The sequence below is a fragment of the Schistocerca serialis genome, chromosome 2, assembly GCF_023864345.2.
Source record: "Schistocerca serialis cubense isolate TAMUIC-IGC-003099 chromosome 2, iqSchSeri2.2, whole genome shotgun sequence".
NCBI classification, from domain to species: domain Eukaryota; kingdom Metazoa; phylum Arthropoda; class Insecta; order Orthoptera; family Acrididae; genus Schistocerca; species Schistocerca serialis.
In genome coordinates, this window is record NC_064639.1 from 248,842,605 (window position 1) to 248,914,693 (window position 72,089).

The 72,089-nt window shown below is 43.2% G+C and overlaps 1 protein-coding gene across 2 annotated transcripts; it reads right to left on the bottom strand.

Moving 5' to 3' along the window:
- Positions 1-10,669: 10,669 nt before the first annotated feature.
- On the bottom strand, positions 10,670-55,233 carry LOC126455502 (uncharacterized). 2 transcript variants are annotated; one of them, XM_050091252.1, is made up of 3 exons: positions 55,155-55,233; positions 41,381-41,564; positions 10,670-11,270 (listed from the first exon to the last, which is right to left on the bottom strand). In XM_050091252.1, exons 2-3 carry the CDS (start codon positions 41,394-41,396, stop codon positions 10,768-10,770), a joined length of 519 nt encoding a protein of 172 aa, XP_049947209.1. In that variant the 5' UTR covers positions 41,397-41,564; positions 55,155-55,233; the 3' UTR covers positions 10,670-10,767. The 2 variants fall into 2 exon arrangements, with proteins under 2 accessions (XP_049947209.1, XP_049947210.1); XM_050091253.1 differs by lacking the exon at positions 55,155-55,233 and adding an exon at positions 45,967-46,079.
- Positions 55,234-72,089: the final 16,856 nt, after the last annotated feature.

Genomic DNA, 72,089 nt, shown 5'->3' on the forward strand with positions numbered 1-72,089 from the left:
GTACATTACTAAATCGAGCTCAATGTGGCAAAAAATAAAGATATTTTTACGAAAATTGCAGTGTTTATAATCATAACAAAATTTGGCTTTGCATTTCCGTGGTTTTCCTTGAGGCGAATGCCACTATAGTTTATTCGAAAAGGCAATGCATACCGTCCTGCCCAGTCTTGTCTAATCCGAGATCTTACTGCCACTGTAAACGGCTTGGCAGTAAATAAGCGGCTGCACACATGCACACACACCAAAGAAATAGATTACCCCAGAGGGGGATACCGCAATGACAGTCAGACAAACTGAACAACTCTCTGTCATGTTTTATTTCGCATAGACAAACTGGTGAGGTTTAAGACAGTGGCAGATAATGTGTCAAGTAACTACAAAATAACATCTAAACGTTAATATTCATCAGTTTCAAGCAGAAATGAATTACCCCGAATTACAACGAAAGAGCACTTTCAACAGTGACTGTTATGTATAGATATAAATACTGTAGTCCCAAACAATCGGTTGTGTGACATTCACAGCGAGAAGAAGCGATCTGGAAAATTTAATTTTGGATTGGTCTTCATGTGGCTTAATGTATCCTTTCACATAGCAATGAGGACACAAAAGTCGTGGGACAGTGATGTGCACCTATGCAGATTGCGGTATGATCACGTACACGAGGTATAAAAGAGTAGCGCATCGGTGGACCTGTCATTTCTACTCTGGTGATTCAGGTGAAAAGGTATTCGACGGGAATTAACAGACTCAAACGCGGAATGGCAGTTGGAGATAGACGCACAGGTCCATTTCGGAAATAGTTAGGAAATTCAGTATTGCGAGATCCACAATGTCAAGAGTGTGCCAAGAATACCGAATTTCACACATTACGTCCCACCTCAGACATCTCCGTAACCGATGGCCTTCACTTAACGACCGAGAGCACGGGGGTTTGGGTGGAGCTGTCAGTGCTAACAGGCAAGCACCACTCCATGACATAAAACCAGAAATCAGTTGGGACTTACGAGGAACGTACCCATCAGGACAGTGCGGTGAAATCTGGCGTTAATGGGCTATAGCACCAGACGACCGACATGAGTGCCTTTGTTGATATAGTCTAACTCAAGAGGGAGCAGCGCTTATGGTGGGGGAAGTGGCCTTTCCCAGAAGGACCTTGCCACTGGTCTACAGGGCCACCCAAAATCAGTTGCCCGTTACCTGTCTAGCGGTGTAGATCGGCGTGCAGTGATATGCCTCGTTTCTGTTTGTAGGCTCTTAGTTGCCAGTGTCAGTCAGTTGACTTTGTGTACTCACTGATATACGTCAGTATCCGGAAGTGATGGATAATCGCCCTGCATTTGCAAGAAAATGTGCAGAATACGAAGAAGAGGAGGTATTTGCAGAGTAACAAGCGTTCGATCGTCTCTAACGTTATTACAGCATGTGTTAAGGAGGCGACACAAAAAGAACTGTTGGCTAATATTACCAGTCCCAATCAAAGGGCTGCAGTTTATGCAGATGTCATCCTTGCCACAATAGGACGCATAGGAAGGAACGCGAAAACAAGCCGCATGGTTTACTGGAATTGCCACGAAGGACAACTAATAATTTATGGAGGAAACCCATCGTTATAGACAGTTTCATAAAATCCCACTTGTATGCTCTTGGTTTACTCATAAGAGACTCACCAAAAGCAATATTTAACATTCCTAAAAATTTGATACACTTCATTCCATTCTTATAAGAAAATTTAGTACAGATTCTCTAATCTATTTTTATACAAAATAAAAAATAGTTCATGCTACCAAAACACAGATAACGTTTTTGACAGATGACAACAGGGTAAATACCCAATATGCAAAACATTGCACAGATACTTTTCAGACGTGTTTATGAAGACAGTGACAAAAAAATCAGTGCGAATCGAACTAATACAACACATGAAATTATAAATTTCTGGTTACTTTTTAAACACTCTTCATGTTGCAAGAATTGTTAAGTTTCAATGCAGCCCTCAAAGAAAACTTCTACCTTTTGGTAGAAACACAAAATAAGAACAAGCCTTAAATTCTACAGATTGATTGCACTATGTATACGAATAGAGGAACATAAATTCACATGAATAGGTACTCGGTTCTATGTTTGTAGTAGAATCCTGACTTCCATTCTTACGTTAATATTATTTACTCTACAATGTTTTGTCTCGAAGAAGCTATCGTCTTTTGTTTTCCTTATACTCTTACGGCATTTGTCTAAAAATAAACGCAGCCGAGACGTATCTGTACACGATGCCGCCACAGATTTGAAGCGCGCGCCGCGGCAGGGCCGGTACTATGTTGTGAAACAGCCTGTAGAAGCGCCCTGTGACGTAGCAGGGTAGGCAGAGTGGGGACTCGCTCACTCACTCTTCAGTTTACCGACAGACTATAGTGCGACACCGCCTGCAGCGCCTCTCCTGCGCTTGTGACCATATCAGTTGGGTCGTAGACGACTCAAAAATCGTAGTCTGGTCGGATCAGCCCCAATTTCAGTTGGTAAGAGCTGGTGGGAGGTTTCGAGTGTGGCGCAGAACCCACGAAACCATGGACCGAAGTTGTCAACAAGGCACTGTGCAAGCTGGTGGTAGCTCTGTAGTGGCGTGGACTTTGTTTACATGGGATCCTGGTTACGTTCGGCTGCTTGGAGACTATTAGCAGACATTCGTGGATTTCACGTTCCCAAATAACAATGGAATTTTTATGGCTGACAATGCGCCATGTCACCGGGCCACTATTGTTTGCAATTGATTTGAAGAACATTCTGGACACTTCGAATGAATGATTTGGCCACCCAGATCGCCCGACATGAATCCCGTCGAACATTTATGGGACATAATCGAGAAGTCAGTTTGTGCACAAAATCTTGCATAGGCAACACTTTCGCAGTTATGAACGGCTATACAGGCAGCATGGGTCAGTATTTCTGCAAGGGACTTCCAACGATTTGTTGAGTCCATGCTACATCGAGTTGCTGCACTATGCCGAAAAAAAGAAAATCCTGCACGATCTTAGGAGGTATCCCATGACTTTTGTCTTCTCAGTGTACATAAGATATATCCAACGCAGAAAAATTCCAAAAGAAGCAGTTTACTTTTATATAAATTGTGCTGTAGTGATCTCAAAGGGCTCACCTCTGGCATGACGTGACATGCGGATAACTAAGGAGATCGACGCTTCCTCCCCACTTGGAGCCAATAATGAAGTAATTGCTGCATTCATACAGTAAAATCAAACAGTGAAAGGATATGAGAGTAAAGGATTGATATGTGAATGTAACAGATTAATTGGAGGATTACACCATTAAATGTTTGCTTTTATTACGGTGCCTTTTATATAAATTACAAAACCTCAGGGCCGACTTGACAGGGCGTTGGCACAACTCAATTATTAAGGGGTAAGACGGGGGAATAAATCGTCTCATCATTCTTTGTAATCGTTTGTCGCATGGTCACCGCGCTAACTGTTCGCCGTGGGTTGCCTATCCAAAGCAGCATGACCGAATGTTAGGCAAGTCGAGCGCTGGGACATAAAGATCCGTCCGTTTGTCAGGGAACATGAAAAGAATAAGTCACACAGTGACGATGGACATTTGGATGGGACTAAGGATCAATATCGAAGTCACCGGACTAAGGAGACGATGGGTGGAAGTGCCTGCATATCTTCTTGCTTTTGTGCTGTCTCATCTAGCGTCTTCACTTTTCATCACACTCCTTAGCTCACAGACTACTTGAACTTTTTCTCCTGTCTCCTTTTGTGGTCATTGGCGGACTAAATTTGTCGTCATTTGCGGACTAAATTTGCAACGCCACTCCCAGTGCAGGGTGGAAATTTTCTATCTTCTATGGGCTGAGGTGTGACTCGAGGACTGGTGTTTTTCTCACGAATTCACCGTGAAGGCCATTCCCAGTGTTGGTCGCAATCAGTCCAGCGCATTATCCAGAGGTTTTTACGCTTTCTTTAGCTTCTGTGACGGCAACCACACAACAGATCCTTTTAACGGCTCTCTCTGGGCAGACTTAAGTTTGCGCTTCGTCAAAACATCTGCTTGCGTTCGAGGTTCGTAAGCAATCGTCTTACCGCCTAGCAGACTTTCTTTAAGCAGCCTGATTCTTCTTCCGTAAATTCATTCTGTCACTTGTTGCATGGCAGACGCTCGATCAGGATGAGGCTGCATGATTTGACGAAACAGTGGTTACAATGATTTCTGCACCAAGTTTCTGACAACGTACTGGAACCTGGCCACACAATCAGTTGTGAATATGAGCGTGTATCGGTGACAAAATGGCTCTGAGCACTATGGGACTTAACATCTGTGGTCATCAGTCCCCTAGAACTTAGAACTACTTAAACCTAACTAACCTAAGGACATCACACACATCCATGCCCGAGGCAGGATTGAACCTGCGACCGCAGCAGTCGCGCGGCTCCGGACTGAGCGCCTAGAACCGCGAGACCACCGCGGCCGGCTGTATCGGTGACAGTCTGTAGCACAGCCGTGCCAATCCTTCTCAACATAAGACGCTCAAATTTTCGTTCTGCCGAAATACTTGGACGACAAAATGATAGAGGCGAAATGGTGCAGCACGAGGCGCTTACATTTTCCTGCTCATGTACAGCATGCACTCGTCAAGGCACTGTAGATGGAACAGTGCCTCGATCTTTTAAGGTCCTTGAACGATACCGAAGGGCAGGACGGCACACGCAAAAGCAACGAAGACAGAAAATAGTGCGCCACAAGAGTTTGCGCAGCGCAGTGACAGGCAGAATCCGCACAATAACGGACGAAGGAGAGAAGAAGGGACTAGGTGAGAGCTGGATAGACACCGTGGTACACACCAGGCTGAGAAAGGCAGCATCGAAGCGCCGGATCACGGACGCCACGTGGATTGCGTGCAAGCGGCGCATAATGAGAGAAGGCGAGAGAATAATGGAGGCTCACCACCCCTAGTCCCAACTCAGGCAGAGGTGCGTGAGATCGCACAAGCGAGTGACCGAGGACAGTGATATATCGCTGGGGACATCTCGGTACAGAAGGGACATCACATACGCAGCACGTGGCTGGATTTGTATTTGAATTTGAAATACATTTATGTTAAGTGAGTCAAATATGGAAACTCTGAATCACATATCAGGAATAATACGACGTGGACCACCCGGCCAGTCGAATACGAAACGAAACTGTTGGCTGATCGTTAAGTTTGTGGAGTTAAGGCACTTCTCCTGTGTCAGTTTATCCCCTATTCACTATAACGTACCAGATTTGTCAAAACGACTATTCACTTACAAAATGATACCAAGTTTGTTTCTACTTCTTACTTTGCATCCAAAGGGCTCCCTTTACAATCTGAAGTTATAGTTTAAAACTAGTAACTGTCTATTTACATAAAATTACGTATCTTTCTATACGTAAACCACAGTTTCTCATTTGAAAGCATCGCAACCCGCACCGCTCTTTCGCCATGATTCTTACCTTGCCGGCCACTGTGGCCGAGCGGTTCTAGGTGCTTCAGTCTGGAACCGCGCTGCTGCTACGGTCGCAGGTTCGAATCCTGCCTCGGGCATGGATGTGTGTGTTGTGTCCTTACGTTAGTTAGGTTTAAGTAGTTCTAAGTCTAGGGGACTGATGACTTCAGATGTTAAGTCCTATAGTGCTTAGAGCCTTTTTTTCTTATCTACGACAATTACATTCGCATTTTCAGAGGTGGACTGTGTCAGCTGAGCTATCTGAGACGGCCTGTTCAAAGTTTGCATCTGCCAGTTCCTGCCTTCTGCAGTAAAAAACTCCGCATGCATTCTGTGTGGTGACGGTGGTGCCCCGCTTCATAGGAAGAGGTCAAGCAGCATTTACAACGGCTTGACTTCAATCAATGTGTGTCTCCAGGGTGAATTACTCCAACTGCAGAACCGCGTAGACCTCGATAAGCCTAGCTCAAAACTGTATCCCAGATCGATGCAAACGCTCGCTTGACTGGACAATCAAAACAGAAGTGTAAGGTCAGTTCATCTCACACTTGCAGCAAACAGGTCTACTGTAGTAACTCCTCGACTACCGACATTACGGTCAATTTTACCGCATTCTAGTCAAAAGTTACCGCGCCTAGTGCCCTCCTGGTCTCTTCCTTTTACAAACTGCAGTCTAGGAACGCCTACGCTCTGTATACGTAATCGACGTAGAGCATGCGCAAAAATATCTCGTTATTCAACGTCTACAAGATAGTCGTGCCAAAAACAAGCGCCTGACTCATTATCTGGCTCGATTTACACCGCAATAAACATTAAAGTATCAAAATTAAAATATATACAGATCTGCTAAAAATTTCGAAACTCTATGTCTGTAACCACGTTTATTTCAGAGTATAGACGAAAGGTGCATCAGTAGTTTTATTTAGGAAAAATCTAAATGTGCTTCCCCACTATGTCCTTTCCACAGGAAATTATTTTATCTGTAATTTTCGTATAATCTGTAGCTTTATATGGAGGTAAACCATTGAACAGATACTTGGAGTGAATCGTGATCTGTCAAATGAAACCGATGAAACAATGGCAGAATTTGGTAGTAAAGGTGTAGGGTGTCCGTCTATGTGTGTGTGTGTGTGTGTGTGTGCGTGTGTGCGTGTGTGTGTGTGTGTGTGGGTGGGTGGGTGGGTGGGTGGGTGGGTGGGTGGATGCGTGTGTGTGTGTGTGTGTGTGTGTGTGTGTGTGTGAGAGAGAGAGAGAGAGAGAGAGAAATACACCACACACACACACACACACATATGTAAGCACATGCACGCACGCACCCAAGCATACCACTGGAGGAAAGACTCTATTCCAGCACAAACTGCCTTTCAGAAGATGCCCATAACTCCACTCTGGCAGTAGCCGAAGACTGGGGATGTCTGGAACAACAAATCGAGCTCCTTTTCTGAAGAAAGCTTTCTTGGCTTTCCAGACTACCTATGATGCCTCATTTGCTTCGACCATACCACGATATGTTGCTTCATAGTTAGTTGAATTCTGACACATTTTTGCCACGTCTTCTGCAAATTTGTCTGTTGCCAAGCAACTATTGTCCTTTACGTCACTCTTCATGTCATTTTTTTCTTCTCTCACATGAAGGCTGTCCAATCTGTCAAACTGTTTCATACGTCCTTCCGTTCTTCGTAAACAGTGCAATGTTCGCTAGACTTAGAAGTGGTATTTGTCCCCTAAATCGTTTCTTTACTGCTTCAGAACAATGTATCCTTTTTACCATGCCTTAAAACAAATTTGTCTTGTTGTATTACATATTTACTAATCCTACTTTCAATGCTGATTATTCGTGTGAATCTTCTCAATATTTGTAGTTTTATTTCTATAAAGCAGATTGACAGTACTTGGAGATTTACAAGTAGTAGTCGCAAACGATGGGCGACATCAAACAGTTATGTTGGTCGCTATAGACAAAGTCCAAACAAGCAACTAGTAAGAATCACAACTAGTTGTTCTTGTAGCACTCTCTGCTAGGCCGTGCTATGCTTTGCCATGTTCGCAGAGGCTACCAAGTGTGTCTGCTGTGATGAAAGAGGTAATGATTGATGTAGCTGACCATCTGAATCCTTTTCCAGTGCCGGCCGCGGTGGTCTCGCGGTTCTAGGCGCGCAGTCAGGAAACGTGCGACTGGTACGGTCGCAGGTTCGAATCCTACCTCGGGCATGGATGTGTGTGTTGTCCTTAGGTTAGTTAGGTTTAAGTAGTTCTAAGTTCTAGGGGACTGATGACCACAGCAGTTGAGTCCCATAGTGCTCAGAGCCATTTGAACCTCTTCCAGTGATCGCTCCTCGTTCGCGGTGTCTTTATCTTCGCTTGTCTCAGGTTCATAATCGTCATCAGTGAAGTGAATTTCCGATTCAACTTTGAAATTCTCTGAGAGGTAACACTTCATGAAAGTCCACGCTGACGATACATGTTCGGAAACGTGTTTCGTGTACAAATACTACACTGAAGAGCTAAAGAAACTGGTACACCTGCCTAATATCATGCAGGGCCCCCCGCGAGCACGCAGAAGTGCAGCAACACGACGTGGCATGGACTCGACTAATGTCTGAAGTAGTGCTGGAGGAAACTGACATCATGAATCCTGCAGGGCTGTCCATAAATCCGTAAGAGTACGATGGGATGGAGATCTCTTCTGAACAGCACGTTGTTCATGTCTGGGGAGTTTGGCGGCCAGCGGAAGTGTTTAAACTCAGAAAAATGTTCGTGGACCCACTCTGTAGCAATTCTAGACGTGTCGAGTGTCGAATTGTCCTGCTGGAATTGGCCAAGTCCTTCGGAATGGACAGTGGACATGAATGGATGCACGTGATCAGACAGGATGCTCACATACGTGTCACCTGTTAGAGTCGCATCAGGGGTCCCATATCACTCGAACTGCACGCACCCCACACCATTACAGAGCCTCCTGCTGACATGCAGCGTCCATGGATTCATGAAGTTGTCTCCATACCCGTACACGTCCATCCACTCGATACAATTTGAAACGAGATTCGTCCGACCAGGCAACGTGTTTCCAGTCATCAATCGTCCAATGTCGGTGTTGATGGGCCCAGGCGAGGCGTAAAGCTTTGTGTCATGCAGTCATCAATAGTACACTAGTGGGCCTTCGGCTCGGAAAGCCCGTGTCGATGATGTATCGTAGAATGGTTCGCACGCTGACATTTGTTGATGGCCCAGCATTGAAATCTATAGCAATTTGCGGAAGGGTTGCACTTCTGTCACGTTGAACGATCATCTTCAGTCGTCGTTGGTCCCGTTCTTGCAGGATCTTTTCCCGGGTGCAGCGTAGTCGGAGGCCTAATGTTTTACCGGATTCCTGATATTCACGGTGCACTCGTGAAACGGTCGTATGGGGATGTCCCCACTTCATCGCTACATCTGAGATGATGTGCCCCATCGCTCATGCGTCGACTATAACACCACGTTCGAACTCACTTAAATCTTGAAAACCTGCCATTGTAGCGGCAGTAACCGATCTAACAACTGCGCCAGATACTTGATGTCTTACATAGGCACTGCCGACTGCAGCGCCGTATGCTGCTTGTTTATATATAGCTGTATTTGAATACGCATGCCCATACCAGTTTCTTTGATACTTCAGCGTGTTGCCTGAATTACACAATATAAACTGCGGTAGATTAGAATTTGCACTTGTCAAGTTGCAACAACAGGCAGCAACTGTTCTGTATGACTGTGTCTGTTGCCGGTTCAGTGTCAGATAATTTGCAAATATTCAGAAGAGAGATTTGTGTGTGGTCAAATTGACCACTTCCATCAGTCTAGGTATATCGAATGAAATGACAGACAAAATATAAATATTTTGTAAATGCTAATACATCATCCTAGAGAGGAGAAAAATATAGGAAAACTCATATTATTTCATTAACGAAGTAAATAAACTAGATATGACAATGAAGGAAAACATTATGGAAGGGGTCATTTTGTCCATCTCCGTCGCTGCAGTGTTAAGTAAGAGCCTGATCAGCATTACACACAGGTGGTAAAAGATATCTCATTAGTTCTTTCAGAGCCCATTAGAAAGAACCTTTGTTCTTCGCATTATGTCCATAAAGCATTAGCTTACTTTGAATTCTTGACTGAGATACACAAGAAGAGGCATGAGTGCAGCTTACGCATCACGTTGCGAGGCTGTTTCTCTGTCGGCGTCTAAACATAAGAGGAAATCAAAGTCATTTGTACAAAAGTGGGTAACACGTTATAAAGTATGTAAAAACGTGTATGACTTTGAAGAACGTGGCTCAGTCGGTAAAGTGTCTCCAAAACTGGAAACAATTATTATGAGTCTTATTTCTGTGAACCCGTTCTTAACACTGCGCAAGCAAAATTCACTTTGAAACAGCTGTCAACGCAAATTCGACGCATTTGGAGGTCTCTTGCATGCGAATACCTGGAAAACTTAGTTTCAAGCATGCCTCGCGGACACCAAGCAGTTATCGACACAGTGGATGACTGGATGTATTATCAAATGGCTCAAATGGCTCTGAGCACTATGGGACTTAAAATCTGAGGTCATCAGTCCCCTAGAACTTAGAACTACTTAAACCTAACTAACCTAAGGATATCACACACATCTATGTCCGAATCAGGATTCGAACCTGCGACCGTAGCGGTCGCGCGGTTCCAGGATGAAGCGCCTAGAACCACTTGGCCACACCGGCCGGCGACGTATTATCAGTTGTAATTGCATTCTTCTTTTGTTCATATATGGTGTATGTATATGTTTTAGTTTGTTGTGAAATTTCCACTTGTTTAACCCGTCTACGATCGTACTTAACAGACTGTACATGACCATGAGGCACGCGTGTATGTTACGCCGATGTAATCCAAACCACCTTCGCTCGAAAATGGTAGTCACTGATAGGGAAAAAAAATGGATCTGAGCACTATGGGACTTAACTTCTGAGGTCATCAGTCCCCTAGAACTTAGAAGTACTTAAACCTAACTAAGGACATCACACACATCCATGCCCGAGGCAGGATTCGAACCTGCGACCGTAGTGGTCGCACGGTTCCAGACTGTAGCTCCTAGAACCGCTCGACCACTCCGGCCGGCTGATGGGAAAAGGTTGTAGATAATAAAAAAGTCTGTCCAAGTTTATGGAGCCGTTTACTGTCGCGAAATCCAACAAATGGCTGTCTAGTGCTATACAGTGGTGGTAGCTGCAGCGTCTGAAATATGAAGTCATTTCAGTGGGAATCGGTGCAATTTTCAGAAGATGCGCATGAGGCCGGCCTGCCGGTAGGCGAAGACGGGTGCGCCCTGAGGCAGCAGGTCCTGGTAGTGGAAGCGAGCCAGGTAGCCCGGGTCTGCGGGCAGCGACAGCCGCTCCGGCAGCAGCGGGGAGGCGGCGGGGGCGGAGGCCGAGGCGGGGGCGGCGGGCCCGTGGGCGTAGGTGATGCGCTGGAGGCGGCCGTCCGGCTGCAGCAGGTAGTACACGCCGGACTCCAGGGCGCGGGAGCCGTCGGCAGCCGCTTCTGAGGGAGCCGTCGTGGTGGGCAGCTCGGTGGTGGTGGTCTCGGCAGCCTCTGTGGTCGTGGGGGCGGGCGGGGGCGGAGGGCCGTACTGCTGTGGCGGCGGCGCGTACAGGCCGGAGCTCCTGGAAGGCAGGAAGAATTGGCGACCTTCCGGACGCCAGCCTGAGGGAGGGTACGGAGCCGCGTCTGGCGCGCCGTACTGCTGCGCAGGCGCTTCTGGCCGCGCAGAGGCGCACCCTGCGAGCAGCAAGAGAGCAGACGCTACGAGGAGGTACATATTGCTGTCAGGGGGATGAGCTGGTACGGTGACTGATGCCGCACTGGGCGACACCGCTGTACTTATAGCAGCCCGCTGACATTGACCTCCATAGCGTTACGACGCTGGCCGTTGTCTCGCTGGCCGAATGAGGCGGAGGACTCGCAGGAACGTGGCCGGCTTGCCAATGTCCGTCCAACGGCCCCCGTGACGAAGGCATGTGGATATCGGACTTCCCCGTACCAACGACGTAACAGATACGTGCAGCACGTAACGCGTGCAATGTAATATTTCACAAAAGATTCCAGATTCAGTTCGTGGCATTCGGCAAGTGATACAACTCAAAGATATTAGCAAAAATCTTCTATGTTGGATGTTCTACAATTTGCATACTCTGTGTAAAGCCCGTTCTGCACGATACGTACAGGGTGACAATTATTGTACTGAATTGAAAAAACGTAAATCAGTTACAAACTACGGCGTGTGCACACTTTATTCAATATGTAAACGTCACTACAGATATTCGAACGAAGGTTATGACATGTTCGATATGCTTGAACCAATGGCGATGATGTGGCGGAGACAAATGGCGAAATTCTGCATGTCCCGTTCAGTTGTCGGAACATACACGTTGTCGATGACCCCCTGAATAGCTGTTTCCGGTTCAGCAATCGTTCTGGGGTTATTGCTGTACACCTAGTCTTTAATATAGTCCCACAAAAAGGATAATAATGCGGCCAATCGAGACCCATGTCAGTGGCTTCTGGGTACCCCAGAGACGGAATGCGGTCCTCAAAGTGCTCCTCCAGGACATCACTCTCCTGCTTCGATGGGGTCGAGTTCCGTCTTGCATGACCACCTCTTGTCGAAATCAGGGTCACTTTGGATAATGGAGATAAAATCACCTCCCAAAGCCTTCACGTACCATTCAGTAGTCACAGTGCCATCAAGAAATTTCGCACCGATTATTTTACTTCTGCCAGTATCTCGTCTCCTACCTTCCAAACTTTACAGAAGCTCTCCTGCGCAGGAGAGCTTCTGTAAAGTTTGGAAGGTAGGAGGCGAGATACTGGCAGAAGTAAAGCTGTGAGTACCGGGCGTGAGTCGTGCTTCGGTAGCTCAGATGGGAGAGCACTTTCCGGCGAAAGCCAAAGGTCTCGAGTTCGAGTCTCGGTCGGGCACACAGTTTTAATCTGCCAGGAAGTTTCATATCAGCGCACACTCCGCTGCAGAGTGAAAATCTCATTATGGTTTCTCTTCTTATTACAGACGCTTATTCGCCCAGATCGCTCAAAAAAACACAGTGATTACTAGTTTCAGTGAAATAAAATCGCAACCTTCAGATAATTTGTATTGATTACTTTTCGGGACCATTTCATTTCATCGACTGTTTACATTAATTGTACACAACTGTAATGTATATAAACGTACAATTGTGGAAAACTCTAACGTCAAACCAACATAAAATGCATAGAAATTCAAATTATACATACCTTGTAGAGACGACATTCCATAGTCATGTTAAATCTAGACCTCGAGCTACGCTGTATTCAGTAGCCTGCTTTATTGTCACCACGTCAAACGAGGTAAAGATAGTACACTTTGTGAAACGGTAACACCACTTGTATCTTTTATTACTCGGCATATTCTACGAAGTTGCTACTTTTATCGATATTAATGCGGTCTGAAATCTAGTATTTAAGCTTTGTAGCGCTTTTTTATGTACTGAATTGGTAGTCTTATTGTATATTTTATCTGTTCCATGATATAGTGATATTACGCTGCAAGATGCTGCAATAGATTAAAACAGAGTTCACCAGTGTGTTTCATAGATAATGACGGGCCACCTCTTGTGTTTTTATAGTTCCATCTTACAGCCCTTCTCTCTCTTTTTAATTTTACAGATGGAAATTACTACGAAAATTTTGTATAATAAGTCAGTATGTAACCTTATCGTAACCTAGGCCATCACTCAGATAAAAGACGTTACCCATAACCGAGACCCCGAGCTACTCAACACACATCAGCTGGTCACTGAAGATACGTTATTATACAAGACTCTACACTCGCACGTAGTAAAGTTTCATATTCTGAATCTCTATGGACCAAGAATTTATTATTGGGGTGTTAATAGCTTACCACTTTATGTAGATGACAACAATAACACTGATATAAGATACAATAATAATATTTTTGTAATAATTTTTGACGTATGTACTTAGAAAACCAGGTATATAATTCTTTTAATTTTATGGATTTTTACATACATAAAAATATAAAAAATGAAAAATATAAAATTCTTTACATTATATTTCGAAGACGTAATGTTGTGATGTAAAAGACTGCTGTCGTCTGGTGGTGTGTCAAAACACGATGTATTCCTTTGATTGCCTCGTAAGTTTACTCACAGTTATGAACAATGACACAATATGAAAACATTTTATATACGTCTTATGTATTTTATTTTTGACAGTTGTACGATGAGGGAAGGTGCTATGGAATGTTGTCTCTATAAGGTATGTTTACTCTGAATTTTTATCCATTTTATGTTAGTTTGACGTTAGAATTTTACGTAATTGTACATTTATATACATTACAATCTTGTCAAATTAATGTGAACAGTCTACAACACGGATTGGTCCTGTATTTTTTTCTATACGAATGACCTGAAGATAGCTATTTAATTTCGCTGAAACTAGTAATCACTGTATGTTTTTGTGCGATCTGGGCGAATAAACATTTGTAATAAGAAGAACAACCATGTTAGGGATTACTTATTCATTTCTGTGTAGTCATGTGATATAAATATATCGGCAATGTATATGCCTCTTGGTGTTGCAAATACGCTCAATAATGGCGGCATCTTTAATTCACCTCCACTTCAGGGTCACACTTTAAATTTATCGCAATTAAGCCTCCACGTAAGATATGTCAGGTGAAAGAGCGAATCATATCCATAAGATTTTGTGTCCTACTCCATACTGTATTATCAAGATTCGATGAACCACGATGGCAATTTGACAAGACAAAAAAGTGATGGTTCGCGGAAGTCTCCAATTTCGAACTGCAAAGTAGGAAAAACTGCAGGTGGATAAAAATTAGTACCATAGACCTTCGTTACAAAACCGAAGCACCTACGTGATCTTGACTAAGATTACGAAATACTGATTATGGCAATATGTCTGTTGTATAAAGGAATTAAGCAGCCTGCTTCGTGATTTTCTAGGTATATATTTCTAGGTATATATTGGAATTGATAATATAAGGGACGGTCGAGGGTAAACGAAGGAAAGAGCAAAGAAGAATATTTTGGTCAGAGAACATAAAGCAGTGGGAAGAACTGCCAAGTGTGTATCAGCTGCTACATACTGCGTTTCATGAAATAAAGATGCTCTGTGTGGTCGCCAAAATCCATTAATGGATAGGTTAAAGAAAAAGACGAAGAAGAAGAAGCTATTCGTGGGAGGCTAAGCTTTCTGGGAACGATTTTCTGAGACACCGTTCTGATCTCTGAGCCACGTCCCCACAACTCATACAGCCTGGGTAAGGCCGGACGCTAGGCACACACATCCTTCTCTCTGACGTCTGCTATGTGCTCAGTAGGCGCGTGGTCAGCATTCCTGAGCACACGCGACTCGTATTCTCTACGCGGCGTGACGTACTGTGCCCTCAGGAGTACACGTGTATCTGATGCTCTGGTGAAAACGGCTGCACACTGACTTTTATTCGTCTAGCACTGGTGAGTAGTTGACTGCACTGTGATCTGTCTAACCCCTTTAGAATCCGTGGTAGTCAGCGGCACCCTCTATCACCAACAACTTGTGACACAGCGGTTGACTACAGTGGTGTTACTTTCTCCAAATCTACGTCCTCACTGCACACACTTGACTTAGTAGCAAGTGAAAACCCCAGTTCCTGCTCGACCTGCAACAGATGTCTAGCGATCTGTCCACGATGAAAGGGACTGACATAGAACCTCTTCCCTATCTACTCTCAACTGATGGCCGCTATTAGGTCTGAGGACAGGCCAGTCACGTGTTTTGATGAGAACTTCCTTCGGTTTCTGTTTATTGCTAGGTTCCATTGCAGTATCCCTACAACTTCTTCACTGGTCTGTTTTTCAGTGTCCAGTCATTGTCACCTCCGAAAAATACTGAAGTAAGGAATCACTAGCACCAGCACAGTAAATGGTGACTGAGGTGACACAATGGAAATGACTTAATGAATAGGCTTACGTCGAACAACAACCGACCAGAAATACAAAGTGTTCTCTTCGCAGGGCAACCTCAGTTGTACATCTCCATTTTCACAAAACGAAGAAACGCTACCGCAATTTTTGTGGTTTTCTTCATTTTGAGAAATGACCCGAAATACTATCACCTGCCTTACGAAGAATCCAACAACAATATGGCCCCATCGGTGACACGAAGTCCGCAGTGTCTAGACAGCGCCTCCTCGCTCCGCACCTGATGTCACAAGCCGGCCTGCTGGTTGCTATCCGTTCCACAAGGCATAGAAGGAAGCAGAGGAGGCATTTCCTGTGGCGCAGGACTAGAGAGCGCTTCCCCCCCCCCCCTCCCCTCCCCCTCACCCCACACCACGCCTGGCGCAGCACCACCAGTCTCTCTGCTGTTTTCCCTGTGTTTACTTGTCTTACTTACTACCTCATCACGCCTTTCTAACGGGTTTCTTTTAGGTTTGTTAGTTTTTAAGTAAATTATAACCTCTTCAGTTTAATATAACTACTGATGGCAGCACGCGAGACTCGACTTTGTTTACGTACAGACCGGACCACAATATTCCACAGTACACGATTGACGCACGTGGCCCGGCAGTAAGGTTATAGCCATAGCGCGTTACCGCTTCTGAGTATTCTTGGCGTCTGTCACAGTGGACAGTCATCGAGCAAATATACGTATCGAAGAGTAACCTGAGATGGAAAAGTGTTGATAAGTAAGGCAGTTCAGTTTTATCGATAAGAAAAACGGAAAGTTTTGCTTCGTTTTAAAAAATATAAAAATATTCCAAGCTGAGAGGGAGGACATTGTAACATGGCGTGCACACATTCCTAGAACAATGACAGATAACGAGAAAGGAGAGAAGAATTCTAAACAGTAACCTAAACACTGACTCCAGTTATTAGATCGTAAAGCAAGTTTTACTTTAATTTCATGCACTTCAGTGTGTGGTAAGTGTCTATGGGATCAAACTTCTGACGTCATTGGTCCCTGGGCTTAGACACTACGTAATCTAACTTAAAGTAAGTTACGCTAAGGTCAACATGCACACCCATGCCCGAGAGAGGACTCGAACCTCCGACGGGGGCAGCCGCACGAACCGTGGCAAGGCGCCCGAGACCACGCTGCTACCACGTATGACTCGTTCACTTCTCTGTAGAAAAATGTATTCATAGCCAATATATTACACATTCGCTTCAGTTATTAATAGTAACACAACAGCTTTTTTTTTCCATTTTCTGTGCTTTCCTGCACAAGAATAAGAGATCAAAAGCGAAAATTACTCTTGTTTCTTACAAACACAGCTGCACCGTTCGAGAGTAAGGGAAGTTTTATTTTCCTATTGTTCATTTCAATTGTTTTCTGTAGAGGAATGTGTTAACATAATGTATGTTTGTTTTACCTGCCGCATGTATATGAAGCACAATTCAGGAACCGCGTTCCATTTTGATGGAGCACAGTTATATCGCTCGGGCGTCATTCGAAACAATTGAATGAAACTATCAATAGCGGAACAAGTCAGCACTCGTTGCTTGTTCAGCTAAATGGTAGTTGTAAAATAAATAGGTGTAAATAAATGCCCGAATAATTTCAATAACATGAATCACGTTGTGAACAAAATAATATACGCTACTGGCCGGTCATTGGACAAATATACACTCCTGGAAATGGAAAAAAGAACACATTGACACTGGTGTGTCAGACCCACCATACTTGCTCCGGACACTGCGAGAGGGCTGTACAAGCAATGATCACACGCACGGCACACCGGACACACCAGGAACCGCGGTGTTGGCCGTCGAATGGCGCTAGCTGCGCAGCATTTGTGCACCGCCGCCGTCAGTGTCAGCCAGTTTGCGGTGGCATACGGAGCTCCATCGCAGTCTTTAACACTGGTAGCATGCCGCGACAGCGTGGACGTGAACCGTATGTGCAGTTGACGGACTTTGAGCGAGGGCGTATAGTGGGCATGCGGGAGGCCGGGTGGACGTACCGCCGAATTGCTCAACACGTGGGGCGTGAGGTCTCCACAGTACATCGATGTTGTCGCCAGTGGTCGGCGGAAGGTGCACGTGCCTGTCGACCTGGGACCGGACCGCAGCGACGCACGGATGCACGCTAAGACCGTAGGATCCTACGCAGTGCCGTAGGGGACCGCACCGCCACTTCCCAGCAAATTAGGGACACTGTTGCTCCTGGGGTATCGGCGAGGACCATTCGCAACCGTCTCCATGAAGCTGGGCTACGGTCCCGCACACCGTTAGGCCGTCTTCCGCTCACGCCCCAACATCGTGCATCCCGCCTCCAGTGGTGTCGCGACAGGCGTGAATGGAGGGACGAATGGAGACGTGTCGTCTTCAGCGATGAGAGTCGCTTCTGCCTTGGTGCCAATGATGGTCGTATGCGTGTTTGGCGCCGTGCAGGTGAGCGCCACAATCAGGACTGCATACGACCGAGGCACACAGGGCCAACACCCGGCATCATGGTGTGGGGAGCGATCTCCTACACTGGCCGTACACCACTGGTGATGGTCGAGGGGACACTGAATAGTGCACGGTACGTCCAAACCGTCATCGAACCCATCGTTCTACCATTCCTAGACCGGCAAGGGAACTTGCTGTTCCAACAGGACAATGCACGTCCGCATGTATCCCGTGCCACCCAACGTGCTCTAGAAGGTGTAAGTCAACTACCCTGGCCAGCAAGATCTCCGGATCTGTCCCCCATTGAGCATGTTTGTGACTGGATGAAGCGTCGTCTCACGCGGTCTGCACGTCCAGCACGAACGCTGGTCCAACTGAGGCGCCAGGTGGAAATGGCATGGCAAGTCGTTCCACAGGACTACATCCAGCATCTCTACGATCGTCTCCATGGGAGAATAGCAGCCTGCATTGCTGCGAAAGGTGGATATACACTGTACTAGTGCCGACATTGTGCATGCTCTGTTGCCTGTGTCTATGTGCCTGTGGTTCTGTCAGTGTGATCATGTGATGTATCTGACCCCAGGAATGTGTCAATAAAGTTTCCCCTTACTGGGACAATGAATTCACGGTGTTCTTATTTCAATTTCCAGGAGTGTATTATACTAGAACTGACACGTGATTACATTTTCACGCAATTTGGGTGCCTAGATCCTGAGAAATCAGGACCCAGAACAACCAGCTCTGGCCGTAATAACGGCCTTGATACGCCTGGGCATTGAGTTAAACAGAGCTTGGATGGCGTGTACAAGTACAGCTGCCCATGCAGCTTCAACACGATACCACAGTTCATTAAGAGTAGAGGCAGTTGCTCGGCCACCATTGACCAGACGTTTTCAGTTGGTGAGAGATCTGGAGAATGTGCTGGCCAGGGCAGCAGTCGAACATTTTCTGTATCCAGAAAGGCCCCTACAGGACCTGCAACATGTGGTCGTGCATTATCCTGCTGAAATGTAGGGTTTCGCAGGGATCGAATAAAGGGTAGAGCCACGGGTCGTAACACATCTGAAATGTAACGTCCACTGTTCAAAGTGCAGTCAATTCGAACAAGAGGTGACCGAGACGTGTAACCAATGCACCCCATACCATCACGCCCGGTGATACGCCAGTATGGCGATGACGAATACATGCTTCCAATGTGCGTTCACCGCGATGTCGCCAAACACGGATGCAACCATCATGATGCTGTAAACAGAACCTGGATTCATCCGAAAAAATCTCGTTTTGCCATTCGTGCACCCAGGTTCGTCGTTGAGTACACCATCGCAGGCGCTCCCGTCTGTGTTGCAGCGTCAAGGGTAACCGCAGCCATGGTCTCCGAGCTGATAGTCCATGCCGCTGCAAACGTCGTCGAACTGTGCGTGCAGATGGTTGTTGTCTTGCAAACGTCCCCATCTGTTGACTCAGGGATCGAGACGTGGCTGCACGATCCGTTACAGCCATGCGGATAAAATGCCTGTCATCTCGACTGATACGAGCCCGTTGGAATCCAGCACGGCGTTCCGTATTACCTTCCTGAACCTACCGATTCCATATTCGGCTAACAGTGATTGGATCTCCATCAACGTGAGCAGTAATGTCGCGATACAATAAACCGCAATCGCGATAGGCTACAATCCGACCTTTATCAAAGTCGGAAACGTGATGGTACGCATTTCTCCTCCTTGCACGAGGCAGCACAACAACGTTTCACCAGGCAACGCCGGTCAACTGCTGTTTGTGTATGAGAAATCGGTTGGAAACATTCCTCATGTCAGCGGGTTGAAGATGTCGCCACCGGCGCCAACCTTATGTGAATGCTCTGCAAAGCTAATCAATTGCATATCACAGCATCTTCTTCCTGTCGGTTAAATTTCGCGTCTGTAGCACGTCATCTTCGTGGTGTAGCAATTTTAACGGCCAGTAGTGTATGTCGACAACATGGATTCCTGAAACCACGCAGCATAGAGCGTAAAAACATACAGTGAGCGACTCCCGGTGTCTTTTCATTTCATTAAGTTTTTCTTTCATTACCAGCTTCGGTTTGTATCGGCAGCAAACGAAAAAGTACAACACGAGGCTGCTCCGCATTCCGCATAGCAGACAGCAATAGCAGTGGGTGTGGCGCGTAGGTGCCAAGGTCGTCGCGGAAAAACTTCAATATGCCTAACGTATTTTCTCTAGAATCTACTTCTCCCTCCAGCGTATGAGTGGTGTTGTACGTTACTTTGAAGTACCACAATAATTATGGGCCATAATGAAAACAACTTCATTATCAATCTACAATGTGTGGCTACAGCGAATAGTTTCCTCAAAATCGAATGAGAAAGACTGCATAGTGCAAAACACGCGCTGACAACGAAACAATGTTCTTTTTATTTTTTTACACGAAAAGGTTTGCTGAGAAACTAACTACAGAGTCGGATGCAGCTTTATCTACATAAAAAAAATTTAAGGCAAATGGGGTGACTTGAAATTTCTCTCCCCGTGTGTCGTGCTATACGATCTGCACGGAGCGACCAGAATCTCTATGGTTGTGGGTACCCAGAGGGTTGGGGAAGTTTGACACACCTTACCCGACCCCTCTTCCCCTTAAAGGTTACTCTGTTTGCTTGTATGCCCTGTGGTCCAGTCCAGCTCCCGCGGAAGGCAGCCCGCGGGCTGCGGGTATCCGTCCACATCGGCCAAGTGTCAACGAAGGAAAATTGGGGAAAAGCTTCGAAGAGTCGCAAATTTTTTATAGTTGTAGTTAGGAGTGCCATGAACAACAAACTAAAAATCCTCACAGGTAGAATATGAAGGTAGAGGGGAGAGGGGGGCGGCTAGTATGAAGGTCACCATTTTTCGTTTTTCTTTAATAACTTGAATCTCGGGCTTTTATCAAAAATGTTTTCCGGTGCAAAATTAAACTGCATCAAATTTCCTACAAAAAAGTGCTATTCCTTTTTTCCTCTAGGACAAATAGTTTCCACGTCGCAGGGGCGGGATAATTGCAGTTTATTAAAAACTTTTTGAATGGTATAAAATTAATGTTTATTGTGGAATGAAGTGGGTTAAGAACAAATATTAAATGTTCGTATCACGCGTTAGTGCAGTAGGGCTGCACTGAGGAGTAATTTATGTTTTGGGTGTAGAGCAGGGTGCGGGAGGAGGGGGGGGGGGGGGGGGTGTAAAACGTGAGGTAAGTAAGTCGCTGAATTGAAGCCATGCACTTTCGTCTTTCATAGTACTGCAAATTGAAGACCGAGCAGGCGCCACCCTATATAACCCACTACGTCACAAGAAGCAATTTCTGGGTGTTTCACGAAGTTATCTGAAAATTTTGCAGCGCGCCTTATGAATAACTGGCGACGCAGTACACAGACGTACCAGGGTGTTTACTTTCCACAAAGTGCTTTAATACTACATGGAATACAGATATAAGTTATAAATAATACTAACGTAAGAAACGTATGTGGGCAGAATTTACTTCTCCAGTTTTTTTATTTGCGTAGACAAAAATAACTTCACTGAGATAAGTTGTTACTTATTTGCAGTTGCACGAAAGATCCTCCCCCAGCAGCATGCTGTCAATATGTTTTCGACAATGTCGATTAAATTGTCTCCACCACCAATGACTGGAATACGCTTCACAGCGTGAGGGGTATAAAACGTATAATCCTAGCATTAGCTCTCCCAACATCTGAAGCGACCCAGAGAATTAAACTGGAACCCTCTGCAGCAGAAGCAGGTCGCCAAGTTTTATGGAACTTCACAGATATTACAACATACGTAAAGAAATGCATTACATCAGATTACTGTTCTACACTTGAATATGATCAGTAACATTCCATCATATATATTGACACCAAATTTCCAAGATATACTGTGGATGTATGGTGGGTGGCTCCACTCAGTGCAGCCAACCCTACAAGTGCCGAACGGAAGAGATTTGTGCAGTCTACCAGTAACACTGTTAGTGGTGAAAGAATCGCAGTAACTTCCAGCTCACACAGTAATTCACCAGGTGACTACTAACTGGTTACACGGCTTTACAATACACTGTCAATGATAGCCACCAGGAGGGTGCCAATTCCTTTTCCATCAACGCTACGTAGGTCATTGACAACATCATTCTCTACACGAACGAATTTTACATAAAATCTCAGTAACTGCATATAAGTACTCGCTTAACAAACTGAAAATAACTCCACTATATAGACACGATCTCCTTGAAGTTATTTTGCCTACTCACGTAAGGAAGCGGGACAGAAAATTCTGCAGAGGTATAGTTTGTTTAAACTGAAAATCGAGCAGCACTCGTGATATGAGAAGTCGCCTTTCCAAGAAAAACGCTACAACTGTCATAAAGGAAGACTAAGAATCAATTTTTCCCACTAGCAGTGTAGAACGGTGTGCAGAGATTTACGTAGAATCTGCCCACACACGTTTAGTGCCACGGCGTGTCTGCACATAGGGTGATAATGACTCATAAACTACGAGAAAACTGAAGAAGAACGTCGAAGCGCTGAAGATGTGGTGCTATGCAAGGATGTTGAAAATTAGGTGGAGTGATAAAGAATGAGGAGGTTTTCAGCAGAATCAGCGAAGAAAGGAACATATAGAAAACACTGACGAGATAAATGGACAGGATGATAAAAAATGTGTTAAGTCGTCAGGGAATACCCTCCTGGAACTAGAGGGAGCTGAAGAGAGTAAAGGTTGTAGGGGAAGACACAGACTGGAATACATCCAGCAGATAACTGACAACGTTGTGTGCAAGTGCTACGCTGAGATGAAGAGGTTGGCACAGGAGAGGAATTTGTGGCGGGCCGCATCAAACCAGTCAGAAAACAGATGACTCAAACGAAACTAGCACAGCTCAAAGTATAAAAGATGTACGTCGGGTAAATTTAGAGAAACTGTTTTCTAAGTAGACTGTGTGAGAATTTTGCTACCTGAGAAATATGTCTTACACAGAGAACATCAGAATGCAATAAGAGCATTGGGGTGCACACGGAGGCGTAACTTTTCCCACGTCCGATACCGTACGTGATAAGGCACTGCATTTAGGACAAGACAGTGTTGGTGCGAAGTACCATTCACCGTGCACTGTGTTCTGCATAACTGAATATGTACATACGTAGATACAGATATTGGAAACTCAATATACAAGCAGACTACGTACAAGATATTACTGAGATTGATTTAGTTAAGTTATTATTAATCACATCCCTCAGAACATGTAGAGAAAACCTATTTTCTAAATCTGCCTGAAATGTTTACGTAGATTATTATCGGGCCATTGCGCACACCGAGCGAGGTGGCGCAGTGGTTAGCACACTGGACTCGCATTCGGGAGGACGACGGTTCAGTCCCGTCTCCGGCCATCCTGATTTAGGTTTTCCGTGATTTCCCTAAATCGCTTCAGGCAAATGCCGGGATGGTTCCTTTGAATGGGCACGGCCGATTTCCTTCCCCATCCTTCCCTCACCCGAGCTTGCGCTCCGTCTCTAATGACCTCGTTGTCGACGGGACGTTAAACACTAATCTCCTCCTCCTCCATTGCGCACATCCAGTTGAAGAATCCAGACGGCTATGTGGTCCTGTCCGATGAAAACTGAACAAATTCTAAAGATTTTCTGTAATGTGCATAGATCACTGCTCGTACAGTCAGTTCCACCAGAAAGTTTTCGCCGTTATCTGTATGAAATAAAAGACACTATTATAAACATATGATTATATGAAATTATATGTTGTTTCTATTTGCACTATTACCTAACCCAATTGCAATCATTATCGATTATAGCTTGGCATCTTTTTGGCATGCTTTCCACGAGATTTTCTGCAAATTCTCTCGGTAATGATCTCCATATAATGCTGATTTTAATGACAGCTGCTTCAAAGTATATATTGGCTTTTCTTTATGCTTCATCTTAATATACGACCAAACATTTGCGATCGGATTTGCATCCGGAGACTTTGCAGACCAATCAATCGTAGACACCCCATTGTCTTGTTTACACACTGTACAGAGACGGCTGCTCCTGAAGCACACGGTTTGCCTCGTTCGAACCACACAGCTTCTTAATGGACCTCAGACGGCATTTTAGATAAACATTTCACATTTTTAGCGTTTAAATTGGCTGTTAATAAGTGCAAATAGCCAAAACTGCAACCGGCAAAAAAAAAACATTCAACCCTCACACTGTTTATCTACACACTGTTCAAAAGCGCATTGCGTGCAGATTCGAGACCACTACCACAGATGTCGGTGCCGACGTTACCTTTAACATTATGTCGTACACTTTCTAGTGGAGCAGACTGTATATCAAATATTCACCTTTCCTGCAGAAGCTTCTACGTTGAGAAGATGGCAGTGAAAAATAAATAAAGTCAGGTCTGCGCAGTCGAGGAAATTGTTATACACAAAATATATTACCAAGCACCTACAATTTTCGGAGAATAATATCAGAAAACACGAATAAAACTTATTCGTCTTCATTTTCCACGATAAATTGTAGCAACGACAATCGACGTTACCTTTCCTATTGGTGGTATAAACACTCAGCCACTCTGATGATGGTACAGGATAAAGATGGAGCTCGGTCATAATTAACAATGAAATTTTCAATAGTTTACATCCTTTTTGCTTTGTGTACACCAGTCCAATCTGTCTAGTGCAAATAGGAAACAAATATTATCATAACGCACCCCGCAACGAAATAAATTTTAGCAAGCAGCGCTCCAGATGTACTGCGGATTATGAATCGAAATCCTTTTTAAGATGTGCTGCCCAAAAAGGAACGAAGCACTGAGTTCATTACGAAATCTTTCGACCGCAGCAAAACAGCCCTGGAAATTTTCATAATAGCAACATTTCCGACCGTGAAGATCTGCATTCTGTAACCAGATAATCTTCTTACCTAAGTATTTGCTGCTAATACCCTACACGCTAATCAGAAATTTCTCCTATATTAGTCTGAGAGCCTGTACCAACATCTTAAGCACTGGGATTATACTTGTTAATGGTCAAACCGACATTTTCCTTTCCTCTCAGTCCTGAAGGCTCTTGAGCTAGTTATTTTCCGCACACGGCACTAGTTCTGTTCACTTGCTTCAATAGTGCTTGCGTCTCTGTCACTGTTATTGCGCCTTTTATAACAAAATATGATGTTTATGCGTTGCGCCATTACACTAATGCACGGGGCCTCGCGCCCTTGCGCTTGAATGCCTGTAGCAAATTTTCAGCTTACAAGGGGAGGCCACGACGTTTGGAACGCGGATTTACTGTAAACTTCGTACACTCGTAGTAATCCGTAAGGACAACAAAATGTGTAAGCAGTAGCGCGTACATCTCAAGCGTTATTGAGAAAATCGCAAGATAATTTCGGTAGTCAAATATATTCCTGTGCGCGGCCATTCTTATCAAGAAGCTGCGCAGCCGAGAGGTTAGCGTTCAAGCCCTGTAATCGCTGGATCGAGTTCCGTTTTTTATTTCTAACACAGTCAATTTCTTTACTATTTATATAACAATTGATATAATGGGAAAAGTTCGTGTAATCGGATGAACTTTTACTAAATTTACAATGTGCTTAAAATGCATAAAGGATACTGAAAATGTATGCTTGTCTGTGATTTGAGAAATCCCTTATACCTGGAACGAGCCCGAAACGACGTGATACCTCCAAGTTTTGAGCGGCACAGACGGCTTTCGAAAGATGTGCAATTAATCATCGCTTTCGACATTACAAGTACAAGTTGCAAGATGGTATTTTTCGTAAAAACATGGAAAACATGAAGTTAAGCGTCACCAGCTGCATTGAATAAATGCTACGTTTCCGGATACGCAAGGTCTTTTGAGGTTTTCCATGGAAAAACAAATCTCGTTACCATATTCAAAAACCTCTCTTTCAGACGATGATTTGGAAGCAATCCATGCATAACGAAGCATTTCCCTAAATATCGGCGATGATAATTGGTGTTGCAGTATCGACTGTATTTTAATAGCGTCTTCAAGAGAAGCAATTTCTCGTTCTCTTTCGATTAAGTACGAAAAATTTTGAAGACACAGACAAGCATACATTTTCAGTATCACTTGATGCATTTGGTCGTTTACTAGTCGATAGTTATGAATATTATATTATTTGTTATAGTAAAAATTTGTAGACAAATAACATAGTAAATTTAATAAAAGTTCACCCGATCACACGTATTTTTCCCATTATATCAATTGTAATATAAATAGTAAAGAAAATGACTGTCTTGAAAATAAAATTACGGGGCTTGAACGCTAACCACTCGGCTGCTGCTGCTTCATGGTAAAAATGGCCACGCATAGATTTATATTGGACGACCTTAATTATATTATGATTTTCTCAATAACGCTTGAGAAGTACGTGCTAATGCTTACACACTTTGTTGTCCTCATGGAGTACTACGAGTGTTCGAAGTTTACAGTACAAGTACATCCGCGTTCCAAACGTCGTGGCCTCCCCTTGTTAGTGTTTTTGACGCTACGCGACTCTTTACGCTGTATGTGTCCATTCAGTCGCACACTTCTTTAACAACGTTGCCATTTAACTATCGTTACAAACACTGGACATTTGGACGCATCTTGCAAAACCTTGACTTTTCTCGTGTAGTTTGAATAAATATTTATCTGGGTGAACTTAAAATTTATTTTCGTTTCGTTGAAGACTGCTCCAGATACATGAAGAGTCTGTGATTTTTTGTTGTGCGTCGGTTCATGTGAACAGTTTTTATGCAGGTTTGTTGTTTAGGCAATGTAATGATAAAAGTTAAAACCCTCCATCAAGTGTGGTCTCTTATTCTCGTTGTTCTTTAGGTCGAGGAGACTTCGCATGGGTCGTGGGGTCAGCGTTATCTTGCTGCTGAGCGGCTTACTACGAACTCATGGCCGAGGTCGCGCCTCTTGTGATGTAATCGCCGCCACGTTCTACGCTCCAGAGCGTAAATTTCTGCTGGCCTGAAGTTACTGCAGGTAACGTAGCTTAGGACAGGATCGAATCTTACATTGTACTCTACGTAGGTTCATTATCTACAACTATTACAGTCAATTGCAGATTCAGCAGTTTTATGAAAGTTCGTTCACCGTGAAACAATCTCCAAACACAAACCAATAGAAACGTTTAGAGACACATAGTGAATGGAAACCATGGGCCCCATAGATCTTTCGAGTATTTTCCAACGTCTAAATCATTAGACAGGGTACGACCTGGAACTTGTGAAGAATGGGAAAGATAGTTGGTCATAGTGTTTTTAGGAATTCATTTCAGCTTCGTTGCAGAGACTGAGGGAAACCACGGAAAATCTGCATCAGGAAGTCATACGGGTATTCGAGGTTCGCTTATTTCTTCAGTACGAATCCTGGAGGTTTACAGAATTCTCCTGACCTAGGGCACGAATTATTGCAATGTTTCCGAAACTATAGTTTCAAAGACATTCAACAAGAATACCTAATATTACCACCGGCTAAACGATGGAAATTCTAAGTTACCACATAGCACTTTGATGCATTCAGTGTGATCCCCGTGTGTAACACGACACACGTAGAAATGTTAGTGTCGTTTTCTTCAATCCCTCTCAAGTATGTCTGCTGTGATGTTACTCGATGGCTGTGATACTATACATTCTCAATCATACGAACGTCATGTTTGGAAGTGAAGAAATGTGACCACTGTCATTGAGAAATCCCCATAGGAAGAAATCGTGAACAGAGATACCCGGCGAGTGGGGTGGTCAACTGTTGAAAAGATTATCTGGTGCCGATATTAGCGCTATTCTTCAATCTTACAAGGGTTTATTAGGTTATCAGTGGCCCTACGTATTTTGAAACGTTGGAGACTGAGCAATTTTCCCACCTCTAATGCGAGTTGTCTTTGATATTAAGTAATAGTCCCGAACGTGTCCAGGTACACATGTCCAGTCGTATGTTTCACCCATTTCTCTTCGCAGAGAAAACTACGTGCTATTCCAACAATTGCATGAAACACGTTTACTTCTGGATTGTCACATTCGATCTAAATCACTGTACACAGTGACCTGGACTGTGTCCTTTCTGGCAGTTTTCTTAGTTTTATCCGTTGCTGTCAAGTGTTGCTTCCCTGACTGTAATACTTTCGTAAAATAAAAAACAACAACGGTCCATAAATTTCTTGAACCTCACAGTTGTTAATGAACAGCGAGAACATATTCTTACATTTACCGGAAACCAACCTACACTGATATCACACCACATGACTCATCACACCATCCAAACACACACAAGTATGCTGCATTTACATCCATGTTGGACAGAGCACAAAAATTACCTTTAAAATTCGAAGCACTAAAGCAAGAAATAGACACACCAAAGCAACTAAATGGTTCAAATGGCTCTGAGCACTATGGAACTTAACATCTGAGGTCATCAGTCCTCCAGAACTTAGAACTACTTAAACCTAACTAACCTAAGGACATCACACACATCCATGCCCGAGGCAGGATTCGAACCTGCGACCGTAGCGGTCACGCGGTTCCAGACTGAAGTGCCTAGAACCGCTCTACCACACCGGCCGTCACCAAAGCAACTGCAATAAACAATGGGTATTCATAAAAATCAACTGACAAACTATCCAACGAAATACAGGCCGACATCAGTTATAAGAACACTACAGGTAAAACAATGCAAATTATCACAAGCATTCCCTATTTAGGCACAGCGTCACAAAAAATGCTAACTTTTTCAGAAATACCAATATAAAAATATATTTCTCCATAAACAACAAACTTAGACATCACTTGCCCCACACAGTAAGCAAAAACAACTCCAAAACAGAACATAGTGGAATATATAAATTATAGTCCAACAGTTGCCTTTCAGAATTACATAGTGAAAACAGGAAGAACGTTCCATACACACTACAAAGGACACACAATACTTTGACAAACCCACAACAGCTAACCACATGTACCATAATAGATACAGACTAAGTGACATCCACATCAGTCTAACTTTATTCCACACGGAAAGTAATGGTAGAAAACTTGATGTACCAGACAAATTAGAAATAATGTTATACAAAGAGAAATCTTCTGAAAACATGTATAGGGTTAAACAGCCGAAGTTTTTTCAGAGAGCTCAAAAGTTATTTCTTTCCTCAAGAAACAAATATTTAACAGCCCAACCGTTCCATAACCTATAGTCACATCTGATATTTATATAGATAACTGCTCTATATATAATTTATAATGTAACATTTTTGTATCTTCTTTTAAACAACAATACCTGTGTATATATAGAAAGTTAGCATTTTTATACGTTGATATTCATTTACTTGTTTTGAATTGTATTTACAAGTGTGCTGTAAGACGAAAGGCGTGCATTTGTACATAAATATGACTACTCACTTTGTATGTCAAAACCATGTAACCACTACTGGAAACAGTAAGTCATTTTTCGACGTTGTCTTAGCTTTATAAAAACATGTGTTCACAATGTGCCATATTGTCATTACATCTATGTAATCGTAACAGAACGAATAGTAACCTAAATTTGAAAAATGATTTAGACTGATCAAAGACCTGAAGATGAGCCCCCAGTGCTCGAAATGCATCGTGCATTGAAATAAAATCACTATTTGTGACTGGAGGCGGCTTGGTTTTTTTCCGTCAGTTTTCAATTTCAACAAAGGCTTAGAAGCCGGCAGTCAGTCTATTTAGATTTCGGCACTCATCTCATCTACCAGGGTCCAAAATAACTGAAAGAATGTGCATTTCACGGCTTAACGGTATCTGAGGACAAAGCGGGAGCCGAGGAACGAACTTTGCGATAAAGAGTACTGCAGTATCAACAATACCTCACACGCTTGCAAATGCGCGGGTACTCACTCGCACACACATACACACACAAACACACACACACACACACACACACACACACACACACACACACACACACGTTCTACGTATTTAATTTGTCCCCGAAATAAATTAGAACTAAAGTTAAAATCTTCTGGGTTATTAGGCCGCGTCATGTTTGTTCTAAAATGATCGACGTTTCGACCCCTCTGTTGGGATCTTCCTCAGGATCTTCTGGTGTCCACTACTGCTAGAGTGTTCTTACTTTAACTTCAGTGACATCCGACTACGAAAGCCTGCAGACTTACATAAATTAGAACTAGTTTCAGTGCCTTGGCTGCGATCGAAGAGTTCAACAATGGGGGAGTGGGGAGGGGGGGGGCGGTTTCCCTTGGCTACTAAACAAAGAAACTAGTTATCTTTAATCTTTTCCCTACCAGGGAACCTCTTGCCACACTCCCAGCTCCCTGTGTTTTGTTTTGGCTGGAAAGCCAAAAATTCTACAAAGGCCGACTCTACCACCATAGGTATGAGTTGACTGGTAAGAAAACAGTTGCAACTCTGGCAGAGAGCGGACATAACACCAAATGTCGCAGGGCGTGGAAAGGCGACCAAGTCAGTAGTTGAAATTTTGGTAACCTGCAAACACATGAAAATCGAGGTATTTATACCAACTGTTCCGCTGAATGGAACGCACACCTAGTAGCGTAGTGCAATGATAAGCCGCTAATGAAGTGCACTGCACACTGGTTTATGTGTCCCAGATTCATCCATAAATGCCGTGGGGGCTCATGCTGTGGTATCCCTGTTTTGCGCTAGGGGAGGGGGGGGGGGCTAGAGGGCGGGCAGTGGAAAAAAAATGTTCAAATGTGTGTGAAATCTTATGGGACTTAACTACTAAGGTCATCAGTCCCTAAACTTACACACAACTTAACCTAAACTACACTAAGGACAAACACACACACCCATGCCCGAGGGAGGACTCGAACCTCCGCCGGGACCAGCCGCACTGTCCATGACTGCAGCGCCCTGACTGCTCGGCTAACCCCGCGCGGCGGCAATGCAAAACGAAACGTGATGACTTCACTGGATAAATAGCATACGAGTAATGTAAGAGTGGCAGTGAGGAGCGTTTTCAGCTCCATTCCGAGACTTTAGACAGCGCTGAAGCGCTCTTGCAGGTATCACTCTGGTTGTCGTATACGCTTGCGTCTTCTTCGTTCGAAAACTGCTTTCAGAGACAGAATAAGTCCCTTGATGTAGCACCACTGACGACTCCGGCAGTATTGTTTACAGGGAACAAATTAAAGTGTATTATGATGTAGAAACACTGGAACACGTGAGGCAATACTGACCTTACGACTTATCTTAGAAGAAAGATTAAGGAAAGGCAAACCTACGTTTCTAGCATTTGTAGACTTAGAGAAAGCTTTTGACAATGTTGACTGGAATACTCTCTTTCAAATTCTAAAGGTGGCAGGGGTAAAATACAGGGAGCGAAAGGCTATTTACAATTTGTACAGAAACCAGATGGCAGTTATAAGAGTCGAGGGACATGAAAGGGAAGCAGTGGTTGGGAAGGGAGTAAGACAGGGTTGTAGCCTCTCCCCGATGTTGTTCAATCTGTATATTGAGCAAGCAGTAAAGGAAACAAAAGAAAAATTCGGAGTAGGTATTAAAATTCAGGGAGAAGAAATAAAAACTTTGAGGTTTGCCGATGACATTGTAATTCTGTCAGAGACAGCAAAGGACTTGGAAGAGCAGTTGAATGGAATGGACAGTGTCTTGAAAAGAGGATATAAGATGAACATCAACAAAAGCAAAACAAGGATAATGGAATGTAGTCTAATTAAGTCGGGTGATGCTGAGGGAATTAGATTAGGAAATGAGGCACTTAAAGTAGTAAAGGAGTTTTGCTATTTGGGGAGCAAAATAACTGATGATGGTCGAAGTAGAGAGGATATAAAATGTAGGCTGGCAATGGCAAGGAAAGCGTTTCTGAAGAAGAGAAATTTGTTAACATCGAGTATAGATTTAAGTGTCAGGAAGTCATTTCTGAAAGTATTCGTATGGAGTGTAGCCATGTATGGAAGTGAAACATGGACGATAAATAGTTTGGACAAGAAGAGAATGGAAGCTTTCGAAATGTGGTGCTACAGAAGAATGCTGAAGATTAGATGGGTAGATCATATAACTAATGAGGAAGTATTGAATAGGATTAGGGAGAAGAGAAGTTTGTGGCACAACTTGACCAGAAGAAGGGATCGGTTGGTAGGACATGTTCTGAGGCATCAAGGGATCACCAATTTAGTATTGGAGGGCAGCGTGGAGGGTAAAAATCGTAGAGGGAGACCAAGAGATGAATACACTAAGCAGATTCAGAAGGATGTAGGTTGCAGTAGGTACTGGGAGATGAAAAAGCTTGCACAGGATAGAGTAGCATGGAGAACTGCATCAAACCAGTCTCAGGACTGAAGACCACAACAACAACATGATGTACGAAGTAATAAGTGCTATCGACAGGGGATGTCAGATTGATTCCATATTTTTAGATATATGTATATAGGACCTCTACTGTTCCTGATCTGTATTGACGAAATAGGAGACGATCTGAGTAGCCGTCTTAGATTGTTTGCAGATGATGCCGTCTTTTACCGTCTTGGAAAATCATCAGATGACCAAAACGACTTGCAAAGTGGTTTAGATAAGATAGCTGTATGGTGCGAAAAGTGGCAATCGACCCTGAATAAAGAAAAGTGTGAAGTTATACACATGAGTACTAAAAGAAATCAGCTAAATTTCTATTACGCTATAAGTCACACAAATCTGAAGGCTGTAAATTCAACTAAATACTTAGGGTTTACAATTACAAATAACCTAAATTGGAACGATCACATAGATAATATTATGGGTAGAGCAAACCAAAGACTGCGATTCGTTGGCAGAACACTTAGAAGGTGCAAGAGGTCTACTAAAGAGACTGCTTACATCACGCTTGTCCGCCCTATTCTGGAGTATTGCTGTGCGGTGTGGGATTCACATCAGGTGGGACTGACGGATGACATCGAAAAAGTACAAAGAAGGGCAGCTCGTTTTGTATTATCGCGAAGCAGGGGAGATAGTGTCAAAGACATAATACGTGAACTGTGTGGCAAACATTAAAACAAAAGCGTTTTTCGTTGCGACGGGATCTTCTCATGAAATTTCAGTCATCAGTTTTCTCCTCCGATTGCGAAAACATTCTGTTGGCACCCACCTACATAGGGAGAAATGATCATCACGATAAAATAAGAGAAATCAGGGCTCGCACAGAAAAATTTAAGTGCTCGTTTTTCCCGCGTGCCGTTCGAGAGTGGAACGGTAGAGAGACAGCTTGAAGGTGGTTCATCGAACCCTCTGCCAGGCACTTTCTTGTGAATAGCAGAGTAATCACGTAGATGTAGATGTAGATGATGGACTTCATATTTCCAATGTTGGAAGAAGGAAGATTCTGGGTTAATAGTCAAGTACCCGATAATTCAGGCTGTACAGATCTAAACTATACCTCTTGCAAGTTATTCGCGATATTTCATCAACACAACATCATTAGAGACTATCACAAAGAAGCAGCTGCTGCTTTGTAATTGGCCTGCCAAACCACCATAAGCCTCGTCAGCTCAACAAGTTTTTTATTTTTTTATTTTATTTTTATTTTTAGTAAACAGTATTCTGCAGGGTCTAATGTTTCCTGCCAAGAATTCCTCTCTTGTGTCAACTACTTCATCTCAGACTAGCACTTTCAACCGACGTCCTCAATTGTTTGCTGGATGTATGCCAATCTCTGCCTTCATCTACAGTTTTACCCTCTACAGCTCCCTCTAGTACCATGGACGTTATTCAGTGTTGTCTCAACAGAAGTACTACCACTCTGTCTCTTTTGTCAGTGTGTTCCAGATATCACTTTCCTCGCTGATTCTCCGGAAAACTTCCCACTTCCTTAACTTATCAGTGCACCAAATTTTAAACATTCTCCTGTAACATCACATCTCAAATGCTTCGACTCTCTTCTTTTACGTCTTCCCACGTTCAATATTTCACTGTCATATAATGCTATACTCAAACGAATTTTTTTTAAAAATACCTCCTCAAATTAAAGCCTATGTTTGACACTAATAGACTTATCTTCGCCAGGAAAGCCTTTTTTGCCAGTGCTGTCTGCTTTTTATGTCCTTGCTCCATCGTCATGGGCTGTTTTGCTGCCTGGGTAGGTTAATTTGCTGTCTAGCTAGCAGAATTCCTTAACTTCATCTACTTCATGATTACCACTCTTGACGATTAGTTTCTAGCTGTTCGTCTTTCTTCGATTTACTCTCAGTCCACATGCTGTACTCATTAGACTGTTCTTTCCATTCAACAGATCGTGTAATTCTTCTTCACTATCACTGAGGACAGCAATGTCATCAGCCAATCTTATCATTGATATCCTTTCACTTTGAATTTTAATTTCATTCTTGAACCTTTCTTTTATTTCCGTCATTGCTTCTTCCTGTACGGACTGAATTTTTTTTTTTTTTTTTTTTTGTCATCAGTCTACTGACTGGTTTGATGCGGCCCGCCACGAATTCCTTTCCTGTGCTAACCTCTTCATCTCAGAGTAGCACTTGCAACCTACGTCCTCAATTATTTGCTTGACGTATTCCAATCTCTATCTTCCTCTACAGTTTTTGCCATCTAAAGCTCCCTCTAGTACCATGGAAGTCATTCCCTCATGTCTTAGCAGATGTCCTATCATCCTGTCCCTTTTCCTTATCAGTGTTTTCCACATATTCCTTTCCTCTCCGATTCTGCGTAGAACCTCCTCATTCCTTACCTTATCAGTCCACCTAATTTTCAACATTCGTCTATAGCACCACATCTCAAATGCTTCGAGTCTCTTCTGTTCCGGTTTTCTCACAGTCCATGTTTCACTACCATACAATGCTGTACTCCAGACGTACATCCTCAGAAATTTCTTCCTCAAATTAAGGCCGGTATTTGATATTAGTAGACTTCTCTTGGCCAGAAATGCCTTTTTTGCCATAGCGAGTCTGTTTTTGATGTCCTTGCTCCGTCCGTCATTGGTTATTTTACTGCCTAGGTAGCAGAATTCCTTAACTTCATTGACTTCGTGACCATCAATCCTGATGTTAAGTTTCTCGCTGTTCTCATTTCTACTACCTCTCATTACCTTCGTCTTTCTCCGATTTACTCTAAAACCATACTGTGTGCTCATTTGACTGTTCATTCCGTTCAGCAGATCATTTAATTCTTCTTCACGGACTGAATAGTAGGGCCTAAGGACTACATCTCTCTCCAAACCCTTCTTAATCCGAGCACTTCCTTCTTCGTGTCCCACTCTTATTGTCCCCACTTGGTTCTTGTACATATTGTATATTTCCCGCCCTTCCCTATAGCTTACACATATTTTTCTGAGAATTTCGAATATCTTGTACTATTTTACATTGTCGAACGCTTTTTCCAGTTCGGTAAATCCTATGAAAGTTTCTTGATTTTTCTTCACTCGTGCTTCCATTATCAATCGCAACGTCGGAATTGTCTATCTGGTGCCTTTAGCTTTCCTAAAGCCAATAGATCTTCAATTTTCTTTTTCATTCTTTTATATATTATTCATGTCAGTAACTTAGATGCACGTGATGTTAAGCTGATTGTGTGATAATTCTAGCACATGTCAGCTCTTGCAACCTTCGGTATTGTGTGGATGATGTTTTTCAGAAAGTCAGGTAGTATATCACTACACTCATACATTCTACACACTAATGTGTGCTTGCCACTTTCCCCAATGATTTTAGAAATGTTGGTGGAATGTTATTTGTATCATTCGCGTTATTCAATCTTAAATCTTCCAAAGCTCTTTTAAGTTCTTATTCTAACCCTGGATGAATTGCCTCTTCTGTAGCGACTCCTTTTTCTTCTCCTGTCACGTCTTCAGACAAGTCTACCCGCTCATAGAGGCTTTCAGGGTACTCTTTCCACCTATCTGCTCTCGCCTCTGCATTTAACAGTGGAATTCCAGTGCACTCTTAATGTTACCATCCTTGCTTTTAATTTCACCGAATGTTGTTTTGTCTTTCCTACATGCTGAGTCAGTCCTTCCGACAACCATTCCTTTATCGATTTCTTCACACTTTTCCTGCAGCCATTTCACCTTAACTTCCCTGCTCTTCCTATTTATTTCATTTCTAAGTGACTTGTATATCTACATTCCTGAATTTCCCTGAACGTTTTTGTACTTCCTTCTTTCATCAGTCAGTTGGAGTATTTCTTGTTACCCATAATTTCTTTGCAGGTACCTTCTTTGCACCTATGTTTTTCTTTCCAACTTCTGTGATTACCCTTTTTATAGGTATGTATTCGTCTTCAACAGAACTGCCTACTGAGTTACTACCTATCGCAGTGTCTATAGTCTTAGAGATCATGAAGCGCATCTACTCATTTATTAGCACTCCTGTATCCCACTTCTTTGGGCACTGTTTTTTTCTGACTAGTCTCTTAAACTTCAGCCTACTCGTGATCACTACTAAATGGTGATCTGACTGATTATCTGCTCCTGGATACGCCTTACAATCCAATATCTGACTTCAGACTCCCTGCCTGACCATGATGTAATCTAACTGAAATCTTCCCGTGTCTCTCGGCTTTTCCCAAACACAATTCCTCCTCTTGTGATTCTTGGACAGATTATTCGTTACTACTAGCTGAAGTTCATTGTAGAACTGGATTACTCTTTCTCTTCTGTCATTCCTGGTAACACTTTCTTCCACTCTTTCCCTACAATCGCGTTCAAGCCCCCGTGACAATTAAATTTTCATCTCTCGTTACGTACTGATATCGTTGTCGGTGTTGGTTTGATGTCGATTCTGGTGCGAACAATCCTATCACTGGACTGTTCACAGTAACTCACTCTCTGTCCTACATTCCTATTCATAACGACTCCTACTCCCGTCATACCAGTTTTTGTTGCTGTTGATATTACTCTATACTCCTCCGGTCAGAAATACTTGTTTTCTCTCCATTTCACTCCGTTGGCCCCACTATATCTAGATTTTTTAGCTCCCTACCACATTAAAACTTCTGACATTAACCTCTCCGACTCGAAGAACGTTATCCTTTCGTTGCTTATTCAGTCTTTTTCTCATGGTCACCTCCCCCTTGGCAGCCCCTCCCGGAGATTCGAGAGGGAGACTATTCCGGAATCTTTTGCCAATGGAGAGATCATCATATACTTTTTCAGATAAAAACCATGTGTCCTGTGGATACACTCTAAGTGTCTTTAGTGCAGTGGTTTCCATTCCCTTTTGCATCCTCATGCTGTTGATCATTGCTGATTCTTCCGTCTTTAGGTGCAGTTTCCCAGCCCAAGAACAACAGAGTGCCCTGTACCTCTGTCCGCTCCACCGTTCTCTTTGGCATGGCTGTTGGGTGAATGAGGGTGACTTCTTACGCCGGAACTTTTGGCCGCCGTAAGAAGTCCTCTAGCAATTAATTTTAGTGACATACGTACCAGTGGCAAAGTATTCTATACCCTCTTTAGTTCAATGTTTTAGACAGTACGGCGCCATAGAACTTATTGAGTGAAAATAGTATACACCGACGGAAAAAAATCATAACACCGAGAATTAAAGTGCTACAGAAATGAAAGTTAGTATATGTGTTTCACTACCTGAAAGATGAAGTCTACTCAGATTTCACGCTAGTCGCTTAAGATTGGTGCTAGTAGAGTCTCTCTGAGGACGATAACCAGGTTTGCTTTTAATACGCTCTGTAACGATCGTGAGTGTTAGTTATCTTTGACGTCCTGAACTGATGTTAGTAAGAATACCTTTAAGGAGACAAAGGCGCTCTTATTAACATCCCAATGAGTTTGAAGGCGGCGTGTAACAGGTCTACAATAAGCTGGACTTTGCTTTTGAGTTACTGCAGAAATACTAGCCACTGTACAGTGTTGTGGACTGGCAAGACAGCCAATCCACTGTGACGGGTAGCGGAAAGGCACGCGTTTAAGCTCACGCAGGCTGGCGTGAGGTCTGGAACAGTTAAAGTAATTATACTAGCAAAAGAAGGTACGTAGCTTCTGAAATACTTAACTTTAATCCATAATTGGTGAACATCGGTCTGACGGTACATGCATCACAAGATAAATAGCAAATGATAATGGCGCCTTGCTAGGTCGTAGCAAATGACGTAGCTGAAGGCTATGCTAACTATCGTCTCGGCAAATGAGAGCGTAATTTGTCAGTGAACTATCACTAGCAAAGTCGGCTGTACAACTGGGGCGAGTGCTACGACGTCTCTCTAGACCTGCCGTGTGGCGGTGCTCGGTCTGCGATCACTGACAGTGGCGACACGCGGGTCCGACGTATACTAACGGACCGCGGCCGATTTAAAGGCTACCACCTAGCAAGTGTGGTGTCTGGCGGTGACACCACATACAGGACTGCCGGCAGCGTTGTTCACCAGAATGTACGGTCGCGAGAAGACCGGGCTCCAGACTGCCACTTGGCACAACCGAGAGGGAAGACCATAGTGTTCGGCGTATGGCTCTGGCGCATCGTAGTGCATCTGCAGCAGCAACGTGATCAGCAGTTGGCACCAAAGTTCATAACACACTGTTCCAGATCAGTTACTTCAAGGACAGCTCCGAGACAGACGCCCTGTAGCATGCATTCCATCGACCCCAAACCATCACCTTCTGTGACTTCAATGGTGTCAAGTGACAGACATTAGAGAACAGGCTGGAGGTCTGTTGTGTTTTCTGATGATAGTTGGTTCCGCTTCGGAGTCGGCCGACTGTTGGTTAGAATGAGGCCAGCTGACAGCATGCAAACAACTTACCTAGGTGCTAACACGCTGGAGCTACACCTGGCATTATCGTCTGGGGTGCGATTTCGTATGACAGCGGGAGTACTCTTGTGATTACCCCACGCACCACGACTGCAAATTTGTGCGTCGATCTGGTGATTCGATCTGTTCTGTTGCCCTTCATGAACAGAATTCCAGGGGGTGTTTTCCAATATGATAACGTTCACGCATATACTGCTGTTGTATCCCAGCATGCTCTAGCCAGCATTGACCCTCCCTGTATCGACAGACCAAGTGCGACAGGTACAGAACTCCATCCCACAAACCGATCTCCGGCACCTGTACAATACAATGCATGCACATTTGCATGCTTGTATTCAACACTGTGGCGGTTACACCGGTTATTAATGTACCAGCATTTCACCTTTGCATTTCACCTCTCGCGCTTACATTAACGTGTGATCTTGCACTACTAATCACTTAAATATGTTACGTAGACAAATGTATTCCTGAAATTTCAATACTCTATATTATTTATTTTTTGATGTTCCTCAGTGTATTAAATTCGTATCTTAATTAATACACTACTAGCCATTAAAATTGCTACACCACGAAGATGACATGCTACAGACGCGAAATTTAACCGACAGGAAGAAGATACTGTGATATGCAAATGATTAGCTTTTCAGAGCATTCACACAAGGTTGGCGCCAGTGGCGACACCTACAACGTGCTGACATGAGGAAAGTTTCCAACCGATTTCTCATACACAAACAGCAGTTGACTGGCGATGCCTGGTGAAACGTTGTTGTGATGCCTCGTGTAAGGAGGAGAAATGCCTACCATCACGTTTCCGACTTTGATAAAGGTCGGATTGTAGCCTATCGCGATTACGGTTTATCGTATCGCGACATTGCTGCTCCCGTTGGTCGAGATCCAATGACTGTTAGCCGAATATGGAATCGGTGGGTTCAGGAGGGTAAAACGGAACGCCATGCTGGACACCAACGGCCTCGTATCACTATCAGACGAGATGACAGGCATCTTATCCGCATGGCTGTAACGGATCGAGCAGCCACGTCTCGATCCCTGAGTCAACAGATGGTAACGTTTGCAAGACAACAACCATCTGCACGAACAGTTCGACGACGTTTGCAGCGGCATGGACTATCAGCTCGGAGACCATGGCTGCGGTTACCCTTGACGCTGCATCACAGACAGGAGCGCCTGCGGTGGTATACTCAACGACGAACCTGGGTGCACGAATGGCAAAACGTCATTTTTCTGGATGAATCCAGGTTCTCTTTACAGCATCATGATGGTCGCATCCGTGTTTGGTGACATCGCGATGAACGCACATTGGAAGCGTGTGTTCGTCATCGCCATACTGGCGTACCATCCGGCGTGATGGTATGGGGTGCCATTGGTTACACGTCTCGGTCACCTCTTGTTCGTATTGACGGCACTTTGAACACTGGACATTTCATTTCAGATGTGTTATGACCCTGACTCTACCCTTCATTCGATCCCTGCGAAACCCTACATTTCAGCAGGATAATGCACGACCGTATGTTGCAGGTTCTGTACGGGCCTTTCTGGATACAGAAAATATTCGTCTGCTGCCCTGGCCAGCACATTCCCAGATCTCTCACCAATTGGAAACGTCTGGTCAATGGTGGCCGAGCAACTGGCTCGTCACAATAGGCCAGTCACTACTCTTTATGAACTGTGGCATCGTTTTGAAGCTGCATGGGCAGCTGTACCTGTACACGCCATTCAAGCTCTGTTTGACTCAATGCCCAGGCGTATCAAGGCCGTTATTACGGCCAGAGGTGGTTGTTCTGAGTACTGATTTCACAGGATCTGTGCACCCGAATTGGGTGAAAATGTAATCACATGTCAGTTCCAGTATAATGAATTCCCGTTTATCATCTGAATTTCTTCTTGGTGTAGCAAATTTTATGGCCAGTAGCGTATTTAATTAAATACATGCACATTTGTGTGAGATTTGGAATTATATGTTTAGACGCCAGCTGCAACAGTAGAGTACAGATACATTGTAACTGGTTTTATTTTCCACGAATCACCAATTTTAGACCAAGACCGAATTTTGTCATGGTTACTCACCTCAAAGCACCACAATAATGAACAGACAACACTTTCAATATTTTTGGGTATCGCTAGTGAAATGTACTGAAGATGCATCGCTGGCGAAGATGTACTGAATCCAATCGCCGAAAGAAAATAAATTTATGGCCCAATTTGACTAAAAGAAGGGATCGGTTAATAGGAAATATCCTAAGATAACAAGAAATCGCCAATCCGGTAACAGAGGGAGGTGTAAAGGATGAGGCCGGCCGATGTGGCCGAGTGGTTGTAGACGCTTCAGTCTGGAACCGCGCGAGCGCTACGGTCGCAGGTTCGAATCCTGCCTCGGGCATGGATGTGTGTGATGTCTTTAGGTTAGTTAGGTTTAAGTAGTTCTAATTTCTAGGGGACTGATGACCTCAGATGTTAAGTCCCATAGTGCTCAGAGCCATTTGAGTCATTTGTAAAGGATGACAAGTATAGAGCAAGACTAAGGATTGACGGCAGTCAGTAGAGATTAAGAGAGTTGCACAGGATATACTGTCGTGGTGAAAGCTAGAAAACCGGTTTTCGGGCCGAAGACGACAACAACAATAACAATTTAATAGTTAGTGAATCAATACTTACTAAAATTGTTGTCCATTCTGTTGATGAGCTCGGGTCCACTTTATCATGGTTTTAAGTTTTTGTAACCTTGAGACAAACTCAGAAAATTTGGAAGCACTATTTGAAGGCACTATCTCGTTGCGTGTGCCAGTTCATTGCATTATCGGGAAAGTCAACGACGGCGGCGCCATGGGATACGCGGCTTCTGCAAAGATAACATTTTTAGCTCAATCAGCAGCCTGTTTGTGTCATCCCAGAAAGCTTAAGTTGGAACTGATGACAACTCGTTCATGTACCAGCTATGTACGAAATATCATCGGTGGTCTAGCAACGTCATATCTGAGTTAAAACTCGACTTTCGGCGATATTTACCACCTTCTTTCTCATAAGCTCATGAAGAAGATGGTGAATATCTTTCAAAAGTTCGAGTCTTAAATTAGACACTACGTAGCTAGATTTCTGAGAGAGTTTTATGCATGACTTCGAAAAAGACGAGGGCCGTCTGCCAACTATATCTGGCTAAAAGCTCTCTAGGAGGAAGAGGAGGAGGACTGAGTTTGAATCTGTCATCGACAACAAGGTGATTATAGACAGAGCAAAAGTTTTGATTGAAGGAAGGACGAGAAGGGAAGATGACCACGTCGTTTTCTAAGGAAACATTTCGGTACTTGCCTTAAGTGATTGAGGGAAATCATGAGAAACCAGAATCTGGATGCCTGGAAGAGGATCTGAAAGGTGTCTTCCGGAATTCGAATCCAGCGCGGTAATCACTGTGTCGTCGACCCGACTCATCAGCACTCACGAACAGAGTCTTGAGCCAAGTCGCAAGCAAAAGTCATCCAGCACAAGTGTAACAGGGAGGTCTAGGCAGCAGTCTTCAACAGGAAGATTAGGTGCCTCCCTGTCTATTCTCGTAGCTTTCGCACGACGCTACTTACATTCGCTTGGCCTGGATGTGTTTTCAGCTCGACCAACAGAAGTATATATTGACAATAGCCATCACGTTATGGACAGTCCCCCTTTCCACTCCACATTTGTTTGTGAAATATTACTTCAAAATGTACCTTACAGCAGAAAACAGTTTTCACCGAAATTTTTTCCGAAGATCAATACACTTCGATGCAAGATCTGGAGTAATAAAGTTTCCAGCCCAGGCTTCTAGCCCGGACGTTTGTGGTAAGCTATTTCCTGTTTCCACCAGTGATGTCAACTGTACAATTCTCTCATTGGATACAACGGGGCTTTAACGGCGCCCTTGCTATCCTAGCCTGGCGAGATTCGTCTCTCTCTTGAGTTATAAATCTCCCTCGGTACAGAGACATCTGTGTATTATCCCAGCAACACACCCAGCGAATCCAACTCATCACGTGTGATCTACCTTATTTCACTTTGTAGTAAAGGTGTAAAATAATTTTTCTTCTCTGAAAAAAAATTATTCACTTGCCATTATTATTTCTGAAATTGCAAACCAAATAGGACATGTAAAAGTCTTCATAGTTACGCGCATCAGAACGGCAGTAAGTGCTTTAACATAGAAAAGGATATAATCCATTACAACACGAGCATAACCCGTTAAAACAGCAGATAACAACTGATCGTCATGTAGTGAACACATCTATCAATTGATTTTTCCGATAATGAAGCAACGCTGATTTGAAACATTCAGCGTTCATTAGTCTTACTAGTGACCATGCTTTTGAGATGGCTTCATTGTTGTTCATCTGTTTTCACAAACATGATTTTGCTATGTTGAACAGGTACATATTTTTTCGTGTTCTAATATCAGCCATCGAGATTATAGAAGTTCGAGGAAAGGATCGCACGTGACATGAATGGTGAAAGAGACTCGTCAAAAACTTGTTGCAGCCATCAGTTAGACAAAACACGGAAAACATTAAAAGGACTACTGTGTATCGGAGTGGATGTTTCCGAGTACTGATTAGTGACGTGCCAGCTCCCTCATGTGAAGGTAAAAATGCACGAAAAAAGGTCACACCTAAAAATAGAAATTTTTAGACATGTTTTCTCTTAGCAGGAAACTGCACTGCAGGTTTATCGCAAATTTAAGACCTTTAGGAACAAGACAAACGTGCTGTAATTCCACCCACTGCAGCGCTGTTCTTAGAGTGCATGTATACTGTGACTTCATTCACGTGGGCGCTCCAGTAACAAATATATGCTAATCATAACACTGCACTATCTCAGAACTGTAACAAGAATTACTTGTCTCCTAATAATTTATAGTACGCTGCTTTTGGTCTCGCGGTGGCGTTCTCGCTTCCCGAGCACGCGGTCCCGGGTTCGATTCCCCGCGGGGTCAAGGATTTTCCCTGCCTCGAGATGACTGGGTAGTTTTGTGTCGTCTTCATCATCATCATTCATCCCCATTGCGGTCGGAGGAAGACAATGGCAAATCACCTCCACTAGGACCTTGTCTCGTAAGGCGGTGCGGGTCTCCCGCATCGATCCCCTACGCTCTGTCAAAGAGTATGAGACTTCATCATTCACCACTGTAATTTAAGGCCTGTAGCAAAAAATTTCTTACTTCAAGTATATACCATTTGTAGACTTTTATTACGGCGTCTCTCTAAAATCAAAAGAAATCAAATTTAAATTAGCTGAAATTATAATTGTAGCCAATGTCAAACTTACATTTCTGCAAGTTTTAATATACAACTGATATTGCTAATATTGGAACCACACCACAATCATCGTAGCGCCCTTGTATTGCAGACAAATCGTCCAACAAGCACAGCACAGCCTCTACCGCAAATAGTTGCTTTAATTAATGTTTAGAACTTCTGCCTTTGGTAAATACTTTGCCCTCTACTCTGTGTCAACGTCCCAGTAGCTTTTTTTCTTTTTTTTCTTTTTAATTCGGCTCTGAGCACTATGGGACTTCAAATCTTAGGTCATCAGTCCCCTAGAACTTAGAACTACTTAAACCTAACTAACCTAAGGACATCACACACATCCATGCCCGAGGCAGGAGTCGAACCTGCGACCGTAGTAGTCCCGCGGTTCCGGACTGCAGCGCCTAGAACCGCATGGCCACCGCGGCCGGCTTTTTAATTCGGTTTATTGGCTTTCAGGACATGGCTATACAGTGGAATGTCATTTCTGACGATACGAACTGAAGGACAGTTCCCCGAGCGAAGAAAATCTCCGACCCGGACGAGAATCGAACCCAGGCTCCTTCGGCTAGCAATCTAAGGCGCTGCTCGCGCAGCTACCGGGGCCGACAGCTGGCAGCTGGTAGCCTTTAAATCTTGTGAGAATACCGCATCTCCATCATATCCAGCTTTCAAGAGTCAAACAAGCAATAGTTATTTATTCGCGTTTGTATTTAAAGTACGGACGAGTTCGGAAATGGGAATTTCCTGGAACTATCGTCATAACACATACGAACTGTCTGATACCGAATAATTTAAGTCATCAATGAGACAGCTCTTCACAAAAAGTTCATACATCAAAGGCAACTACCAGTGAGCGTTTCTAATGCACAAAAATATTTTAAAAAACTGGAAATGCTCACGGAATGAGCCGTTCGTGTGCAGCAAAGTACAGCAGAACAATAAATTTTGCTAACACGGAGTTGTTCCATTGCACGCGCTCTGCGTTACTCATCCAATAACGTGACTCCTTGAAGTAACCACGATGTCTGACTGCTCGCAGTAGAAAGGTCACACACAGGCATCTCATAAAACGCCCAAGCAGAGCGGTTACTAGGTAACATGCAATTTCCTTACATCGACTTATTTTTGGGAACACACTAGTGTTTTTTGACGTAACAGACATTCAAGGTCAAGTAGCAGATTCTGTTTGCACGGTTCGCGCCGCCTGCTCATGTCCTTGAGCTGCATTTACCAAGGTGCACTACACTGCTCGTCAAGTGAAACGAACAGTGCACACACAATGAAGCATCTTAGCATCTAGTGGCCATTGTTTCAGGGTGAATGTTAACGAGAGATTATGAGTAATGTCCTTGGATTTGGCTTTCAGTTATTGCATAAGCTAGTGGTTCGCTGCCCTCTAGTCATTTTATTCCTCTGTGTCTGCCACTTATCGCAATACCAACAAGTCCCGCGTGATGTTAAGACTTTATCTTGCCTGCAGCGTTGACAACTGTGTTTTGCGAAAGTCAAAAAAGGTTTCTTGTAGAATATCGTCTCAATATAACTATTTCCCATACTGATAAAACGTTCCACCGTTTCTATGGATATACAGCTATAAAATAACTTCGAATTACTTGCTCATCTACGTCTACATCTGCAGACATATTCTGCAAGCCATGGTGCGTGATGGAGGGTACCCTGTATCATTACTAGTCTATTTCCACGTTTCTTGTAGTGGCATTTTCGCAGCAGCTGTATATAAATTGCAGTTGTTTCAAAGAAAAAGCCTTTTTTTTCATGCTGCAGATCGAAATGTTTATTTTTATTTATGCACCCAGACGCGTTTCGCCCTTTTTTGCACGGCATCTTCAGTGGGTGTCATGAAATATTACATGATTTGTCCATTTTTATATATAGGTTATCGTTTCACATCTAGGTTATAGATTTAAAAACATTTCCTTAACTTTTTTTATGAAATGGAAAGGTACTTACAGGTAACTTCTAATTCACTGCATCTGAGCAAACTGCTTTTTCTCATCTGGCAACCAGGTGGATATCTTACAGTTCACTTTCAGTTCACTGTTTAAGTTACACATCACTGTAACTGCCATCTTTTTAATACCGAGTTTCATCTGTTTTTCTAAGTGTTGCCAGCTTTCCAGTTTTCTGCATTCAACTGTTTTGTGTGTGTGTGTGTGTGTGTGTGTGTGTGTGTGTGTGTGAGAGAGAGAGAGAGAGAGAGAGAGAGAGAGAGATTTTTTTAATAAAATAAAAATTATTTATTTTATTTTTATTACGTTATTTATTCTTGAAAATAATAATGATTATTATGTAGTCACCAAATTGAACAGAAAAATTAGAAAACAAATACAGTCAGTGAACAAAGTACATAAACACCCAAAAACAACACTACAAAAACGGGCACAAACAGTGACAGAACAATATCGACACAAAGAATACAGGAAAACAAGAAAGAAGATTCAAGATGACACACAATGACATACAAGCACAAACTCACACATAAAATAACAATCATTTTCAAAAGACAAGGGATAAACACAGCATTCAAAACAGACAATTCAATCCAAAGGCACAATAACAAAAACACAGAAATATACCAAAAAGCAGTAATATACCAAGATCAGTGCAACACATGTGATGGAAGGTATATAGGACAAAGCAGCAGAGCATTTGACAGCCGGTACAAAGAACATATCAAAGCATGGCAATATGGAACGAGTCACTCAACTTTTGCAGAACATTTGACAGAAAACAACAACAACAAACCTACTACAAGAGAAAATGATATGAAAAAATTAAAATAAATAATGAAAGACATCTCCTAACACTACAGGAAAATTATCATATATACAAAACAAAGGCTGTAAACAAAGAATTACTTAATGACCAAGTAAATATGACTAACAACTCACTGTTTACATTGATTGATCATATAATAGACAGAAATCCCAACAAATGATTACACATCTGATTCCTCTCATAAATTTATACTGGAAAATATAACAATAATAATAATTATTATTATTTTTAAGAATAAATAAATGAATAAAAATAGTAATAAAAATAAAATAAACAATTTTTATTTTATTAAAAAAATCTCTCTCCCTCTCTCTCTCTCTCTCTCTCTCTCTCTCTCTCTCTCTCTCTCTCACACACACACACACACACACACATTCACAAAACAGTTGAATGCAGAAAACTGAGAATGTTGGGAACACTTAGAAAAACAGATGAAACTCTGTATTAAAAAGATGGCAGTTACAGTGATGTGTAACGTAAACAGTGAACTGAAAGTGAACTGGCAGATATCCACCTGGTTGCCAGATGAGAAAAAGCAATTTGCTTGGATGCAATGAGTTAGAAGTTACCTGTAAGTGCCTTTCCATTTCATAAAAAAAGTTAAGGAAATGTTTTTAAATCTATAACCTAGATGTGAAACGATAACCTATGTATAAAAATGGACAAATCATGTAATATTTCAGGACACCCACTGAAGATGCTCTGCAAAAATGGCGAAAAGCGCCTGGGTGCATAAATAAAAATAAAAATTTCGATGTGCAGCATGCGAAAAAGGCATTTTATTTGAAACAACTGCAATTTGTAGTCTCTTTACTCTACCACTCGGAGATACAGCGAGGGAAAAACCCCTGTCCTTACGCCTCGACATGAGCCCTGATTACTCGTATCTTACCTTCGTAGTCCTCACGTGAAATTTGTGTTGGCGTCTGCAGGATTGTTCTGCTGTCAGATTCAAATGTCGGTCCTCTAAATTCTCTCAAAAGTATTTCTCGAAAAGATGGTCGCCTTCCCTCCAGTGAGTCTCATTTGAATTCCCGAAGCGTCTCCGTAACACTTCGTGTTGGTCGAACTTGCCGGTAATAAATCTAACAGCCCGCCTCAGAGCTGCTTCGATGTCTTCCTTCAAGCGCCGGCCGGAGTGGCCGAGCGGTTCTAAGCGCTTCAGTGTGGAACCGCGCGACCGCTACGGTCGCAGGTTCGAATCCTGCCTCGGGCATGGATGTGTGTGATGTCCTTAGGTTAGTTAGGTTTCAGTAGTTCTAAGCTCTAGGGGACTGATGACCTCAGAAGTTAAGTCCCATAGTGCTCAGAGCTATTTGAACCATTTTCTTCCTTCAAGCCGGCCTGGTTCGGATCCAAAACACTCGAGCAGTACTCGAGAAAAGGCCGCACCAGTATCCTATATGCGCTCTCGTTTACGGATGAACCACAGTTTCCTAAAATTCTCCCGATAAACCGAAGTTGACCAATCGCCTTCCCTACCACCGTGCTCACATGCACGTTCCATTTCATGTCGCTTTGCAGTGTTACGCTCAAATATTTAAATGACGTAACTGCGTCAAAAGGGACTCAACTAATGGTGCATGCGAAGAGATAGCTGTCATTCATCACAGCAACTTTGTCTAGGTCATCTTGTTTCCTCCAACAGTTACTCAATTTAGACGCCTGCCCGCAAGCACAGCATCATCAGCGAACATCCGCAGATTGCTGCCCACTACGTCCGCCAGATCATTTACGTGTATAAAAATAATGACGGTCCTATCATGCTTCCCTGGGGCATTCCTGGCGATACCCTTGTCCTGATGAACACTCGCCATCCTGGACAACATACTGGGTTCTATTTCTTAAGAAGTCTTCGAGCCACTCACATAATTGGGAACCTATCCGGTATGTTCGTACCTTCGTTAACTGTCTGCAGTGGGGTACCGTACCAAATGCTTTTCGGAAATCTAGAAACATGGAATCTGCCTGTTGCCCTTCATCCGTAGTTCGCAACAGATCATCTGAGAACAGGGCAAGCTGAGTCTCGCACGAGCGATGCTTTCTAAACATCGTACTGCTTCGTGTATATCAGCTTTTTGGTCTCTAAGAAGTTTATTATATTCGAACTGAGAATATGCTTCATAATTCTACATAAAACCAAAGTTAAGGGTATTGGTCTGTAATTTTTCGGGTCTCTTCTTTAACCTTTCTTATATACAGGAGACAACTGCGCTGTCTTTGAGTAGCTTGGAGCTGTGCGCTGGGCGAGAGATTCGCGATAAATAGAAGCTAAGTAAGGGCTCAATGCCGTGGAGTGCTCTTTGTAAAACCGAACTGGGATTCCATCCGGACCTGGTGATTTATTTATTTTCAACTCTTCCAGTTGTTTCACTACACCAGCGATGCTTATTATTGTGTTGTCCCTACGGAAGTCTGTGCGATCGTCAAACGACGGTATGTTTGTACGAGTCTCCTGCGTGAACGATTACTTAAATGCGGACTTCAAAACTTTGGATTTGTTTTTGCTACCTTCATCTGCCACACCAGACTGGTCAACGAGTGACTACACTCCTGGCCATTAAAATTGCTACACCAAGAAGAAATGCAGATGACAAACGGGTATTCATTGGACAAATATGTTATAATAGAACTGACATGTGACTACAAATGGTTCAAATGGCTCTGAGCACTATGGGACTTAACATCTAAGGTCATCAGTCCCCTAGAACATAGAACTACTTAAACCTATATAACCTAAGGACATCACACACATCCATGCCCGAGGCAGGATTCGAATCTGCGACTGTAGCGGTCGCGCGGTTCCAGACTGTAGCGCCTAGAACCGCTCGGCCACTCCGGCCGGCTATGTGATTACATTTTCACGCAATCAGTACCCAGAACAACCACCACTGGCCGTAATAACGGCCTTGATACACCTGGGCACTGAGTCAGACAGAGATTGGATGGCGTGCACAGGTACAGCTGCCCATGCAGCTTCAACACGATACCACAGTTCATCAAGAGTAGTGACTGGCGTATTGTGACGAGCCAGTTGCTAGGTCACCATTCACCAGACGTTTTCAATTGGGGATAGATCTGGAGAATGTACTGGCCAGGGCAGCAGTCGAACATTTTCTGTATGCAGAAAGGCCCGTAAAGGACCTGCAAGTTGCGGTCGTGTATTATCCTGCTGAAATTTAGGGTTTCGCAGGGATCGAATTAATGGCACAGCCACGGGTCGTAACACATCTGAAATGTAACGTCCACTGTTCAAAGTGCCGTCAATGCGAACAAGAGGTGACCGAGACGTGTAACTAATGGCACCCCATACCATTACGCCGGGTGATACGCCAGTATAGCGATGAGGAATACACGCTGCCAATGTTCGTTCACCGCGATGTCACCAAACGGTGATGCGACCATCATGATGCTGTAAACAGAACCTGGATTCATCCGAACAAGTGACATTTTGCCATTCATGCAGCCAGGTTCGTCATTGAGTACACCATCGCAGGCGCTCCTGTCTGTGATGCAGCGTCAAGGGTAACCGCAACCATGATCTCCGAGCTGATACTCCATGCTGCTGCAAACGTCGTCGAACTGTTCGTGCAGATGGTCGTTGTCTTGCAGACGTCCCCATCTGTTGACTCAGGGATCGAGACGTGGCTGCACGATCCGTTACAGTCATGCGGATAAGATGACTGTCATCTAGACTGCTAGTGATAAGAGGCCGTTGGGATCCATCACGGGGTTCCGTATTACGCTCCAGAACCCACCGATTCCATATTCTGCTAACAGTCATTGGATCTCGACCAATGCGAGCAGTATTGTCGCGATACGATAAACCGCAATCGCGATAGGCTTCAATCCGACCTTTATCAAAGTCGGAAACGTGATGGTAAGAATTTCTCCTCCTTACACGAGGCATCACGACAACGTTTCACCAGGCAACGCCGGTCAACTGCTGTTTGTGTATGAGAAATCGGTTGGAAACTTTCCTCATGTCAGCACGTTGTAGGTGTCGCCACCGGCGCCAACCTTGTGTAAATGCTCTGAAAAGCTAATCATTTGCATATCACAGCATCTTCTTCCTGTTGTAACCTCTCCACACAAAAAATCTTAAAAGTCAATAAATGTGTAATTGTAACCTCCCAGCAAGAATATAAAAGTCAATGTTAAGTGAAATGTTATATTCCCACAAAACTGCATAATAAAAGTGAACCAAGCGGAACCTGCTTGCAAAATTAAGAATAATAATGGCCCAAATGTAAACTCCCCACGAACATTAACTAATGAAGATTGCTCATTAAACCCACAATAAAGTTAATTAAATAATGAAGCATAAACTATGCGTAACATCTGAACACAAATAATTAAACCTGACAAATTTTATAAGGGCAGCGGCGCTGACCTTCGGCCCTGTGCAATAATTAAACCTGAACACAAAAACCAAAATTCTTACAGCAGTAAACTCCATCAATATCTGCTCTTATTTTTCGGCACAGCTCCGTGCAATGCTGGCCCATGTTTAATGTTAATTCTTGGAGGGAATGCATAGGAAGTATTACTTGACTTGAAATGAATCTTTTTGTTTAAAACAGTTACTTTATAAGAAAATTATTATTGGGGCAATTCTTGAACAAATTAATTACAATTAACATATGTCATTAGCTGAGCGCAATGCTGCTTCATTACCTTCTAAAACAATATACCTCGTCCTGAATCGTGACCAGAGATGGAAGGAGAGCACGCCGCCGACGCATGCCGACGGCCGCTCAGTACAACCGTCCACTCGCTACAACTACTGCCGACTGAGTCCCACTCGCAACTGACTACTACTGCAGACAGTGCAACTCGCAACTGACTACTCGCAACTGAACACTCGCGCGGTCAAGCGCAGACTAGCAACGATAAATAACTCTCTGGTCAGAGATTCTGTCATGCCTCGCCATCGCTGGTAATGAATACGTACGCGTTTCACTGTAGGTTACATTTCGCGGCTGTAGCACGTCTTCTTCGTGGTGTAGCAATTTTAATGGCCAGTATTGTAGATGGATGCCCTAGACCCACTTAGCGATTTTACTTAGGACCAGAATTTTCTCGAGTTTTCGGCCAGTTATTTTGCTATGATTGTTGTTGGTATAGTATGCTTCGCCCATGGATCTTTTCACAGATGCACGAATCTCTACTAACTTTTGCCTGTCGTCATTTGCGTGTTCTCTTTTGAACCGAAAGTGCAACGGCCTTCGCTTCCTCAGCACATGAGGGAAACGCTTTGATCGTCGTCGAAATATCATACACATAAACGTGATGAATAACTTTGCTGAACACGCAAAAGCACATCATTACTAATAATAGTATATACTGTGTGTCCCAAAAAGAATGACCCCGATTTTAACTTGTAATAATATTGAGACAAATGTCACTAGGTAACTGCAACAGCGCTAGATGTAACCGGCATGGTCTACAGTTTCAGAAAAATCTGCTAGATGACCTGGAGCGTGCAGCCAGATCGCGCAATATGGCGTCCGCACAACAGAAGGCGTATTGTGTTATTGAATTTAGTCGTACTCAATCAGTGATCGCAGTTCAGCGGGCGTTTCATATTCGATTTCGTGCTAAACCACCATCACCAAAGAACATTTGACAGTGGTATAAACGGTTTGAGCGGGGCTGCTACGGTCGCAGGTTCGAACCCTGCCTCGGGCATGGGTGTGTGTGATGTCCTTAGGTTAGTTAGGTTTAAGTAGTTCTAAGTTCTAGGGGACTTATGACCTAAGATGTTGAGTCCCATAGTGCTCAGAGCCATTTGAACCATAAACAGTTTGAAGAAACATAATGTCTCTGTAAAGGCAAAAGTCTTGGCCGGCCACGCGTTCCTGAACAAACAGTGAAATAAATCCGACGAGCATTTGAGTGGAGCCACCGCAAGTCTACGCGAGAAGTCTACGCGTCGTGCTAGTAGGCAACTTGCGTTACCGCGAATGACAGTGTGGCGTCGTTTAGCCCTCAAACCATATCGATTACAACTGGTTCAAGCTCTTCAAGATACTGACAAAGTGAAGTGGGTGGACTTAAGCAATGCTATTCTAGAGGACATGGAAGATGACACTTTTATGTCACGGTTGGTATTCAGCGATGAAGCAACTTTCCATATTAGCGGTAAGGTTCCATCATAATGTGCATATATGGGGACTCGAAAATCCCTATGAAACAATTGAACACGAATGTGATTCACCAAAAGTGAATTTTTTTGTACTGTTTCGCAAAGCAAGGCTTATGGACCCTACTTTTTTGAGGAAGAAACCGTAACGGGACAATCATATTTTGCAATGCTACGGAACTGGTTATTCCCACAATTTGACTCTGACAATATCATCTATCAGCAATATGGAGCACCACCGCGATGGCACAACAGCATGCGCAGTTTCCTCAATGCCAATGTGCCTCAACTTTGGATAGGGAGTACAGGACTGCGAGACCAGGCTTTACACTCTCGGCCTCCTAGGTCCCGTGACTTAACACCACGTAATTTCTTTCTGTGGGGATATGTTAAACAATGTGTTTACGTTCCTCTCTTACCTCATGACATTAATGAACTAAAAACCAGAATATCAGCTGCTGTAGCTTCAGTGACGGAAGACACCTTACATTCCGTTTGGGATGAATTCGGATATTGGCTAGATGTCGTCCGTGCAGCCAATGGAGGACATATTGAGACATTTATGATAGATTTTTATAAACATCTGTCTTTTCTGGCCGCGCAGGATTAGCCGAGGAGTCTAGGGCGCTGCAGTCATGAACTGTGCGGGTGGTCCCAGCGGAGGTTCGAGTCCTCCCTCGGTCGTGGGTGTTTGTTTGTCCTTAGGATAATTTAGGTTAAGTAGTGTGTAAGCTTAGGGGCTCATGACCTTAGCAGTTAAGTCCCATAAGATTTCACACACATTTGACATTTGTCTTTTCTGAGTAATTTAGTAAGCAATTTGTTGGTGTTAAACCCATCTTCCTAATAAATAATTCTATTTAAAATTGGATCATTCTTTTTGGGACACCCTGTATGTTGGATTACAGAAAATGTCATGGATGTTCGCAGTGGCGATTATGTTTATGCAAATCTAGCTAGTTATAGATACATTTAATTATCGATGGTGGAAGTGGTTTCAGCTGTATCAAACTGAGTAGTCGATATTGAGTAAAAGCCTCTTTCAATCTCTAAACGCTTTTTTTTTCAGTCATGCATATTGCACTTGGAACCCTGTGGAGTGATCTTCTAGCAATATTTCCACTCACAGCGAACTCGTGTACAAGATGTCTCAAACATTTTGGGACAAATTGAGTCAGGAATTAGTGGCTACATGGCCGATTATATTGAGATAGGGAACCAATGGTCCGAAATGCACATTTATCGTGTTATGGACATACACAGAGAACACGGTTTAAAAACAACGTGGGTCATAATAATTCTTCAAAGTGACAACTGCCATTCTTAATGCACACATGACAATGGTGCATGAAGCTTGCCACAAGCTGTCGGACACAATGGACAACTAGCACCAGGAACAGTGGTATGAGTGCAACACAGGTTAATGCGCCAATGCGATGCATGTGGTCGTCACATCAGACACATGCTATGAGCTAAGTTGTGTGCAGTATGTCTGTTTGGTGGTAAGGGGTGTACGTTGTCGCCATGCAAGCATTGTGACTTTCGGTGCTCATCTGGAACAGTTACTATCAGCTACGTTGCTGTTATGCGATGTACCCTCTGTAAGTCGATATAACAATGTATGTGCACTTCCGAATACTGATTCCCTATCTAAATATAATCGGCTGTAGATCCGCTATCACCTGTTTCAATTCGACCCAAAACGTTTGAGACACTCAGTATAGAATATTGGCCCCTGCTTGCCTGTAACGGAAGTTATTTAAACTTACAGCTGTCATACATTTACTGTGAATACATTCGGACTGCATTACTCACACTTCACCCAAACTAACACAAACACACACACACACACACACACACACATACACACACACACATTTTTCTCACTTTTCCACTGACACTCACAGGAAGCAAATAAAAGATGTATAAAAAAGTGCTGTAAATATTTTCTGTCACTGTGGAGATTATAGATACAAAATTTTCAGTTGGTAGTTTCTATTAGTTCCTAACAGTAACTGTACAGCTGCTACAAAATGAACCGTTTAAGTGAGTTTATTCATTAGGCAAGTTATTAGCTGTTTTTAGTTAAATATCAGTCCTAAGTTTATACACTTGAAGTGTATAAAATTACGGCGGCACGCGAACAGTTTAGAAAGTTAACCGTTTCGGATATGATTCCTCACATAACACATCTATCCCTAGTGAGGCCACTTACCTACTGTGAGTGTGTTATTGCACGTTGACACTGAACACAGGAGGTGGATACATTAATGTGACTAGACTGTGTATAAACATGTTTCAAGCGAGTGATAGAGGCCGTCGCTAAGCAGGCGGGTGCTGGTAATGTCGTTCTAGAGATAAATATAACTGATTCATACTTCCTGCACCATCGATAAACGAGAACCGCTACACCACCATATTGTACTTAATGCAGTCTACTATCATCTGTTTGCACTTCCAGGCTTAACAAATTATCCAGCAGATTGTTTGGCTACAAGGTTATGAAGTATATTACTCTTTTTATAAACTTCATATAGTACTGATCATACTTCCGAAGCTTACGATTGCATTTAAGAAACAAGATAATTCCGTTTCTTTTCATCCAAGGATGTTTCAAAACTCCTTTGAAAATACTGAGGATGCTATAACATAGGCGAAATACGTTTAGGGAGAGGGGTGGTAAAGAAATATTTTTTAACATAAGGCTGATCCACTTCAAACTGAGGAAAATGTCTGTCTACTGGATATGGCTGGATCGTGACTTCGTCTGCGAAGATGACTGGGTCATGACATCGTCAGAAAATCTTTTTCTTCTGCGACTCCATAACTTAGAAAATAAACACGTTACGTAACATCGTCATCGTCACTGAATCATCAGGCTTTTTTTTTTTTTGCCTGTTACGGTGCCGCCGGCCGGTGTGGCCGAGCGGTTCTAGGCGCTTCAGCCTGGAACCGCGTGACCGCTACAGTTGAAGGTTCGAATTCTGCCTCGGGCTGGATGTGTGTGATGTCGTTAGGTTAGTTAGGTTTAAGTAGTTCTAAGTTCTAGGGGACTGATGACCTCAGATGTTAAGTCCCATAGTGCTCAGAGCCATTTGCTCCATTTGTTACGGTACCCATCGCTTGTTCTCACTTCCTTGACTTTTATCCCAACCGGCTAAAATATTCTTATCTGGAGAGGTAACCTTCTCCCATCATTCTTTAGAGATGTTCGTTCCTGCTTCTCCTGTTCTCTTGTATGTTAAATTTATTAAATTTTTTATTTACATAGTTTACACCCACATTGGAGCACTAAAATCAAAGATAACATAACAGAGTCTTAGGTCTTAGCAGTCAGCAATTTTTTCGTTTCCCAAAACATCTTCATTGTCTGTGATCTGGCTGTTCGTTCTTCTGCAGATATGACATACTTCTTCTGTTCTGATGGTTTGAATGTCAGCCGTGTGTATTTGTTCTTCAGAAGCAATTTCTCTCCTCTGTGTTGAATTTGGTGTGTGGTGATGTTCAGTTCATCCAGATCACTTTGTACTTCTTTAAACCAGATGTTTGGTTTTACTGTTCCAGAAGTAGTCAAAAAGTTGCTTCAGGATTCTAGTATTTGGTAGGCGAGATATGTGGCCGAAAAATGCAATCCTTCTTTTCTGCATTTTATCAATAATGGATTCACTTTCTTTATACACTACTGAATTGGGCAAAAATCTTCACTGTCCATTAATTTGAAGTTTCTTACTGATAATTGTTCGGAGTATTCTTCTATCAACTTTCTGCAATTTGTCAGTTGTTGCTTGAGTATTTAGTCTGAATAGTGTTTCACTTGTATATGTTGCTTCCGGTTTAACGACGGAGGAGTACTGTAGAAATTTAGCATTTATTGAGAGAGATTGTTTTTTGTAGGTTGGCCATGTGGTTCTCTGCGCTCGCTGAAGTTTTAATGTTCTACTATCTATTGATGCCCTTTCATTAACATTCCAGGTAATAATCTCACCATGATATTTAAACTTTCTTACTACTTTAATTTTTTGATCATTATGGAGTATGATACGGGATAAGTCAACTGGGAAACTGGATATCATTTCTGTTTTTCTCAAATGAAATTTGCTATCCGACCTTTGCCGCTAATCGTTATAGTTTTTCTATCTGAACCTTTGCTTCATCGATATTGTTTGCTAACAGCTCCAAATCATCTGCACAAGCAAGGCAGTTAAGTCAAATCTTTCTTCCAATCTTAATAGATGGTGAGATGGTGGGCATATCTTGTTCCATTTACGCTTGATTTTCTCCAGCACACAACTGTACAATAATGGAGACAATCCGTCACCTTGTCGAAGGTCAGTATGGATCTCAAAAGTTTCAGAGAATTCGTTTCTGAACCTTACTCTAGCTTTAGTATTTCGAAGGGTGACTGCAACGAGGTTGACAAGTTTCTGATGTAAACCAAATTCTTTAAGAATTGACAGCAGAGATTCACGGTGGATACTATCGTATGCTTTTTTAAAATCGACAAACGTGATCACTAGTTTCTTGTCCCTGACCCTTTGATGTTTCATTATCCATTTGAGACTAATAATTTGATCAGGACAGCTTCATGCTGGACGAAAGCCTCCTTGATATTCGCCTAGTTCACCATCAAGTTGTTCATGAATTCTGAAATACAGAACCTTGGAAAAAATTTTATAAGTACTATCCAGCAGGGATATACCCCTATAATTATCTGGATACGATCTATCTCCTTTTTTGTGTAGTGGATGGATTATTGCAACATTCCATTCCTCTGGTAGCTTCTCAGTATTCCAAATGTCAGTAAGATGTTTGCGTAAGTTCAGAATAATTTGTACATTTGCATATTTCCAAAGTTCTGCCACTAGTTGGTTCTCGCCTGCTGCTTTATAATTCCGAAGTGAGTTAATCACTGCTTGTACTTCCTCTGGATGTGGTGGTATAACTCTTTCTAAATGTGTTTTGTTTCTTGGATAGGGGTCAAATTCCAAATGATGATCAGGTTCCAGGCTGTTTAGTAACCGTTTGAAATATTTAGCCAATGTCATTGAATTATCATTGTTATGTGCCACCTTTAGATTTGTATTCTTCATCATAAGAGTAGGTGGAGTGTATTTCGACGGGTACTGTTTGAATGTCTGATAGTAATCTCTTGTCTTGTGGCGATTGAAAGATCCTCGATAGATTTTAGAGAGTCCTTGTGAAATTGCCTTTTGACCCTTCTAATTTCTTTGGCGGTTGATCATCTAGCATTTATTAAATCCTCCATGGAGCTTTCAGTTCTTTTTTTGGTCATTTAACCAGGCCTTATGTGTACGTTGAATCGCTACATCGCATTCGTCATTCCACCAAGCACGTTTCTTGCGTTTCCGTACAGGAGCTACTTCTTCAGCAAAGGCTTTTAATCGACTGACAGTGGCTTCTAGATTGTCACTTAAAGGTATTCTTGATCTCTCGTTATATATCTGATTATTAATAATATAATTAGGGTCATATGTTCTCTCTGTATCTAAGTTTTGAGGTTTGCTTTTTCTTTTAGGTGTTCGTTTGATTTTAATCTTTGAAATGTAGTGGTTTAAATCAATATCGACGCCACGCAGCACCTTAACATTATAGACTACTTTATGGAATTTCTGATCCATGGCCACATTATCTATCTGGAACTCTCCTAGCTTGGCGTTAGGACATTTCCATGTCATTCACTTATGTGGTCTTCTCTTAAACCTTTTTGTCTTCAAAACCAATCCATTTATAGTACAAAATTCAATTAACCGTTCCCCGTTCTTGTTTGTAAGTTTATGCGCTGGCCATCACCCCACCACACCTCGAAATTTCTTGTCTCGTCCTATCTTCGCATTACAGTCTCCAAGCAGAATTTTAATGTTAGTTTCCGGTATGGTCCTTACTACACTCCTGGAAATGGAAAAAAGAACACATTGACACCGGTGTGTCAGACCCACCATACTTGCTCCGGACACTGCGAGAGGGCTGTACAAGCAATGATCACACGCACGGCACAGCGGACACACCAGGAACCGCGGTGTTGGCCGTCGAATGGCGCTAGCTGCGCAGCATTTGTGCACCGCCGCCGTCAGTGTCAGCCAGTTTGCGGTGGCATACGGAGCTCCATCGCAGTCTTTAACACTGGTAGCATGCCGCGACAGCGTGGACGTGAACCGTATGTGCAGTTGACGGACTTTGAGCGAGGGCGTATAGTGGGCATGCGGGAGGCCGGGTGGACGTACCGCCGAATTGCTCAACACGTGGGGCGTGAGGTCTCCACAGTACATCGATGTTGTCGCCAGTGGTCGGCGGAAGGTGCACGTGCCCGTCGACCTGGGACCGGACCGCAGCGACGCACGGATGCACGCCAAGACCGTAGGATCCTACGCAGTGCCGTAGGGGACCGCACCGCCACTTCCCAGCAAATTAGGGACACTGTTGCTCCTGGGGTATCGGCGAGGACCATTCGCAACCGTCTCCATGAAGCTGGGCTACGGTCCCGCACACCGTTAGGCCGTCTTCCGCTCACGCCCCAACATCGTGCAGCCCGCCTCCAGTGGTGTCGCGACAGGCGTGAATGGAGGGACGAATGGAGACGTGTCGTCTTCAGCGATGAGAGTCGCTTCTGCCTTGGTGCCAATGATGGTCGTATGCGTGTTTGGCGCCGTGCAGGTGAGCGCCACAATCAGGACTGCATACGACCGAGGCACACAGGGCCAACACCCGGCATCATGGTGTGGGGAGCGATCTCCTACACTGGCCGTACACCACTGGTGATCGTCGAGGGGACACTGAATAGTGCACGGTACATCCAAACCGTCATCGAACCCATCGTTCTACCATTCCTAGACCGGCAAGGGAACTTGCTGTTCCAACAGGACAATGCACGTCCGCATGTATCCCGTGCCACCCAACGTGCTCTAGAAGGTGTAAGTCAACTACCCTGGCCAGCAAGATCTCTGGATCTGTCCCCCATTGAGCATGTTTGGGACTGGATGAAGCGTCGTCTCACGCGGTCTGCACATCCAGCACGAACGCTGGTCCAACTGAGGCGCCAGGTGGAAATGGCATGGCAAGCCGTTCCACAGGACTACATCCAGCATCTCTACGATCGTCTCCATGGGAGAATAGCAGCCTGCATTGCTGCGAAAGGTGGATATACACTGTACTAGTGCCGACATTGTGCATGCTCTGTTGCCCGTGTCTATGTGCCTGTGGTTCTGTCATTGTGATCATGTGATGTATCTGACCCCAGGAATGTGTCAATAAAGTTTCCCCTTCCTGGGACAATGAATTCACGGTGTTCTTATTTCAATTTCCAGGAGTGTAGTTGATCAAGTTCATCCCAGAATTTTTCCGCTCCATCCTTGTCAGTTCTATTGTTGACATTAGTAGGAGCATGAATATTTATCAGTGTGTATCTTTTGTTTTCCACCTTAATTGTTAACAATGCCATTCTTGAGCAATTGGATGAAAAATCCTCAGTGGAATCCAATAATCTATTGTGTACCAAGAAATATGTTAAATATACTCAATTTCTTCCCTTATTTCTGAATTTCGAAATCTGCATCTCTTGACTGCTCTGAGAAAACTCATCTCTGTGGCTTGTACACTATGTGATCAAAGGTACATGGACATCCATATGAAGATAGTAACTGTTCTCGAAAAAACAGATACCATTGATGACAGTGCAGCTTCTCTAGAATAAATGATAATTAATTGAAACCCTCAGCTGCCGATAGGTGTTGTTGATATACCTCGATGGGGAAGCCGGTATCTCCTGCTTTCATGGCAGACGCTCTATCCATCTGAGCCATCGAGGACACCGGTGAATAGCGCGACTGCAGGGCCTTATCCCTTGCACGCTGCCCGTGGGACCTACATTCCTAACTGTTCACAATCTACGTACATAATGTACCTAATAAATGTTTGCCCATCCGCTCATTACTCGCGCACATTAAGGTGACGATTCCCGTAAGAGTTCGGGCAACCTGTGCGCACGAGCGAGAGAATATGAAAATCTCGCGCATGGTTGCAAGTTACAAGTTGCAAGTTGTGAGTTTGCATAAAACGGCATCGTAGGTGCAGCCGAATCACACTGTATGGACAGCACTTCATTTAGTCGCAGCTACGTTACTACACATCTTCATTCACCTGCTCCACTGCAAAAGACATATGGTTCGTCAATTTTTTCGGTCTGGCTATGGAGTCTTTCACGACGAAGTCCTTGGATAAGAAGTTCCCTGTTAACCTCTTGCGTCAAATTCGGATACATGTTTCTAAGAAATTTTCATAAATTATTTGCACAACCTGCACATCAAGTACAGTCATACCAAAACTTAATACTAGTAATAATAACAATAATAATAAAGACAATAATTTTATGTTACTCTTCCCAGTGTGGCAATTTAGTAACTGTGTATAATGTAACACAATTACTTCTTCCTTCATTCGCTCTGAAATGTTACTCGAATATGTCCGTCTATTAACTGTATGAAATACACATAATAATACTTTTCACGTGGCATGCCTTGTCTAAGTGTCATTCTTCCTCGAGACGGCCGGCAGAAGGTTTATAATCAGTGTTTTTGAATTTCGTCTTTAAAATTAATTGCGACAGCCAGATCATTTATGTAATGACTTCCACTCCTGAAGATATTCAACGAACGAAACAAGTGGTAACACGAGAAATGTGTAATAATACAGCTGAGGTTATTTTAGTAATCATTAACATTACCGTCAGTATGGGATTCAAGCATAGCATATATTTTATGATCTAGGGATAACCAAATCCGGCTGAACCCGATAATTTAGTTTGAAATTAGTATGATCCTGTCGGACAATAAATTATTTCCAAAACAATCACTGTAGCCTCCAGATCGACTAAAATATCATTTTCTAAAAGGTAAGAGAAAAGGGAAGACTAAGAAACAATTTGTTTAATCTGCTCGTTAAATGAAAGAGAAGAGGATGACACATATGTAAGGTTTTTATCTAAAGTGAAGCGATGGGTACTTCTGTACATGTGTCTCTTTTTAGGCTCCAGTGCCTCAATCTGTAAAAAGGATACCATTATAAGATTGCTTTGTTGTCTGTCTGTCTGTCCCACTGTTAACAAACCTTTTCTCAGCAACGGGTATACGTATCAAGTTCAAATCTATGTCACACATTAAGGACTATGGCCCTTGGAGGTGTAAAAATTTCAAGCTTCTACGTCACTTCAGTCAAAAGATACGGCCATTTATGTCACATTTGATACTCGAAAACTCACTCATCAAAACCTATAGGGTGCTTCCTGTAGATGTAGAATCATAAAATTTGGCAATAAGCAAGGCTTCACAGTAAAAGTAAAGAAAAAAATCCGAAAACTTGTAATTATAAAACACGAAGAAATATTTTTTTGTGATTTTTTATACGTCTGTTTGTTTGTCTGTCTGTTAAAACCCTCTTCCTGTGGAACCTTTCGGCGTATCACGTTCAAATTTATCAAATGGTTCAAATCGCTCTGAGCACTATGCAACTTAACTTCTGAGGTCATCAGTCGCCTAGAACTTAGAACTAATTAAACCTAACTAACCTAAGGACATCACACACGTCCATGCCCGAGGCAGGATTCGAACCTGCGACCGTAGCGGTCGCTCGGTTCCAGACTGTAGCGCCTAGAACCGCACGGCCACCACGGCCGGCTTCAAATTTATGTCGCATACTCAGGTCTATGGTCCCTTTGCGGAGTTAGAATTGTAAGTTTCTAAGTTAGTGCAAACAAAAGATGTGGTCATTTATGTCACATATTTTGATACTCGTAAACTCTCTCATCAAAAGCTATAGAGTGCTTCCCGTTGAGACAGAATCATGAAATTTGGCAAGAATCAAGGTTTCACACTACCAGTGATGTAAAAAATCTGCAACTTATTAAACTGTAATTATATCACATAAAAATACCTTCTGCCATTTGCATATACATTGCATTCACCATCCATCAAATGATAAAAGACGAATATTACTGCATGCAAACATAAAATGTAAGTGGTAGTCATGTTTTAGTAAGTAAATAAAAGAAATGTTTTATTAAATATTCTATCTCTACGTATATAAACTGAGGTCCCCTACTCGGATCTTTTTGTATTCCGGGCACTACAGTAGAAATTTTACAGTAGAAATTTTTAGAAATACTGCTCCTGGGATTCCCAAGACCAGTATCTTGCCGGTATCGATATCGATAACAGGCAAAGATAGTTGAGATTCTCGATTCTCAGGATGGATGAACTACATGTATTTGCAGAAACCTATTTATTTCTGCGGAACCCTCAGTGCGCGACTCATGTTTGCACTGACCAGTTTTTTTTTATGAAAGACCAGAGTTATATTTCAGGAGAAGATGAAGCTCCAATAACTTTTAAGCTTCTTCCCGCTACGGAAGACTGAGCTAAGAAACAAACATGTCGATTAACCTCCGAGGACCCTGAAATTTTAACTCGGCAGCTCGTATACTGTACACAAATTAACAGCGCCGCTGGGAAACGCTGTTGACTCCTCAATTGCCTCTACTAGACAGCGAAACAGGGCTACTGTAAACACACTAACTGATCCCGTCTCATCGCCCAGGGAGGTCGGTAAGTAGTCTATAGTGAAGTGGTTAGACGCTCCGCGTAACTCGGTTCTGGGCTGAGTATTAAGTTACGATGTCATTCCTTTATTGTAGTATAGTTCAAACGTCCAATATCCAGGCCGTAGGCGCACATGTTGTGATGCCGGTTGCGTTTGTGTGGGGCTTTTGTCTTACAGTCTGTACCGTTGCCGGTTTGCCCGTGCGCCGTCGGAAACTCGTCTCCGGTCTCGAGACAAACGCAGGTGATTTCGAGGTCACGGACAGGAAGTGAGGTCGATGTCCTCCCGCTCCTCTCCACATACAAAAACTCCTGCAGTAAAGGTTCATCTACATCTGCCGGCCGCGGTGGTCTAGCGGTTCTAGGCGCTCAGTCCGGAACCGCGCGACTGCTACGGTAGCAGGTTCGAATCCTGCCTCGGGCATGGATGTGTGTGATGTCCTTTGGTTAGTTAGGTTTAAGTAGTTCTAAGTTCTAGGGGACTGATGACCACAGATGTTAAGTCCCATAGTGCTCAGAGCATTTGAACCATACATCTACATCTACGTGATTACCCTGCTATTCACAATAAAGTTCAATGAACCACCTTCAAGCTGTCTGTCCACCGTTCCACTCCCGAACTGCGCTCGGGAAAAAGAAGCACTTAAATTTTTCTGTGCGAGCCCTGAGTTCTCTTATTTTATCGTGAACATCATTTCTCCCTATGTAGGTGGGTGCCAACAGAATGTTTTTGCAATCGGAGGAGAAAACTGGTGATCGAAATTTCATGAGAAGATCCCGTCGCAAAGAAGAACGCCTTGGTTCTAATGATTGCAGCTCCAATTCACGTACCATGTATGTGACACTATCTCCTCTATTTCGCGATAATAAAAAACGAGCTGCCCTTCTTTGTACTTTTTCGATGTCTTCCGTCAGTCCCACCTGATGCGGATCCCACACCGCGCAGCAGTACTCCAGACCAGGGCGGACAAGCGTGGTGTAAGCAGTCTCTTTAGTAGACATGTTGCACCTTCTGCTAATGAATCTCAGTCTTTGGTTCGCTCTACCCACAATATTATCTCTGTGATCGTTCCAATTTAGGTTATTTGTAATTGTAATCCCTAAGTATTTAGTTGAATTTACAGCCTTAAGATTCATGCGACTTATCGAGTAATCGAAATTTAGTGAATTTCTTTTAGTATTGATGTGAATAACTTCACACTTTTCTTTATTCAGGGTCAATTGTCACTTTTCGCACCATACAGATATCTTATCTAAATCTTTTGCAATCCGTTTTGGTCATCTGATGATTTTGCAAGACAGTAAATGACAGCATCATCTGCAAACAATCTAAGACGGCTACTGAGATTGTCTATGTAGTTAATATAGGTCAGGGCCTATAACACTTCCTTGGGGAACGCCGGATATTATTTCTGTTTTACTCGATGACTTTCCCTCTATTACTACGAACTGTGACTAGGAAATCACGAATCCAGTCGCACAACTGACGCGATATTCCATAGGCACGCAGTTTGATTAGAAGAGGCCTTGTGTGCAACGGTGTCGAAAGCCTTCTGGAAATCTACGAGTAAAAATATGGAATCAATTTGACACCTCTGTCGATAGCACTCATTACTTCATGAGTATAAAGAGCTAGTTGTGTTTCGCAAGAACGATATTTTCTGAATCCGTGCTGACTATGTGTCAATAAATCGTTTTCTTCGAAGTACGTCATAATGTTCGAATACAGATTCCTTGTAAAAATCGACTGCTAAAGGAACGTGCGCGTGACAAGCCAACCTCGTCACGACAGAGTCGGTGATGCCAAGCTCTACACAGCAACTGCGTCCATACTCTGCAAGCCAATGAAGTGCACGGCAGAGGGTACGTTGCACTGTACAAGTTATTAGCGTTTCTTCCCGTTCCATTCGTGTATGCAGCACAGGAAGAGTGAATGTTTATATGCCTCTCTGTGGGCTATATATACAGGGTTAGCTGCCCCTACCGATCTCGCAATGTTCGTCTGTTCTACACAAACCGTGCACAAGACTTTTATATTCTTTCGCTCGTTAGGCGCAAACTATTAGTCCTATAGTCCTCTAGCAAAAACGTGTCAGTACAAAATTTAACTGCATTAAATATCCTGTCCATTTTTCCGTAGGGCTGATAGTTTGCGCATAGGGAGCGAGAGAATAAGAAAATCTCGTACGGGTTGCATAAAACGACATAGGTAGGGGCAGTTCAGTCATCGTGTATTTGACCTGGTCCTCATGTCACCTGATAGAGCGAAATATAGGGGGTTGCAGTATATTCCTAAATTCATCATGTAAACCTTGTTCTAGAACCATTGTAAACAGGTTTTCTCGGAATGGCTTGCGTCTATCTTTAAGTGTCTGCCAGGTCAGTTCCTTCATCATCTTCGTGGCACTCTCCCATGATTCGAACAGTCATGTTACCATTCGTGCCGCCCTTCCATGTATATGTACAAACCTCCCTGCTAGCCCTGTATGGTACAGGGCCCACGCATTTGAGCGATATTAGAGGATGGATCATACGAGTATTTTGTAAGCAGTCTCTTTTGTAGACTGATAGCATCTACTTAGTATTCTACCAATGAACCGAAATCTGCCAAGTGCTTTGCCTAAGACTGAGCCTATGTGATCGTTCCATTTTATAGCCCTACAAATTGGTACACCATCGTGTTTATGTGAGCTGACCGGTTCCAGCTGTGACTCGTTGATATTGAAGTTATTGGATACTGCGTTTTATCGTTTGTGAAGTGAACTGTTTTATATTTCTTAACATTTAAAACAAGGTGCCATTCTTTGCACCACTTTGAAATATTATCAGGATCAGACTGAATGGTAGTCCAGATTTCTTCAGACAGTGCCTCATTACACAATCATCTGCGAGAGGCCTGAGGATACTATTAATACACTCCTGGAAATTGAAATAAGAACACCGTGAATTCATTGTCCCAGGAAGGGGAAACTTTATTGACACATTCCTGGGGTCAGATACATCACATGATCACACTGACAGAACCACAGGCACATAGACACAGGCAACAGAGCATGCACAATGTCGGCACTAGTACAGTGTATATCCACCTTTCGCAGCAATGCAGGCTGCTATTCTCCCATGGAGACGATCGTAGAGATGCTGGATGTAGTCCTGTGGAACGGCTTGCCATGCCATTTCCACCTGGCGCCTCAGTTGGACCAGCGTTCGTGCTGGACGTGCAGACCGCGTGAGACGCCACTTCATCCAGTCCCAAACATGCTCAATGGGGGACAGATCCGGAGATCTTGCTGGCCAGGGTAGTTGACTTACACCTTCTAGAGCACGTTGGGTGGCACGGGATACATGCGGACGTGCATTGTCCTGTTGGAACAGCAAGTTCCCTTGCCGGTCTAGGAATGGTAGAACGATGGGTTCGATGACGGTTTGGATGTACCGTGCACTATTCAGTGTCCCCTCGACGATCACCAGTGGTGTACGGCCAGTGTAGAAGATCGCTCCCCACACCATGATGCCGGGTGTTGGCCCTGTGTGCCTCGGTCGTATGCAGTCCTGATTGTGGCGCTCACCTGCATGGCGCCAAACACGCATACGACCATCATTGGCACCAAGGCAGAAGCGACTCTCATCGCTGAAGACGACACGTCTCCATTCGCCCCTCCATTCACGCCTGTCGCGATACCACTAGAGGCGGGCTGCACGATGTTGGGGCGTGAGCGGAAGACGGCCTAACGGTGTGCGGGACCGTAGCCCAGCTTCATGGAGACGGTTGCGAATGGTCCTCGCCGATACCCCAGGAGCAACAGTGTCCCTAATTTGCTGGGAAGTGGCGGTGCGGTCCCCTACGGCACTGCGTAGGTTCCTACGGTCTTGGCGTGCATCTGTGCGTCGCTGCGGTCCGGTCCCAGGTCGACGGGCACGTGCACCTTCCGCCGACCACTGGCGACAACATCGATGTACTGTGGAGACCTCACGCCCCACGTGTTGAGCAATTCGGCGGTACGTCCACCCGGCCTCCCGCATGCCCACAATACGTCCTCGCTCAAAGTCCGTCAACTGCACATACGGTTCACGTCCACGCTGTCACGGCATGCTACCAGTGTTAAAGACTGCGATGGAGCTCCGTATGCCACGGCAAACTGGCTGACACTGACAGCGGCGGTGCACAAATGCTGCGCAGCTAGCGCCATTCGACGGCCAACACCGCGGTTCCTGGTGTGTCCGCTGTGCCGTGCGTGTGATCATTGCTTGTACAGCCCTCTCGCAGTGTCCGGAGCAAGTATGGTGGAATTGACACACCGGTGTCAATGTGTTCTTTTTTCCATTTCCAGGAGTGTATTTTCTGACGACTCTCCATCCAAGATGACATGCTGCGTCGTGGTTACGAAGAGATCCTCGATCCAGTCACAAATCTCCCTTGATACTTCATAGTGGTAGTGTAATTGATGGCGGCATGTATCCAATGATTGTTGATTTTATTTGGTCTGCAGAAGTAGCATGTTAGTCATCATCGCTATTTATCAATATATTTTCTCCAGTTGTTGGTATGAATCCAATGGTAGCTATATTTTCGTGGCTGCAAATAGTCACATAATGCCCTCTTCCCCTTCTTATCGTATTTGCCATCTATGGACCACTCCGTTTCAATTTTACCTGTCATTTTCCTTGCACCTGGGGTTCAACTCCAGCCCAGTATTCCCTCTTTGTTTCTAGTTCTCTTCAGTCCACGTTTCGTCAGTTTTTAGTTTTGTCATTTTTTGGATACCTGGGTACTCTTGATGTTTCTTCTAGACCGGAAAGCGTTTATGGATATATGGACATCCTGCTGTGCAATCCGCAATCCCCACTTCTGGCAAGTCTTCATGTCTCTTTCTATCCTTCTTCTTTTGTGCGAGAGATTAGGTTAATAACTGATTTCTTAACCTTTTAGGACCCACACTAGTAGTGCGACCATAGAAAACAACCTCCCTCTTACGAATGATGTCTGTAATCTTTTCTACATAGTCCACCTATCAGCTTGAAAAGCCACTCTGCCAAAACACTGAGATGAATTATTTATGGAAGAATGAAAAAACTCGTAGAATCACTTCGGGGAAGATCAGTTTGTCTTCCGGAGGAAAGTAGAAACCCTAAAGGCAGCACTGACCCTACGACTTACCTTAGAAGATAGGTTTCGGATAGGCAGACATACGTGTATAGTAGAAGCAGATTTAGAGAAAGCTTTTAAGAGTGTAGACAGGAATAAACTCTTTGAAAGTCTGAGAGTAGCAGATATGGAATACAGGAAGCGAAAGGTTATTTACAACTTATACAGAAAACTGACTATAGTTGTAAGAGTCGACGGACATAAAGGGGAGGAAGTGGTCGAGAAGGGAGTGAGATAGGGTTGTAGCCTACTCCGAGGTTATTCTGTCTGTAGATTGAGCAAGCAGTAAAGGAAACCAAATAAGAATTTGGAATAGGTATTAAAGGTCAGGGAGAAGAAATAAAAACTGAAGACAATGTAATTCTGTCAGAGACTGGAGCAGTTGAACGGGAGATATAAATTGAATGTCGCCAATGCAAAACAATGTTAATGGAATGCAGCCGAATTAAATCAGCTAATGCGGTGGGAATTAGGTTAGGGAGCAAACTAGCCGATGATGACTGAGGTGGAGTGGAAATAAACTGGTGACTGGCTGTAGTACGAAAAGCATTTCCGAAAAAAGGAAGTTGTTAACATCTACCATAAATTTAAGTGTTGGAAAAGATTTCTGCTGGAGATCGAACGGAAATGTGGATCCGCACTGAAGGCTGTGGATTCAGTGTCCTTATAGGTGAATTCATATACAGGCATTGAATGATACTGATTTCTCCATGTAGACACTTCTGGTTAGCCGATATACTGCTTAATTTTCCTGATCCGTGGTTTTAAGGCTTCTTTGTCATATGAGTTTGACTCTGTCCATCATCGCACGTATTTAAACATATCCGTCTGCTTGATTTCCTTTCTACCTCTAATACTCTGGGTGGTGAATTGGTATTGTAATGAATTCCGTCTTCTCGGAAAAGATAAGGAGTGCCGCGTTTGTTAGTTGCGTCCTCAGTTCGTGCATTTGTCCTGCAGCTGTGCCTATCCAGCCAGGAAAATTGCGAGGTCATCTGTAAAGGCCGGGCTATCAACTGTAAATTTCATTTTTCTGTAGCCAAGCCAGCCTCAGTGTTAAACACTTTCGTCACTCATTATTTTTCGTCACTTGCAGATTCACCTGATTTCTGAGCTGATTTCAAAAGCAACTGGAATTTCCGTCGGAACCATTATATGAACACTTTGTTGTCCGTCTGTTTGCCCATCTGTCTGTCTCACTGTTAAAACCCCTTTCCCTCAGGAGTAGTTTGACGTATGGAGTTAAAATTTATGTCACTTGGTAAGGTCTATTGCCCCTTGGCGGTGCAAAAATTCAAAACTCCTGAGACAACGCAACCAAGAGATGAGGCCATTTTTGTCACATATTTTGATACTCAGGAACTCACTCATCAAAACCTATACGATACTTCCCGTTGGTCTACAATCGTGAAATTTGGCAAGAGGCAAAGTTTCATTGCACAATTAAAATAAAATAATCCGAAATTGTTAATTTGTAATCAAATCACACGAAAAAATACATCTTTTGTCATTTGTTATCTGATTTCAAACTTGAAATTAAAACATTCTCGAAAGTCTTGGAATACCTGAGACTAATGTCTTGAGTGTATCGGTGTAGATAACAGGCAAAAATCGTCGAGATCCTCGATCCACGGAATAGATGAACTGTCTACGTACATAATTAACTCGTGTATTTCATATAATTAACTCTGTAAGGAACCTTGAGTGCGGGAGTCCAACTCACACCTGGCCATTTTTTTTTTTTTTTTTTTTTGCTCATGCGTGTTTTGTATGTAAGTTTGACGTCTAAGTCACATAAAATTATTAAATCAAATGTGTTATTGCTTATATCGATATACAACTACATGTTCCTGACTTCTGTCCCTCATCTGCTGACCTCTTAAATCTGGCAAAAACACATTTACATACTATAAAATAAAAGCCACTGTAAGAATCTATTGTAGCAGTCTATTTGCTGTTTCTCGCGTCTGTGCTTGTTTAGCGGCAGCTGGGTAGGTTCATCATATTCACAGATTATGTGGAAGCAGAGCGTGGTATTCTGTAGAATGGAATACGCAAAGAATCTCACAGTAGAACTGATCAGTGCATATCAGAGACAAAATACGCTAGAGTCGTTCCCAGTGAAATCAACACAGAAAGCTGCAATACCCAACACGACCACCTCCAACATTCGTCAGATTTGCTATGTTAATTGCACGTGATAAAAGAATGAAAAATATCAAATTACAGAACTAAAGCACAAGAACAGCAAAAGTAACGGCCGCCCGAAATTCTGAAAATGGGTGGAAAATACACAAATAGTGCAGACAACAACGACTCCAATTTCTGTCCTAATAGAGACACAACTGTGGAACAGCCAATTTTGGAAATATCTAGAAACAAGCTTTCAAATTATATCCAGCATGGTACATTCTAAATATGCACCAATTATGGTCAGTGACTGTGACCTTAGAAATCTAATACCTGAAAACATGCCACCTTCAATATTGATGAAAGAAATTTATTTGCTTTTTCATGTTAAACTATACAATGCACTAAGAATCAATTTGGAGCATCTGGACTAAGAGATATAAATTAATATATACAGCTATGTGATGCAATAAAGCTATACAAATTGTATGCAGACAGCAACAAAATGACAAAGTACTGAAAAGATATTAACTGGTAAACGGTGGTGTGATAGCAGTGCAAAGAAAGGTAGCAATATGAACAGGCCAAAAGCAAGTATTTTTATTTTGAACAGTCACAAGTAAGCTGACAATCTGAAGATGCTAATAGCAAGTATTCTTATTCTTAACGATCATAGTTAAACGTTCAGTGTGAACAGGTCAATAGCAAGCAAGCATTCTTATGCACACCAGGAACGTGATGCAGCCGCGCAAATGTTATTAAGTTCTGTTACCTGACAATAACTGACAAGATAGGAAATCTCGTGTGTGAAGTGATGGCTACCAAAGCTTAGATGGTAGTGTAGATGCTTCATGTGCAGAGGAAGCTGTAGCAGAAGTACACGAAGAAGGAGTTCGATAGCATCATGTATTGCTATAATCCCTTAAGGTAAGACAAACACAACAAAGTCTACATAAAGTGAAAATGTGGATGGTTGACATCATCAGTCGCTTAACGAAATGCCGCAGAATATGAGATAGAGGGAGGAAAAGCTAAGAAACAAGGGCCTGCGGCTGAACTAACTACAATGAAACAACAAGGTATCACAAATGTGCGTAACTTCTCAGACGATTCAGATATATCTGTAGCGCCAAATACTGCTTTAGTTGCATTGCAATAACAATCTGGTTTCTCTTGATGAGTCCTCCATGAGAAAGAAGAGACCGAGAAAAAAATATACGCGCACAAAGAATTCGAGAAGGTGCCGGAGGTATTTCAAAGCAAATAT